Source organism: Raphanus sativus, chromosome 9 (assembly GCF_000801105.2).
Source record: "Raphanus sativus cultivar WK10039 chromosome 9, ASM80110v3, whole genome shotgun sequence".
In the NCBI taxonomy this organism is placed as follows: Eukaryota; Viridiplantae; Streptophyta; class Magnoliopsida; order Brassicales; family Brassicaceae; genus Raphanus; species Raphanus sativus.
Window position 1 is genome coordinate 21,167,319 of NC_079519.1, and position 70,351 is coordinate 21,237,669.

The 70,351-nt window shown below is 33.7% G+C and overlaps 9 protein-coding genes and 1 non-coding gene across 15 annotated transcripts in view; 7 read left to right on the top strand and 3 right to left on the bottom strand.

Moving 5' to 3' along the window:
- Nucleotides 1–1,162: 1,162 nt before the first annotated feature.
- Nucleotides 1,163–7,017, bottom strand: LOC108831781 (protein NRT1/ PTR FAMILY 5.2-like). Of its 2 annotated transcripts, XM_056994371.1 has the most exons (6): nt 6,718–7,017; nt 4,841–5,058; nt 4,133–4,698; nt 2,094–2,492; nt 1,430–1,735; nt 1,163–1,342 (listed from the first exon to the last, which is right to left on the bottom strand). In XM_056994371.1, the coding sequence occupies exons 1-6, from the start codon at nt 6,830–6,832 to the stop codon at nt 1,270–1,272; spliced, it is 1,677 nt and encodes a 558-aa protein (XP_056850351.1). In that variant the 5' UTR covers nt 6,833–7,017; the 3' UTR covers nt 1,163–1,269. The 2 variants fall into 2 exon arrangements, with proteins under 2 accessions (XP_056850351.1, XP_056850350.1); XM_056994370.1 differs by having other exon boundaries at nt 1,163–1,735.
- Nucleotides 7,018–17,408: 10,391 nt separating this feature from the next.
- LOC108842842 (uncharacterized) lies at nt 17,409–20,498 on the bottom strand. The gene is given in 7 exon segments (XM_056994885.1): nt 17,409–18,482; nt 18,484–18,668; nt 18,671–19,053; nt 19,792–19,874; nt 19,876–20,075; nt 20,078–20,132; nt 20,484–20,498. Coding segments are annotated over 7 exon segments (1,869 nt in total). The 3' UTR covers nt 17,409–17,534.
- A 2,879-nt stretch (nt 20,499–23,377) lies between these two features.
- On the top strand, nt 23,378–26,708 carry LOC108826238 (uncharacterized). Of its 2 annotated transcripts, none has more exons than XM_018599623.2 (15): nt 23,378–23,566; nt 23,689–23,837; nt 23,916–23,987; nt 24,094–24,234; nt 24,348–24,478; nt 24,578–24,707; nt 24,772–25,025; nt 25,101–25,225; nt 25,308–25,351; nt 25,428–25,559; nt 25,634–25,711; nt 25,806–25,888; nt 25,972–26,094; nt 26,190–26,250; nt 26,336–26,708. In XM_018599623.2, exons 1-15 carry the CDS (start codon nt 23,464–23,466, stop codon nt 26,513–26,515), a joined length of 1,806 nt encoding a protein of 601 aa, XP_018455125.2. In that variant the 5' UTR covers nt 23,378–23,463; the 3' UTR covers nt 26,516–26,708. The 2 variants fall into 2 exon arrangements, with proteins under 2 accessions (XP_018455125.2, XP_056849712.1); XM_056993732.1 differs by having other exon boundaries at nt 23,379–23,566; nt 24,082–24,234.
- A 93-nt stretch (nt 26,709–26,801) lies between these two features.
- Nucleotides 26,802–28,825, top strand: LOC108825579 (uncharacterized). Its single transcript, XM_018598898.2, has 7 exons — nt 26,802–26,899; nt 27,083–27,127; nt 27,535–27,684; nt 27,799–27,872; nt 27,991–28,109; nt 28,266–28,349; nt 28,583–28,825. Exons 2-7 carry the CDS (start codon nt 27,121–27,123, stop codon nt 28,683–28,685), a joined length of 537 nt encoding a protein of 178 aa, XP_018454400.1. The 5' UTR covers nt 26,802–26,899; nt 27,083–27,120; the 3' UTR covers nt 28,686–28,825.
- A 12,619-nt stretch (nt 28,826–41,444) lies between these two features.
- Nucleotides 41,445–43,811, top strand: LOC108824933 (uncharacterized). Its single transcript, XM_056994886.1, has 3 exons — nt 41,445–42,438; nt 42,745–43,043; nt 43,116–43,811. Exons 1-3 carry the CDS (start codon nt 41,445–41,447, stop codon nt 43,809–43,811), a joined length of 1,989 nt encoding a protein of 662 aa, XP_056850866.1.
- Nucleotides 41,963–42,070, bottom strand: LOC130500448 (small nucleolar RNA R71). Its single transcript, XR_008939073.1, has one exon. It is a non-coding gene; the product is annotated as a small nucleolar RNA R71 (small nucleolar RNA).
- A 10,825-nt stretch (nt 43,812–54,636) lies between the features above and the next one.
- Nucleotides 54,637–56,505, top strand: LOC108825944 (uncharacterized). Its single transcript, XM_018599311.2, has 10 exons — nt 54,637–54,742; nt 54,828–54,926; nt 55,019–55,120; nt 55,238–55,307; nt 55,391–55,473; nt 55,568–55,650; nt 55,739–55,840; nt 55,919–55,980; nt 56,092–56,175; nt 56,260–56,505. Exons 1-9 carry the CDS (start codon nt 54,668–54,670, stop codon nt 56,139–56,141), a joined length of 726 nt encoding a protein of 241 aa, XP_018454813.2. The 5' UTR covers nt 54,637–54,667; the 3' UTR covers nt 56,142–56,175; nt 56,260–56,505.
- A 3,443-nt stretch (nt 56,506–59,948) lies between these two features.
- Nucleotides 59,949–60,804, top strand: LOC108824930 (putative BTB/POZ domain-containing protein At2g40440). Its single transcript, XM_056994887.1, has 2 exons — nt 59,949–60,020; nt 60,187–60,804. The coding sequence occupies exons 1-2, from the start codon at nt 59,949–59,951 to the stop codon at nt 60,667–60,669; spliced, it is 555 nt and encodes a 184-aa protein (XP_056850867.1). The 3' UTR covers nt 60,670–60,804.
- A 4,941-nt stretch (nt 60,805–65,745) lies between these two features.
- On the top strand, nt 65,746–68,949 carry LOC108823838 (uncharacterized). 4 transcript variants are annotated; one of them, XM_056993733.1, is made up of 8 exons: nt 65,795–65,882; nt 66,390–66,676; nt 67,272–67,339; nt 67,650–67,799; nt 67,911–67,984; nt 68,106–68,224; nt 68,400–68,483; nt 68,725–68,949. In XM_056993733.1, the coding sequence occupies exons 3-8, from the start codon at nt 67,333–67,335 to the stop codon at nt 68,825–68,827; spliced, it is 537 nt and encodes a 178-aa protein (XP_056849713.1). In that variant the 5' UTR covers nt 65,795–65,882; nt 66,390–66,676; nt 67,272–67,332; the 3' UTR covers nt 68,828–68,949. The 4 variants fall into 4 exon arrangements, with proteins under 4 accessions (XP_018452622.2, XP_056849713.1, XP_018452623.2 ...); XM_018597120.2 differs by lacking the exon at nt 66,390–66,676 and having other exon boundaries at nt 65,746–65,882; nt 67,274–67,339; XM_018597121.2 differs by lacking the exons at nt 65,795–65,882; nt 66,390–66,676 and adding an exon at nt 67,071–67,139 and having other exon boundaries at nt 67,274–67,339.
- A 741-nt stretch (nt 68,950–69,690) lies between these two features.
- The window catches only part of LOC108837942 (plant UBX domain-containing protein 4-like), a 9,762-nt gene continuing 9,101 nt past the window's right edge, over nt 69,691–70,351 (top strand). Inside the window, exons 1-2 of the mRNA XM_056993734.1 lie at nt 69,691–69,901; nt 70,000–70,312. Coding sequence (XP_056849714.1) covers nt 69,753–69,901; nt 70,000–70,312 — 462 coding nt within the window. The 5' untranslated portion in view covers nt 69,691–69,752. The remainder of the gene's footprint in view (nt 69,902–69,999; nt 70,313–70,351) is intronic.

Consider the following 70,351-nt stretch of genomic DNA (forward strand, 5'->3'; position numbering starts at 1 on the left):
GTTGTATGGATCTTGGCATACCAATAAAATCTACTGTTTGCGGAAGTCATATCATATCACAGAAGAAAGACACATCGCATTGAAGTACTGAACAAGGTGGAAGAAGAAATAGAGAAGATAAAAGAAGGAAACCAGTTGGATGATATCGCATTATGGAAGGGCATAGCAGGTGACATTTCCACTAAAAACACTTGGCTTGCGATCAGAGAAGAAGGCCTAAATGTATGATGGAGTCAATATGTATGGTTTACTCATGCCATGCCAAAGTATTCCTCTCACATATATACTGCAATGAAAAATAGGCTATCTACATCTGACAGGATAATAAAGTGGAATCCCAACATTGATACTACTTGTGTGCTATGCAAACAGAATATAGAGACAAAGAATCATCTCTTCTTTTCTTGCTCTTACTCAAATCAGATTTGGGGAAAGCTGATGAAAGAACTGCTACGGACACAATACACAGAGGAACGAGATGATATTATTGCTCTTTTGCTCGACAGACAATACAATCAAGTCAAGCTTTTCTTGATGAGATATGCCTTTCAAGTGACTGTTCACACAATTTGGAGAGAAAGAAATCGTATGAGACATGGGGAGAAACATCTTCCTTACACTTTGACTCTTAAGACCATCGACAAAACTATAAGGAATGGGCTCTCTACTATCAAACGACATGGTGATCACAGAATGGAGGAAGGGCTAGATAATGTGGTTTGGTACAAGATAAGTCTAGTCAAATAGAGAAATAGTTTATTCTTTACACAATTCAAACCCAAATTTAAATCTTTTGTACAAATGTGGTTTTTTGGATGAATAAAATTGAACATTTATTCAAAAAAATGCAGTATTGAGATGGTCTTAGTCTATAATGATCTAAGTTTCATTCGATTTTTGCTTATACTATGTGGTTAATACTGTTTTTATTTGTATTTACGTTATGTATCTAATACTATTTTTTCCACAAATTATTATCACAGGAGATAAGATATTCATCCCTCTTTAGAAAGATTTAGTTTGCCATTTGGATATTAGATTAGGAAAGTTTTTGCTGCCGACAAAGACTACAACTTCAGTTAGATCACAGTGATTATTTCTTCTTAAAACAAAATCACAGTGATTATGTAATTAAGGGTAAACCAATATTTGGGACGTTCATGTGATTAATGTACGAGGCATTTGAAGTAAATGTCCATAAAGAAATTAACAGATTTAAAAAAAAAACAGAATATACTTATTTTACCAAAAAAGAAGAATATACTTAGGTTATTCATTCTCCTCGACACCCATCACCTTCGCTTCCACTTCTTTCACATCCAGTGAATGAGTAACCTGAGCTCTATGGACATAAAACTTAACCACAACCAAGAAGAAGAGGAAGTTGATAAAATTAAGAAGCGCAAAGAACAAGTAATAATAATCCAACCTAGACTCATTAAGATTATTTAAAATCCATCCTCTTCCTCGTTTCTTCGTTATATTTGATACGGTCGACAACAAGAAACTGCTCAAGAAATTCCCTATCCCAAAACTCGTTAACGAATACGATGTCCCTAGACTTTTCATGCTATCAGGAGCTTGATCGTAGAAAAATTCTAGCTTTGCAACTTCCAAGAAAGCATCAGCTATACCCATTAGCACGAATTGAGGAAGCAAAACGAAGATTGTCAGTGGTAGTTTTACTCCCTTTTGGTGGATGAGTCCATGATCGGCAGCGACTTTGAGTCTATACCTGTTACAAAAATGCCAAATAAAAAAAAGAAGTAAGGCCACTAATAAAATACAAGAAAATATGGAATTACTACATAATGACATGATTATATATAATTATATAGTTCAATAAATCAACTAACTGAGTATGCCTTATTTATAACACAACAAAAATAAACTCATTCTAACGGGAATTTCGGAGGAAGACGTCTAATCTGATTTTCTGACAAATTTCAAATTTTATCATCAGAAATCTTTTGAAACAATTAATTTCGATTAGATTTCAGACGGATTCAGCTTCATGAGTTGCTTGTCTTCTTGTACTATAAGATTAAATATTTATAAAAAGTAGTCATACTTTTCTTAAATTTTAGCAATACCTTTCGGTGAAACATGCGACTATCATGAGGAGGATGTGGATGATAATACCAATTCCCATTCGTTGAAGCAAAGTAATGCCTCTTGGATTCCCTGTGAATTTTCGGATTAGCTTGACAAAGCGTCGATCATATAACACAATGGAGACAAGGAATGAGACTGTAACAAAGGCAGCGAGACTCGCTGGCGGGATGCTGAAATTTTCGGCGATCCTTGCGTTTAGAGTCGTTCCTTGTTTGACAAACAAAGTGTTGACTTGAGCGAGCATCACGCTTGGGACGAAAGTTGCACACATGACCGGTAACATATTAAGCATTTGTTTTGTTTCTTCGACTTCTGTGATTGTACAAAGATTCCACTGATCTGTTGTTCCTGTTTTGAGTGAAGCTCTGTCTAAGAACCTGCAACACATAGTTGGTTTCATGTTAGGTAAATTTCATTGATGAGTATCTCAATATGAGTAACTATTAAATGTGTTACAAAAAAAAAGAGTAGCTATCCCTTAGACATTATTTGTGAAGTGATTTGCCAAATGTCTCTCTACAATCGTTTTTGTAAAAAAAAATATGACATGACTATCAAGATTGATGACATGTCATATGTTAAATATGACATGGACAATTACATTTAATGTTGATATATATTTTTGGAAAACTTTTTAGAATATAGCAATAAATCATATATTATATTTAATGTTAATTTATATTTTGGAAAACTCTTTAGAAAATGTTAATAACTCATAAATCATTACTGAAATAAATATATTCAAATATGATATTTGAATTTCGAAATATTAATTAATTTTACTTTTATAGTTATACAATTTTTATTATCTAAAATTTCCAAAATTTTCTGCATTTTAAAAAAAATTATAAATTTCTAATTGTAATATCATTAGTTTCTTTTAGATATCTACAGATTCTATAAGTGTTATTTAGTTTTAATTTTTGATAACTATACAATTTTTATATGATTTTAGTAATTTTGTACAAGTTGATTAAATACATCTAACCAAAAGAAATAGATAAAAAAAATTATCTAAGATTCTAATTTTAAATATTACATATATATTCTTAAATAATAGGACATGCTATTAAGATTGATGACATGTCAAATACGAGATGGATAATTACATTTAATGCTGATATATATTTTGGAATTTTTTTTAGAATATGTTAATAACTCATAAATCATCACTAAAATAAATATATTAAAATATGACATTTTGAATTTCGAAATATAATTACTTTACTTTTATAATTATACAATTTTGTTATCTAAAACTTTCAAAATTTTGTGCATTTTTTAAAAAATTATAAAATTTAATCGTAATATCATTAGTTTTCTTTTAGATATCTACAAATTTTATAAATATTGTTTAGTTTTAAGTTTTGATAACTATACAATTTTTATATGATTTTTAGTAATTGTTTACAAGTTATTTAATACATTTAACCAAAAGAAATAATTAAAAAATATCTAAGATTCTATTTAAATATATACATATATATTCTTAAATATAATTTAAAATAAACATAATTATTTCTCTTAATTTTATGCTTAATTAAATGATATTTATATTAATTATTGGTCAAAATAATAAAATATATAATATTAATAAACTGAAATTTAATTATAATTTAATTTTTATAAAATTTATCACTGCACATGGTGCAGGAAAACACCTAGTTAAATATAAAACTATTGGTTTTAACATAATTTTGAGAAATATTTAAATTTTAAGTACAAAAATATATTGAACTAGTTAGAAAATGACATGAGTATCTAAATTTTTTTGTTGAATATTTTTTTTTGAATGTAAAATTTTATTCAGTCAAAACCTTTTTACATCAAGTGCTTTTGCTTTGTTGAGTATTTCAAACAAGAACTCTTTCTATTTTTTAGATTTCTTTATTTTTAGTTAGCTAGATATTCTCTTAGAAGTTAGAACCTTGTAATGAGAAATATCTTATTATACTCTATGATGTTCAACAAACAGAAAAATATGAGTCGTACGCACCTAAATAAATATTCACATTACCTTAGACTCTTAGTGGACTGGATCGGAAATGTGCCTTTCCGCTCATATTCCATTGAAGGCAGCTCGTGGAATTGTGTGAGGTCGCGTGCCATTGGGGCATTAGCTTTGCGAAATGAAGCCACAATGACTCGAGTCATCTTCATGAAAGCGCTTCCGGCAGGGAGTTTATGGCGGTAATAAGGAGTGCCAAACAAAAAAACAAGGATGGATACAGCAAGTCCTAAAGTTGGAATCCCATAACCCCATCCCCAGCCCACATTATCTTGAACATAGACAAGAACTGTATTGGCGAAGAGAATGCCAAAGAAAATACTAAACATCCACCAATTGAAGAATGACATTTTCTGAACCTTCTCCTTTGGGTCGGTCTCGTCGAACTGATCGGCTCCTATGGTAGAAATGTTCGGTTTTGTACCGCCAGTACCAATGGCTAATGTGTATAATGCTCCAAAGAAAACCGCTAACTGAAGAACAGAGGTCTTTTCGCAGTCTTCAGCATTAGCCGTAGAACATTCAGGTGGTTTAATTCCCGGTATGGATACTGATAAAGTTAATACCATCATCCCCTGCAATTGATAAATGATTAAACCGGTTAGTTCAGGGCTGGGAGGGTTACCGATTGATTTAGTCTTCCTGATTCGTAATGACTAATGAGAAAGAAAGATTTTGATTGTTTCTCAATGGTTAGAGAAAAGAAAATATAAGTACCAAAAAATAGATAGTAGAAAAGATGACAAACGTGCGGTAGCGACCAAGATGAGCGTCCGCGATATAAGCACCCAAGATGGGAGTGAGATAAACAGTCCCGACCCAGTTGGTCACATTATTCGAGGACTTAACTGTGCCTTGGTGCAATTTGGTTGTCATGTAAATCACGAGGTTGCTCGATATCCCGAAATATGCCATCCGCTCAAATGCCTCGTACACTTTGTTATATCATAACATTGATTAATACGAGGAGAAGGTGATAAACTTATCAAATAATGCATGAGATTGCACATCAAAGTAGGAAATTTTTTAATTAAAAATCAGTATACTGTTTCACTTGGTAATTTGTATGGTAAATAGCTATTTTATTTAATGTCGAAAGAAAAAAAAACTTTCACGTATATAAATAAAAACTGAGACTTTGAGAGGTAAAGACAATTTAATAATTTAGAGTATGGTTGTTTGTCCAAGCACACATTTTCAAATTTGAACATAGAAGTTACTTCAAATCGTGTTTTCTTGCAAAAGAAAACAGAAACAAAATAATTTAATGTGGTATTGATGACCTCAAATCTGTTCCATATATTTTTCTTAATCGCCCGACGCGAAATGAGTGACTAAAAGAAATTATTACTTTGAATCTATAGATATTAGAAATTTAAAAATTATAGTCACAAATATAAAATATAATGAAATATCAAATGAATTTGTGCATCTTTATATAATGTAAGCTTATTTGCTTTTTTAGAAAATCTTGTGTAATCGACTACAGAGTTAAAGCCCGCAATAAATGTTTTGGTTGCGAGAATATTTTAGTAATGATGATTTGAGAAGCAGATTGTGGTGAGGAGACTTTCGGCTACATATTTATATAAGTAATGATATGGGTCTAGAGTTAATATGATGGAAACAAATTGCCATAATTATATAAAATATTCACTAATTAATACTCCATAACTTACGTTCCAATGCATATATAAATTTGTCTTAATATTCGAATGCTAATAAATCAACGCAGGTTAAATTTGGAAACATAATCTAACTTTCTTTTTATATGACCATAATTGACGAAAATTATTTGATGGTTTTAAAAATTAATAAATAAAAATTATGAATTGATTCAAAAATTAATTACAAAATTTTAGATATGCCTTAAGTTAATTCACGATTTGGAATATAAGATAACCAATATTGCGAATTGAATCCAAAAATCAATCAATAATCAATCAATAAAGATTACAACAAAACAATATTATAAAAGAATTTATTCCACAAAAAAACAGAAAATTATGACAAAACATACTAAGACGGCTATTCCAAATCAATTTGACGGCATGGATAGGATAATTGTGGGTGGAATATGGCTGACCGCTAATTCATATACGCCATAGCTATAAAATTGAGATGATTCTAATTATTAGTATGACATCATTAAAAAATAATTTTGTGAAAAATCGCTATACTCATTCGAGCTTTTTCAACACAATGATATACTTAGATAATCATTTTTATTCTCTAATAATTAAACTTTTGACATCGATACAGATTAGTTTATATATGTGAGGTTGATATAGAAATTTATGGCGTAAATGAATATTGCGATATTGTAGAAATGTTGATATATTAACTTCTGATGTTAGATAATCGGTTTCGTTCTCTAATAATTAAACCGGTTTCGTTATCTAATAATTATGTAGCATATAGTGAAATTCTGCGGATGCTCTTAATTTCCTTTTGAAATATATTTAAGAGACCTAGATTATATATAATGTGAAGCTGTTAAGACTAACGCATAATCACTCTGATTAATCAATTTAAGTGAACACTTTGGAGAGAGAGAAAAAACATAAAAGAAAAAAAGTTGAAAGTATAATTACCGACGAGGAACGAACAAGCTTTCCATCTACCTCTAATGGATCTTCGAACAGGATCGCCTCGAAGATCAACAGTTCCATCTTGTGTGTGATCATCTCCTACCTCTTCTACTGTCATTTATATCTCCCTCTTCGTAGTTTCGTAGCTTCTGTGTTTTTTTGTTTTTTCAAATGTGGCTATAATATACTTGTGTGAAGAGAGAATTAGCAGTTCTGTCTCATATATATACAAAGAAGATGATGCCTCACGTAGTGCAGACGTAACACATACAATCAGCCGAGAGAGTTGACAAAAATAATAGACTATGGTTCTCAATGCGGAAAGGTGCTGCTTCCATTTTAACATATTTATTGACTGAAGGGTGGTCAACAACTTAATAACAATACTCAATGTTTTGAAAACCCACCGGTCACTCACTCGGAACTATTATTGGGCGATTGGTCGGACCGGTCCAATCGGTTTAACCGGATTTTCAGTGATTCTTGTTTTATATATATTTAGTACATGGGTATACATATAAAATATATATACATATACATAAGTGAAAATCTGATTAACTGGAGAGGACACCTAGAAACTTTTGATGTTATAATTTTTTTCCTTTTTTTTCTCTGTAAATTACTTGAATTAAAACACGAAGATACACAAGCCAGCGAAAAGATGAACCTTTGATGTTATAATTTATAAATGACACATAGAATTAAAATAATTATTAAATAATAATGTTTGTGATCACTATTGTTTTACGCGTGATCACGATGGTATACATATAAAAGTTATAATAGACGTGACCATCAATGGATAATAATTTATTGTTATAGATGTGTATAACGAAGAGAAGTAAACAAATATATATAAAAAAAACTAAAAAAGAAAATAAATGATTTGGATTTTCAAACAAAGAGTTAAGAATCTGTAATCAAATTAAGAAGTTACCATTTCTATATCAAAATTAATGAAACGATCTTTAATATTTTGATGAACCCGTTTTCTTTACTGACCCGAGTCGCCGGTTTAGCCGGGTTTTAACCGGGTTAGCCGATTTAATTTAAATCCAAATTTTAAATCGACCAGACTCGATTAGCTTAACGATTTAAGGTCGGATCGTCCGGTCCGGTCCGACCGGCCGGTCTCTGGTTTTCAAAACCATGCAATACTATAATAGAAAAAAGAGTTGTTATAAAAGCTTTTACATTTGTGAACAAAAAAAACCTTGGCATTTAAAATCTTATAAAACCATTATAACACATCATATAAAATTCACTCATAAAATATATGAAATATTTTAGAAATCAGTTCAAAATACTTTTGGACCTTAAGAAATTGTATAAATATTTTCATATATTTATAAATAATTGTATGATATATTGTTAAACTATTATAAAACCTTATTTTAAATTTTGGAAAATTCAAAATTGAATTTTACAAATTTCAGTTTTTTAATCTTGTAAAACTTTACAAAAATTATTATCTTATAATCCACGTAGAATTTGCCACAATTTACATTGAAAACTGAAAACGACACTTATTTTAAAACGAGAATTCTATTCTAAAACGACAAGTAATTCGAAGCGAAAGAAATACTAAAATTAGAATTATATTTAAAAATATTCTGAAAGTTAACCGTATGACATCTTCCCATTAACCATTGGTTAAATAAGCAACTAGATTGTTTTATTGGTTCAATTATTTTTATGACAGACTATACTACACATACATGACAAACGAGTTTATTTTTTAAAGGATCTTCTGTATGTACTTAAAAATTTCCCTGGTCATTAAGAATTGCATTAATTTCATGGATCTGTTTGTTTCTTTTATTGTATGACGATTTTTGTTGTTGTTTAACTACTCTGTGTCATTGTTGAATAAAAACGATAAGAATATTGATAACGGATGGATGGTAGGACCGGGATATATCGGATATCCGGAGTATTTTAAGATATCCAGATTCTTGTCTATGTTTTTACTATTTTTATCTGAATATTGGATTTTCGGATATCCAGATGTCGGATATCTTTCTAAAAATTATAATATCCGGCGGATATTAAAATATAGATCCTTAAAATAAATAAAAATAATACTAAAATATAAAAAATTAAATTAATTTCAAAATAAGTATATATAATATTTTTAGTTATATCTATGTTTACTATTACAAAATTTATATAAATTTAAATATTTATTAGTAGAGAAATAAAAATATAATAAATAAAATTAATTATATATTCCTATTTTTGAAATAATTATCAATAAAACTACGGATCCGGATATCCGGATTGAAAATTCAAGATATCCTAATTCGGATTTGGTTTAGACAAATCCAATATTTATTATTCGGATTCGGATTCAGATCCTGCCCCTCTGGATATCCGAATTTTCAAAATAGATCTGGATCGGATCTTGGATCGAATCCGAATTTCTGATAATAAATCTCAGACCTAATGAATAGTAGTACAAATCAATGATTAATTAATTAGACTAAGTCGTTGTAGCCGAATACAATATGTTTTTTTTTGGAATACAGAATGTTTCTTTTATATAATTGGTAAAACAAAAACACAGCTGATAAAAAAAAATATATATATATATATATATATATATATATATATATATATATATATATATATATATATTCTAAAATTATCTGCATACGAAAGTCTCATTGTATAAAACAAATTTACCAACATTGTAAAAAAAACACAAATTTACCAACTAAATTATTTTAGGTTTGTGAAAATTTTATTTCCATAAGCAAATCAGTACTATATTTTCTTGGTGGTAGTATATATATTTTTCATACCATTATATATATATGTGTGTGTGTGTCAGCAGGGACGACTTTGGACAGAGCCAAGTGAAACATGGGTTTGGACCCTATTTTTAAAGATCCCGTTTTCAAAATGTTATGTAGTTAATTTTTTTTAACTTTTTATCATTTTATGTAAGGAAAAAATGTGCTAAAGAATGAAAAATTGATAATAACAAAACAGAACTGAGACCTATAGGATGTAAACAATTGTGCTTGATATTTAGCAAAAAAAAAAAAAGAACTGAGACTACAATTAACGTAAAAGACAAAATTTATTGTTTAAACCTTTTACATTGACCTTTAACTTTGTTTCTTCCTCTTTCTCCATGAATCTTAAGCTTTTTTCTGGTCTATAATATTTGGGTAGGCTCCCATTTTTTTCTTATTTATGCCCTCACTTATTGTAAGAACACCCATGTGTCTGTGCTGTTAACTGCTTATCAAAGATTCCTAAAATATGCTGAACATCCATTTTTCAATTTCCACTTGTAAACATTGACATGAATTTAATTTTAAAATTAATTAATCAGAATTATCATTTAAGTAATTCTGAAATCTGGTCATACTTACAATTTATACAATATGTTTCATAGTAACGTGTGTAATTGTATTCATTTATGCGTCCAACTACTTACTATATAAATGACAAATAAGTTTAATATTTTTATTAAGTTTCTGCATATGCTTACAGTTTACCGTGCCCGATCTTTTTTTTTGGTCATCAACAAAAACAAAACTCTCATCTTGACTCGGAAAACCAAGCTGGTAACTCTGAATCCACCATGCCTGATCATCATTTATTTCATGCTTTTTAAAATCATTGCAACGAAATACACGCTCTGACTAGTGTAATATTAAAGCTAAGTAGTAATATGATTTGTAATTCGATGTAACTTATAATAAAAATTATATAGTATAAAAAGTAAATTTATGTTGTAAGTTTGTAATAAAAATAAGAGTTACTATTTTCTAAAAACTATTGACTGATAACATTTTTGACGTGCAAATTGCATTATGAAAATTCTAATAAAATAAATGAATATATAAACATATAAATAATCAAATATTTATTAAAAACAAATAAACTTTAAGATAGTTCTTGAAAAAAACATTTAGATATTTAAAATTATCTAAATAATTATTAAATTAAAAAATTCAATATATATTATTTTCTTAATATTATAATCTAATAATAATATTTATTCTAATATCAATGATAAAATAATTAATAAGAACAATAACGTGACCTTTAAATTAAAAAAAATCTAATAAACTTTTGGATTTTGAAAATAACGTGATGCCACACTAACTTAGGGTCACATCAGAATTTTGTGATTGTTTTTTTTTGAATAATTAAATTTAATTAGCGTTAAAATTTTATATATAATTAGTTAAATTTAAAAGTTTGAAGAATTCAAAAAAATAAGAACAAGAAAGGTTATAAAAACCTTTGACTAACAAAAAATCAGGTAGAATATTTTGGCACAAAGAGTAGAAAATTCTAGTAACGTAAAGAAAGAGGAAAGGCGATGGCGACGAGGTCCTAGGGTTCGATGGGTTTTCGAGGGTGGGATCCGGGGAGACAAAGGATTAGAGGGGCGCATAATCTAACAGTTCTTGGTCGAGATGATGGGGCAACAAAGCAAAGGAAAGGAAAGGAAGATCTTATTCGAGGGTTTTATGGAAATAACGTAAAGTTTGTAATTGACATGGGTTGGGGCTTATTGCGACTTGTGGACAATATCGATCTATGGAGTCTATTGTCTTCATTTCGTGATTACAAGAAGTATCAAGGTATGAATCTCACTATTTTCACTAAGAAATCAGATTGTAGCCAGAGCTTGTCCATCGATATCTCATCTGCTCTTTGCAGATAAATGACAATTCTTCTGTAAGGTACAAATAGAAGAGTGTCAAACAATTCTCAGGATATTAGAGGAATGTGAGGCACTATCAGGTCAACTAATAAATTTTCAAAATATTTCGATTCAGTTACCGCAAAGCCCAACAATAAAAATCCCAAGGGAAGAGAAGCTCAGGACGACAGCTCATGGCAGACGCGTCAAACGCAAAACTAACTGGAAATAGAAGCAGATGACAGAAGCTCCAACAGGATATCCATCAGAAAACTAACCGGAACAGGAGACCCAAGAAAGAGCAAGAACAGAGATAATTCGAGATCGGTAAGCAACTGCAAAAGCGTTTCAGAGAGTTTCAATTCGATAAAACCAAGATGGAATCACCCGAAAGGGAAAAAATCTCAGCAATCAAAAAACATTCGAAGCAAAACTGAATTGAAAGAATATCAAAGAAACAGTTGAAAAGAAAAACAAAACTTTATAAAACCACCTGGATAAACTGGATGAAAACCACTGAAGTCCATCAGAAATGAGAGATGGATCTCAAAGTGATAGCCAGCCAAGAAGATGTTGTGAGAATCAGGGCGAAACCGGAAAATAATTTAAAATATAGTACGTATTATATATATTAAAAATAATTAGGAGGTTAATTTTTTTTTAAAATAATATAGTCACAAAAATTCTTAATCTTATTTTTTAAAAAAGTGGGTTAACTAAAAGAGATAAAAGATTTTAATAATGTTAAATATTTAGTTTTATCATATTATAAAATCACATATTATATTCAATATAAGTATTAAAATAAATAAAATAAAACTTAATAAAAATAACTTTTTGAAACTAAGTTTAAATAAATTATATTTTTCTTATAGAAAAAACTAGGAAGAAAAGCAAAACAAATTATAAAAGCAATTTTACGTAACAAAAATTTAGAGAAAAAGTGTTCTGTAAAAACAATGAGTAAGATATAATAGTCTTAAATATATATAGTAGTGTTTAGAAAATTTAAAAAAACCAAAACACACATTTTAGAGACTCGCACAAGGTTTGATGGGATTCTACAGATGGGAAGAAGAAAATCTGCTGGAGAGCATGGACAAACTTACCCTACCTAAGCAACTAGGAGGCCTAAGATTTAGAGATATCCAGTTGTTCAACCAAGCATTCCTAGGAAAAATCGTGTGGAGACTTATCACCAGACCTGACTCCTTGTTGGCTAAAGTCCTATTAGGGAAACACTGCCACAAAACACCTTTCCTCAAGGCCACGAACCTCTAATCCTCGTTACATGGCTGGAAAGGTATCTTTCACGGAAGAGACCTTCTCCTGACACATCTTGGGAAAACTATAGGCAATGGAGAGTCCATAAAGATATGGGCAGACTCATGGATCTGTCCGAAACTCGATGTAAAAGCCTTCGGACCAAGCCTTGAGCGAGACCAAGACCTGATGGTAGCGGACTTACTATCGAGGGAAAACAAGGAATGGAACAAGTCAATGGTAGAACAAATCCTCCCGGAGCTCTCATCCCGCACTCTCACCATCCGCCCCAGTATAAAAGGAACCCCAGACGCCTACATTTGGACACAACGAGAGTCAGGAATATACACAGCTAAGTCAGGTTACTTTTCAGCTCAAGTAGAAAAGATTCAATCGACTTCAGTACTCTTGAATCTAGAGCGATGTAATTGGCAAAAATATATATGGTCTCCTAAACTCCTTCCAAAATTCAAATTTTTTCTTTGGAAGTGTGCTCAAAACATTCTACCAACGGGAGGAAACTTAAGAAAACGAGGCCTTCTTGTCAACACGCTCTGTACTAGATGTGGAGAGGAGGAGTCAATCGAACATCTACTCTTCCATTGTAGTTTCGCAGAGGAAGTGTGGGGTATCTGCCCATGGTCAACCGCATTGGAACTCAATTCATATACTTTCTTCAAGACTGCTCTCCAGAACTCTATATCCAAGACGAACCTTCCACCAACGGGAACAAGCTCCAACCTTTTCCCCTGGATCTGCTGGCATATCTAGACCGCTCTCAACTAACTGATCTTTCAAAACAGAAACACAACCGCAAGAGAATTAACCACAAAGACAATAGCTTCACTAAAAGAATGGGATGGAGCTCAGGTTTTGAACCCGCTCACCTCTATCATTATATCCCCTGAGACATCTCCTCGACTCAACCCAACAGAAAACATCATCTGCAGCACCGACGCGGCGTGGGACTCTGATACCAAAACGGCAGGGCTGGCTTGGATCTTCACAGATCAGGCATCGACAGTGGTGGCTCGAGGATGCTCCTTCCAAGAGCATGTATCTTCTCCCCTCATGGCGGAAGCGCTATCAATCCGATCTGCCCTTGAGCACGTGGCATCCATCCATCCATCTCTCACATATCTGGCTTCGATCAGACTGCAAGGAGCTTGTACAAGCCATCGGCGATCTATAGAGCTCTATGGAGTTCTTGCAAACATTGAATCGTTAATCAGTTCATATTTTGCCTTTCTGCATGTTTCCTTCATTCCTAAAAATCTCAATTGGGTTTGCAGACACTTTTGCTAAAGCCTGCCTTTGTAACAAACTCTCTTTTTGGCTTAGCCTTTTGCTAAAGCTCATTTTCTAATATATTCAGTTGTTCAAAAAAAAAGAGACTCATTCTAGAGTTGAGTGGGGCACAATGTAGTCTTTTATCCAAAAGATCTAAACACTACATATACATATCCATATCAAAAGAGAATTATATCATTGAGCCTGGGGCACGTGCCACACCTGCTCAAACCGTGGATCCGCTTCTGATGAGAACCATTGCTTGCTAGAGGCAGAAACAGTGTTTTAAAAGCCACTGTTGCCAGAGGCGGAGTTCGAACATCTGGAAGCAATCGCCGGTGACTGATCCGACAAGATATTATCTCTCTCTCTGTAAAAGATTTTGATGAAAGAAGAGAGAGAGAGTCCTGACACTAGGTTCTATGATAACATGAGACCCAGGGGTAGGGGCGTACAAGTGTAGTTCCAATAAACCTTGTTCCATTGCAGTCGAAATACAACGGTTGACACGGGCGGATTCATCCTTGTAACTCTTGGTCCTAACTCCACGACACAGAGAGAATGTCTTGATGGCGGGAGAGTTGCGTAGCAGAGCAAGTGTCTTGTCTACGAAATCAGAGAAGCGTTGTGAACCTTTTTTTGCTTCTTCTTCGTTGGGATAGACAACCTTCAACTCATCAAAACTAAGGCTGTCTACGAGAGACAGCAGATTCCTCCACCTCTTGGACAAAACCGATGTGGAAGCAGCCACTTTTGTCGGAACTAGAGACAGGATTTTGCCAAGTATCTCATCTGGCAAACTGCTGATTGAATCCCCCATACAAAAATATATAGACGTAGAACGCACAGCGTTCTTATAACCAAAAACAAAACAGATGAAAAAAACCTAGTCGACGCGCAGTTTGAATACTAGTACATATATAGTTTCCAAATATCACGTTTTTTTCTATTTTTGTTTGTTATATATTTTTTTCTATCTATCTTATTAAAACAGAAACATTCTAACTTCTTCTAGGTAGATTTTTAAGTTGGACATCACATTATTATTCTTATCTTAACCTTTCATTTATTTTTTTCCTTAAAGAGTTTAATATCAAGCATGTGCCCTCTAACTCCACCGTAACTATCATTTTTACTTTCACATTTTTTACTATTCTTTCCTTGAACATTATTAACAAAACTCCTAATCTCCACCGTAATTTATTAACAAAACTCCTAAACTCCACCGTAAACTATTAACAAAGTATCTATTCTTTTTTTTTTTGAAACCACAAAGTATCTATTCTTTCGTTACAGTTTACTGACATTATCATATTTATATAGTACAAATATATTATTAACAAAGTATCTATTCTTTCGTTACAGTTTACTGACATTATCATATTTATATAGTAAAAATATAACAATCCCTCTCTTCTATTATATTCAAAGAATACAACAAATGTCTCCAATATAAATATTACATATAAATATTACACGAGTCTGCATTCTTACAATTAAATATATAAAAGAATTGATGGATCCAAATAAATATTAACAATGTTATTAAAAATATAAACGAGTCCGAAACGAGTCATTGTACAATTTTAATATCTTGGTCCAATTATCTCCCATAACAATGGATTCAATTAACCAAATAATTGAGGAATATGTTTGAACCACATCGGTACTTTTTTGAAACTCAATACTAAAGATATCAGAATATATTTTTCCTTGATGCTCAAATAATGAATATACATTAAATATAATAACTTGACGTATATTCTTATTTCAATAATAGATATATCAGTTTATTCTTTAAAAATAATCGATTATGGGAAAGCCCCTTCACCAAGTTGTGAATATACACTAAATAGAATAATTAAACGTATATTCTTATTTCAATAACATAAACATCAATTTAAACTTAAGATACTAAAATCCGATTGACAAGATATCATAAATATGGGAAACCTCTTTCTCCAAGTTTATTTTACTTTTACCTAAAATCTCGGTGTCATGGGATTATGTATTTATGTTTTTCTAACTTAATAGGTAACTTGACGTATTTATGGGATTTCAATAACAGAAACATCAATTTAAATTTAAGAAGATCTCCGTGGCAATCAACTACGCACAATCAAATCTCGGATTTTGTATTTATTGTATCTAACTTAATAGGTAAGGGAATATTCATTTCCTCCCACCAAAATGTGTCCATAAAAAAATGAAAACAAACATTTGTTTAACACATTAGAGTGCATCCTCGCTGAACTATCTATTGCCTTTGACGGTTTATGGATGTTTGATATTTGTTTAACGATTAGTTCATTATTATAAGGATTTGTGCTATACAAATAAATTGAAGTATAAATGGCTGGGCTTTGGTCCAGTTTCGGATGGGCTTAAGCCCATGTTTCAATATACCGAAAAAAGTAAAAGTTAAAATCATATAACTTTCTTTTCTAATAATATATCACCAATCAAGCCATCTTGTATAATTTGCTTTTAAAAATGTAGATTTCATTCACTCCAAAATATGATATAATCCTATTTTTAAATATTAAAATACTATTTCCTCTATAACAAATAACACTCGAAAACATTAAAATTAAAATAGAACTCATTCTTCTATTACTTTTCCGAAAAAATTATAGAAGTGAATTGAAAATGATAAGAACATTAATAGAAATTGTATAACTTTTCTGCACTTAGATTTATTAAAAAAACACATTGTCATTTTTTAATTTATTGAATTTTTGCATACAAATTCATAATACTTTTCTATTAATAAAAACAAATTGAATCTATAAAAAAAATCCGATTAATACAGTTTCATTTAAATTATTTTACCAATATAAAACATTTATATATCCGCACGGTTAATCTTTGTTGCTATGTTTTAAAGACAAATCAGAAACAATTCATGAGACATATCAGCACTACAATCGGAGAAAAACTCTGAAAATCTAACACAAAAGAAAACAAAAATAAATATAGAATAAGACAAACTTCTCGAAATTATATAAAACTACATTATGTGAAAAAGACAAATCTCAAATTGTATTAACTACTATAGAATATATGTTATGCGTTAAAACAAATTAAATCCCGCCCGGTCGGGCGGGTCATGATCTAGTAATCATATAAAATTGGATTTCTATAATTTATTAATTGATATTATATCAGATTTATCATAAAGATTAATTGTAATAATATCTGTCCATGAGAATCCTTATTTCCTTCATGATTTAGATGAGCTTCTCAGTTTTTTCTGCAGACTTTTTGTATAAGACTATTAGTCTAAGGTTTAACGTTTGATTACAATTATCATAAACCATCAATAAAATTACACATATTCCTGTTCAGAATCGAACCAGGGACCTTCAATTCGTTTTCATTTGTAAATGTATTGTGGGATAGAGAGGATTTATGAACAAAATGATCTACAAGAGAAAAAATATTATAAGCAAAGTTAGCTTGAGAAATCTGGTTACATGCTTATTGCTAAGTTTATATTCACTCTGTAACAATCTGTTCCCACCAAAAGAAAAAGCTGGATACAATACAACCAACAAAACAATAAAAAGACAAAAACTGTGTATCTGCCTGTATATTATCAAGAAAAATCATTGGACTTGTGTAGCTCACCAGTTTGTTGTAACTCTACAACTTTCTCATATCTCACATCCTCTGTGAACCTCTTAGGGATGAAACAACGACCACCAAATCTCTGCTGCAAGAAAACCAAAACAGCGAAAAGGAAACCGACGCAGAGGATAATGACATCCCACGCAGTGGAGTAATAGTCCACTTTGTGGCTTGCATAGATGAACGACCAGTCGAGTATCTTCCCGTAGCTGTGACTTCTGTAGAGATCATAAGCATGAGGTAGCAACCGAACGAAGCTGTGTCCAACGTAAAACGAAGCGGCAAGAGACTTTGCATCCGAGTTGCTGAACCCAATGAAGAGTATCTGAGGGAGAAGGAAGGCGTCAAGCATCAAACCTCCGTAAGACTTCAGATCTTTCCACAGAGAAGGACGCTTGAAAGAGCGTTTCAACGTCACGGGACGGTACAAGAGGTTCCGTGACGACCGCGGCTTCCCTATGTACACCACTCTTTTAGGTGTTCTGTTACGGTTCACTAGCCAAGCTATCAATCCGCCTGAGATGTAGAGAGGCAAACACACGTAAGACACCATCTTCTCTGCGTTCCACACGTTGTCACGGTGCTGCTGCTGCTCCGGTGTTTTTCTAGCGCTCCAAGCTAGCTGGAGAAGACGGCACTCGAGTAAGAAAGCAATCATCGTCACTATCCTCACCACAATCTCCTTGGCTTCAAGCCATCTATCGTTCTCGAAGAACAAGCTCTCCTGGTTATTACCGCTTTTGAAGAGCTCTTCGAAGTTCAACAGAAGAGGAATCATGTGACCGAGCACGAGAAGCGTCAGCATTGTCACGGAGATGAAAGGAAGCGTTTCTTGATGCTTATTCATATGGTAAAGCTGCAACCCAACGAAGAGACACGAGAGCGTGTTGGATATTAAAACCATAGCAATCTCCAAAATGCATTCTCCAAACAGATTCTTTAGCTTGATGAACGTAGATGGACCTAGACACAACCTCCATATGTCCAACGTAAAGCGGATCTATCTTCTCCCGTGTGCTCTCTATTGCTCCTTTTAACCGGTCATCGCTTCTCGAATCAACCGGAGAGAACTTGAATCTGATCGCGAGACTGCAATCCACCATAGCTTAACCGATTGACATCCAACCATACATAACTCACCTGTATCCCTATCATACGTTCCCTCTGCATAGATATCTCCACGAGATTCAGACACAGGATTCAAGAAACGGATCTTGTAAGTGATGTTGGTGAAGCTTTTGGTGACAACATTCACAGGGATTCCACTTACCCCAGCAGCACCTTGCCCACGAACCAAGAGATCACGGTACAGTCTATCTCCAATGAAGTAAGGGCTTGCACGAGCAGATCTCAACACATTGTCTCCTCCAGACACCGACATGACAAATCTCATGTCTGAAGTCTGAGCATCAGGGTAATGCTTCCCTTTGCTTTTGGACCGGCTCTCGCATAGCTTACTCACTCTCTCCCTCTCTGTATACTCATACCTCAGACCAGAGAAACGCGGGAAAAGGTTGAATTTCAACCCCGACAATCCATGTCGTGTGTTTTCATACCCAAACAAAGAAGCAGTGCATATACATACCTAAACTAAGATATTTTAAAAATTTCCAACCCGAACTTAGTTCCGTAATGTGAAATCCGACATTGACTAACGTTTTGTTAATTCACCGTTAAACCCTGCTTAATCAGATAATATGTGGCATATTGATTTAATCAAAGACAAATCAAAACGACGTCGTTTGATTCATTAATCAAAACGACGTCGTATTCAATTGGGAGAAAATCAAAATTAAAAACCCTAATCTCCTTTGTTCTTCTTCTTCGACTCACGACTCTCACTTCTCTTTCTCTCAGACCCGAACTCGAACCAGAGACAACAAAGCTAACCTACAAGGAGAGAGAGGTGAGAGTCGTGAGTCGAAGAAGAAGAACAAAGGAGATTCGAGTTTTTAATTTTGATTTTCCCTCAATTGAATACGACGTCGTTTTGATTAATGAGTCAAACGACGTCGTTTTGTTTTGTCTTTGATTAAATCAATATGCCACATATTATCTGACTAAGCAGGGTTTAACGGTGAATTAACGAAACGTTAGCCAATGTCGGATTTCATCTAAGTTTGGGTTGAAACTTTTTCAAATATCTTATTTTGGGTATGTATATGCACTGCTTCTTTGTTTGGGTATGAAAACACACGACACGGATTGTCGGGGTTGAAATTCACTCTTTTCCAGAGAAACGCCACAACGGTTCGTTTACGCTCTTGAACTCGATTCTTGTTTTATTATCATCACTCCAAAGCTCCCCCAACTACCGGAGCCATGTTTTTAATCGACAAGGAAGCTGGAAACCTCAAACTCAACCTCAGCAAACAGTCACCAACAACAGCGTTACTCAAAGAATCAGTGAAATTCAAGATCCTGCACGCAGCGCCACAGAACCTGTTCCTCTCTACATCCCAACCTCCCTCCGCAACAAGAGTACTCCTCGGATCAAACTAAAACAGCCTCCGACGCTGCTAGCGTTACTCAACGACAAAACCACTCGCATCTTCTCACCATCAAACTAAAAGCTTTTTGAAACTACTAATTTTAGTTAATTGATCTTGGAATAGAAGAGTCAAATATAATTATAAGTAATTTTTAAATAATTATAAGCAATTTATTCTATTAGAATAGGAACATATTATATAAATATTATGTTCAACTATATATTTCATTTTTTGAAAAAGAAACTATGTATTTCATTTATTTAATTATTTTCTAAAATTAAATAAATATTGAACACAAATTTAGTTTAAAAAATTAAATATAAAAGTTGAACTCTAAAAAAAAAACTGAAACAAAAAAAATACAGACGAAGATCGCACAATCTATCTATTTAATTAATAGTGAGATAATTGAGACCGGCACATACCATACAGACCGACATCTTAAACCGGTATATAGAAAAGAACCGGTTGGTTATCTCTGGAATGTTTCTCTGTAGTCACATAAACTTTTTGTTTTCAAATCCTTACAAAAAAACCCCCATAAACCCTTAAACAGCTTCGAGAAATTGTGTAAAGGCAAATCCAATGGCGGTTCTACACCGATTGTTTCGAGCAGCTCGCGTATGGCGCGGATCGCTCTCTCATCCTCCTCCTTCGCACCCACGTGGACGACCCGAGCTTCATCGATGTTTCCATCACGGTACGATTCACACCATTTCTTCTACTGTCTGATTCAAGAATCTGTAAATCTCTTACAAAATTTTGTGATGATCTTCTGATTCTTGATGCGTTTTCGAATGAATTCTTCTAAGAATGGCTACTGTTGAGAAATTTGAGAGCACGAGAAGCTATGATCCTTCCGACTTTCATATGTTGTTCTTTTGTCTTTTTGATTTTTGCTGCAACTTTCAGCATAATTTGAAAGCAAGTGATGTCTTGAGATCTTGCAGCAGCACCTTAAATGATTCTCCATGCTTCTCTATGGCGCCTGCAGATTTTGGTGCTCTCTTTAGCCTTGGAGCGATTAGAGTAGCTTATGCTGATTCTGATGAGGTTTTTGTAACATCAGACATATTAATTAGTTCTTCTATACAACACAGTTACTTGTTTCTGATTATGGTTTAAAACTTGACCACTTTGCAGGCTAATTACAAGTCATCTTCCCCCATAGATCCTCCACCAAACCATGTTGACATTTCCAAGAAAGATGATGTTTTCTAACACACATGGAAACTGAATAACCAGTGTTGATTTAGTCCGTCTATTTAAAATAGTTACGACTACTACTACTACTGATTGTAGTTATATATATATATATATATATATATATATATATATATTTTTTTTTTTGTTGCAGAGTAGTAACAAGTCATCTGTCCCAACAGATCCTCCACCAAACTATGCAGACATTGCCAAGCAAGTAATACTTTTTAAAATGATAACTATTATCATCGTATGTTGTTTTGTTTTTTATCCATATTCAACTAAGTATACTTTCATGCATCTACATGAAGTGGCATAATTCTTCCACAATTTTAAAAAGTTATCAAGCAATTCTACTTGACTACTTGTGTTTGCTAGAAGTAAACAATTATACATAGAATATTTAGTTTTCTTTTAAATCTAGATTATGAATCTAAATTGTTTATTTTTTCTTTTAAGGTAGATTATAATTGGAGCTGAAAGCAAATAAATTTAACTACAAAGACCTGAAGAAATGATAGATCTTACTTACTACTACATTAGTTACAAAACCTACGATGATATCTTAATATATTAGGCATGAATGTCACATCAAAAGTTGGAAAATTTTATAAAAGTGATCAGTCCATGTATCATCAATTATTAATTGGTTTTATTTTGGATGTTCTTCTAGTTAAATATGATACAAGTATCTGATCCACGCCATCCAACTCAATTTATATTTACTATGATTCAAAAATTTTGGTTCATCGGTAATTGCCCAAAATTTACCCAAATATTTTGAGATTAATGGTCAAAGAAACATTGTCTTGAAGGAAATTTAAGGACAAATATCACAATTTTCTTTTGAAGAAATCTTATATATAGGTGAAAGTAACAAATTATCCTTGTATAAGCTATTTTTCCAGCATGAAAAGATGAATGGAGTAAGTGTTTTGGTTTTAAGTTATCATTGATTTGGATGTATGTATTAACATGTTAATGTAGTAAGTGTTTTGGACAATGAGCCGCCTGTGGTGTTTGTTCAAGCGGACTTAGAACGGTACATTTCTGACTCATACGATCCAAGCAATGAATATGTTGTTGTATACAATGAAGAGCATGACGATTGAGATTGGCAAACAGTGCAAGTGCCTGATGAAGAGTTGGGTGGAGAACGGTATGCAACATTGGAAGATGGATCTCATCGGAAGAGAAAGATGTTGGTGTACTGGGGAAAAGAATGAAGAAGTTATCAAGATGTGTGAATTATATCTGTTGGATCCAAGATGAAATACTTTTAGGGTTGGTTCATGGTTGATTTATTTTCAGACTCGTGTGTTTTTTTTTTGAGAAATGTTTAAACTCTACCAGTGTTGAGAAAGTTTACAGACTATTTTTGGTATTACCTATAATGTAAAAAAAAGAGTTATGCTTATGAATTGTGAGATAATTAGAGACGGATAAAAATAGCTTCCATCAAGTTATTTCTAATTATTTCTTAATTTGTTTCATTTCATTTGGTTATGTAAACAAAATAAAACTATCATGTTATAATTACACATTGATTAATAAATAAATTTATTTTCATATAAATTTATATTAAATTTACACTTTTTGAACATAATTCAAATTTACATTTATTACTAAAAATTATGATTTGTATAATATTTTGGAACTTATTCGATTGTTTGACTTATCCAGTCAGCACTTTGACTATTTATTCTTCAGAATATATTTTATTACCAATTTTAAATTGATTTTAATGATGGTAATGGTTATGAACTTGGCTAGACTAAAAAATCACACTTGGGCATACTCTCCTGTTGCCCATAAAAAACTAAAAGCTCTTTTGAAATTACTAATTTTTGCTAATTGATAAGAGTCAAAATGCGAAATTTGAAATTTAATTGTATCTCATTTTTTGCATAGCTTAATCTAATAAATCGCCGAATATAATAATAAACAATTTATTAAAAAATAAAAGCAATTATTTAATTAATAGTGAGATCATTTCAACCGGGGCATACCATATAAACCCATCTCTTAAACTGGTATACTGGTTGAATAAAAAGAAACGGTATATACTGAGAAGAACCGGTTGGTTATCTCTGGAAGGTTCTCTCCTCTGTAATCGCATAAACATTTTGGTTTGTAAAATCTCCTTGAAAACAAAACCTCATAAAACCCTTCCTTGGAGAAATTGTGTAAAGGCAAAATCCGATGGCGGTTCTACACCGATTGTTTCGAGCAGCTCGCGTATCTCTCTCTCACCCTCCTTCGCACCCACGTGGACGACGCGAGCTTCGTCGATGTTTCCATCACGGTACGATGATTCACACCATTTTCTTTTTTTTTGGTTTTCGAATGATCTTCTGATTCTTCTAATTGGTTGTTAAGAATGGGAGCTGTTGAGAAATACCTATGATCCGACTTTTTAATATGCAGGAACCTCCTTTGAGCAGAGTAATTCGAAAGCAAGTGATGTGTTGAGATCTTGCAGCACCTTAAACGATTCTCCATGCTTCTCTATGTCGCCTGCAGTTTTTGGTGCTCTCTTTAGCGTTGGAGTAGCAGCTTATGCTGATTCTGATGAGGTTTTGTAACACACAACATCAGTATATACCTGTTACGTTTTTTTTCCTGATTGTGATTTGAAACTTGACCTCTGTTAGGCTAATTACAAGTCATCTTCCCCCATGGATCATCCTCCACAGCACTATGTAGATGTTGCCAAGAAAGATGAGGTTTTCTTTTAACACATAAAAAACTGAATCACCGGTGTTGATAGATGAATTGGTTCTGTGTAACGATTAGTTTAAAAATTTGATATTATTGCAGGCTAGTGGCAAGTCATCTGTCCCAGCAGATCCTCCACCAAACTATGCAGACATTGTCAAGAAAGAGCGAGCTCGAATCCAAGAGCTAATACTAAGTAAAGGCTCTCAGTATGGTTCTTGCCCTCGGTTCAATGTCTCTGTCAGGGGCCAAAAGGTTTCTGCATTGACATCTTTTTAGACTTTCTCTCTAGTTTTTGATAACTGATTGTGATTTGGAAGTGTATTTTAAAGGCATGATTTTGATTAAGACTGTGTGTTGTGTTGTAGATTACGTTGAAGTTTCAAGTTCCTTCCACATGCGAAGTGGCGCAGTTAATAGCAAACATTGGATCCCAACTAGGAGTTAAAGTCTCAGATCGCACTGGTGGTTCAGACATGATATTGCGCGCTTGGGACAGGTAATGTTCTACAAAAGAATTGTCCTAAAAGCGTTTTTTTTTTGTAAGCCTGATGGATGTCATAAAGCTGAAATGCTACTCCTTTCTTGTTTACTTCAGTCCTGTCGCATGGCAAATCACACTTCAAAGCGTGGAGAAGAAGAAGAAGGAACAAGGAGCAAGTGAGGATGATTCAGATGAAGACCTGTGCATTCTTATCTTTGGCTCCTTACTTAACTCCGATAAAGTGGTAAGCTTCATTTCTCGTTCGGATCAAGACATCAAATCTTAATGATGCTACAAAATGATTTCAGGAAGTTGAGTTTATAAAGAAGGGAAGCCTGACTAGTGAAGAACGCGAGGCTTTTGTTTCAGCTTTGCAAGTATCTGGAACAAAGCCTGGACAAAATAAAGGAAGTGGTAGCGCACGTGATACATCTACGGACAAAACTATTTCTCAATTGGAATCGATGGGAGTGAGAATCTATGGAGTTAACAAACCTCTTGGGGATGATTCTGTCGATGAGATCTCGTGGGACAATATCGCTGGATATGATCAGCAAAAGCGGTAAGCTTCGGTTTATATACTTTTGTTCTTCTATCCCATAAAGTTGCTATATAATAGCTTCTTATCATGATGCAGAGAGATAGAAGACACGATACTGATGGCTCTTCATAGTCCTGAAGTATATGATGATATAGTACGTGGTACACGTTGTAAATTTGAATCGAACCGACCCCGAGCTGTGCTGTTTGAGGGTCCGCCAGGTTAGCCAAAAGAAGAGAGAGTGTATTTTTTTGTAGACATCTTGTGCAATATTGCTGATAGTCCATTAAACTCTAAACTTAGGAACTGGGAAGACATCTTGTGCGCGTGTCATTGCTAATCAAGCAGTGAGTATTCTAGAACCTGCTCTCTTTTTAAGGATTTGAACACTTGAGCCCTAACCATTTGGCAATTTGGTGTCAGGGCATACCGTTGCTGTATGTTCCGCTTAAAGCTGTAATGTCAAAGTACTATGGTGAAAGCGAGCGGCTTCTTGGGGCTGTGTTTTTACAAGCAAACGAGCTCTCTGATGGTGCAATTATATTTCTTGATGAGGTGAAGTAAACATTTTCTCCTTTCAAGATTCGACCATGAATTAGAAAAATTCACTTGTCTAAGTAACGTTTCAGATCGATGCCTTTGCAATCTCTCGTGATAGTGAGATGCATGAAGCAACACGTAGAGTTTTATCGGTACTACTAAGGCAGGTAAGCCGCACAAGATTGTTAATACCACATATCCACTAGAGACTACCTGTTGTCGGTTATGCTGAATCTGCTTCGTCTATGTTTTTTTCTGCAGATTGATGGATTTGAACAGGACAAGAAAGTGGTTGTGATTGCTGCAACCAATAGAATACAAGACCTTGATCCTGCTTTGATCAGGTAACGCAATTAAACCTCTTAAAACCGGTTTCAAGTCATGGCTGCAGTATCCTGACCAGTGTCCTCTATGTGTATATCTGTAGCCGGTTCGATTCCATGATAATGTTTGGCTTACCTGACTTACAAACCCGTCAAGAAATCATCGCCCAGTACGCAAAACAACTCTCAAAGCCTGAACTAGTCCAGCTTGCACAGGCCACAGAAGCGTAAAGTCTTTTTAACTGTTAATTTTTTTAACATAATCATGTTAAAGTTTGTAATGAATCCACACGGACTTTTGTTTTTTTGTTTGGTTATGCAGAATGTCAGGCAGGGATATTCGAGATTTATGTCAAGGAGCAGAACGAACATGGGCTTCAAAGGTTAAAACTCTCGTCTTCTTCTGCATTTGGTTAAATGCTACATAAGTGCAGACGTTAACCTTTTATGCGTTGTTGAATGTATTAGTTGATTCGTCGAGCAAAAGCAATTGGGCTAGAACAACAACAACAACAAGTGACTCTCCCTCCGATACAAGAGTACTTGGAAAGCGCCGAAGCTCGACGCAGAGCTCTTCGCAGTGTGGCAGAGCAGAGGGAACATAATTTGGCTGCTCGTTCCAAGAAGCCTTTGCTAGATTTTGAGTGACAGATATAACATTTGATAAACCATAACTTAGGAACAATAACATATGTATACAAGGCAGTTTTGTTTCTGTTTCATTGCATTTTACTTCTTGTCTAGGTCAAAGCTTGAGCATGTTGTTAAAGATGCTCAGCTGAACTTTAAGCAAGAGCTCTTGTATCAAAAGATTAGCATACTATCGAATTTTTATCTTTCATACGACAGTAGTTAGTTTGGACGCCTTGAGACGAGACGAGAACTAGTTTTAATTTCAAACGGCGTCGTATTAAGCAGTCGAGACATCGTAAGCTAAATTTACTTCCCTTTGACCGAAACCTTCCTCAAACCGAAAGTCTCTCTCAGACAGACTCTGCACTTACCAAACAAGAGTGTATCAGCACCTCGAAGGTAAACCTTGCTGCCGCGGCTGGATATTGTTTCTCAGTTTTACTTGAAAATTTTCTCTGAGAGCAAACGCTTTTTGACTTTTCCATCTTTAATTCTCGCACGGGTACAATCAATTGCGTTGCTTCGAAACTGTTCGACGAAATGCCTGAATGAGTGTATGATCTTGTCTTTCTTTGTTTTCAGGGTTCACAGGTTTTGGTCTGTTCTGATACGCGGCAGCCATGGATGGTAAGTGAATGATTTTTGAGAAATGGAAAAAAAAATAAATTAATCTGTTTTGCTTCAAGAAAGGCCGTTTCTTTCTGTTATTGGTGCAATTAGACTGCAAAGTGATGAAATGGACATTTTTGGCAGCTTAATGAAATATGATCATGAAATGAAATGAAATTTTACAAAACGTTTATGGTGTTTGCGGGTAAAACCTTGTGTTGGTTGCTAGTTTTAAGTTAAATTTTGTTCTAAAACTTCTTAGTATATAGCTCGTTTAGGCCACAATCTGCGTCACCATTTTGTGCATTCTTATTCTGGAAAAATTGAATTTGAGGTCCCTTTATGACGAGAGTTTTTGGATTGTGAGTCCATTTTTATATATGTATATGAGAGAAGTTGTAACACTGGTGATTACTATTCCTCAGTTGATTCACAGCCAATGATGGAAGAAACCATACTGGTCGGTGACGACCTAATGATGGGTCCTCCATCTCCTGTCATCCCTCCTGAAATTGCTTCACATGTCCTCCAAGGTGTTGAACTCTGCGATGGTATTTTGAGGAATCTATTCCTATGTAAGTCTCCTGTTTACCTGTTACAAACTCAGTGTATTTTCGTTTTGGGTTATAAAGATGACATTCCATCTGTCAGTCAGTGTATAGAATTTGATTATGTTTCTTGGGTTTCAGGCTTGCAAATTAATGATATTGAACCATTTTGCCAAGATGAGCTTGCCTTGTATCGACAGTGTGCTGAAAACAGGGTAATGTTATCTTTCTCCACATCAACCCTCTTCTCAGATTATATTTATGTATTCATCATATCTCATATTCATTTCTTTGAGTTTTTTTTGTTTGTTATAATCTTCTTTTTTTCTCTAGGACAAGGTATTGAGAATAAGGCTTCAAGAGAGCGAATACAAGTTAGGATCGTCAATGCCTATTGATCTTGCTAAGGAAAGGATTACTCAGCTTGAAGCTGAAGCCACATCACTAGAAAGGTACTCTTTCTTGAACATTGTGTAGTGACACAGAATTTTCAGATATAACATCAAGCTCATTGTTTTGGATAATATTTATGAGAAGAGTTTGTTTCTGGAATCTCACAAACTGCTAGTAATCCAAATGTTGACTAATATTCTTTTTATAATCATCAGGCACTTGATTCTAGCAAGTGGAGCTGAAGGAATTGAAGGATTTCGTCGGAGATGGAGTTTGCACGGTCGTATGACGGATATCAAGTACTGTAAAGATACCTTATCTTATAGAATAGCAATATTCATTATCACTAACATGCTGCATGCGACTAGTTGAACCCATAAACATTACCGAAACTGCTTTTACGTTTCTGACTTGCTGTTTCTACATCTCTATGTGTAACTGTTTTATTCCCTGTATGTGGTGAACTCTGTTTGATTTGAGTCTACTTGTTAGCTTAAAGCCAAGGTTCTTTTTCATTTCATGGATGTGACAGGAAAAGACTGGAGTCACTGAAGCAAGGAATGGAAAATAGGAAAAAGGAAGCGCATGATCAGCCAGCGAAACCTTCTACTTGGAAGAGATGGTTTCTTTGGTGAAGCTTTTGTCATTTTACTAGCATGCTCCAGAGTGAATCATCATACATTCTAAAACAAAATAATGCATTTATGGTGCAGATTGCTTCCCAATGTAACCATATTTTTGGATGGATAAGTAAAAATTATTTACTTAAAGCACTTTTGTGGATTGTGATATTAGAGACGCTTCTAAAATAAACCAAAAATATGATGCTCACAAGTCACCAAACAAACTTGGGACCTTAGTGTTGATCCTTGATAGTAGAAGACATTGTTGTCTTAACAAGCTTGTGATATTGAGTGCAATTAGCCAAGACATATGAGCAGAACATCAAACTCCTTCTGTAAGTTACAGATATGAACCGGATTTCATGAATAACATCCTCTCAGGTAAACATTTAGTTTAAAAGAACTTGTCTACATAGAAACTGGGTTGACAGAAGATTCTTTTTTTTCTTAGTTATAATCTAATTTTGAATCATTCTGAAATTTTGTTGCCATCCATCACTGTCTTCCAAGAAGCATGCATGTGACCTCTTATCTAGTAATGTCGGTAGGCTAAGATTCGGTTCCTTCTGGTTTTGATAGAGAGCCAGTTTCGTACCAACCAAAAAAAAATCTAAAGCTTCGTACTCTTTTTTGTTTAGACATGCGGTTTTGAACCGAAAACATTCCAAATCAAATTGAAATGTTCAGCTATAAGTTCTGAACCGATATCACATTTCGAAATTAATTCGGTTATCAGTTCACCCATCAGCTAATTGCCTAATTCAGTTTTTCTAAACTGAGACTAAACCGATTCATCCCAATATTTCTAACCAACAACCACCTTAACCAAACCGAATTGAACCGTAAACCGAAGTAACACAACAACCATCTCATTTGTACATTTGATTTTGGATCCACGTTAGTCTACCACTCTACCTTATAGAAGTATACTTACATGGAAAATGTGTATTTTTGTATGTATATCGATTATATGTAGTAAGTGGATGCTTAATTTTGACTCAATGAAGATCCATCGAATAGCCGTTCGCCGTAAAAAAGAAAAAAAAAATCCATCGAAGAAAGATGATGTTGATGAGATATTCAATCAAGCTAGACAACTTGGAGCCGTTGAAGGACCTCTTGAGACTCCTTCTTCTTCGAGTTCCAGAAGCTTTACAGGAACAGGGAGGTTGCTTTCTGGTGGAGAAAGTGTTTCAACTGCTCCTCCTCAACAGCCTGACCCTGTGGCTCACACCATTATCTTCTGGTCTGATGGTTTCACCATTGATGATAGTCCTTTGAGGAAGTTGGATGATCCAGACAATGCTTCTTTTCTCGAGGTACTACACCTGAACCAAAATGTCCTCTTGTCCTTTCTCTGTTTGACTTATGTTTTTTTGTTCTGTAGAGTATTCGAAAGTCTGAGTGTCCAAAAGAGCTTGAGCCTGAAGATAGAAGAGCTCCTGTACATGTCAATCTGATGCGAAGGGAAGAGAAATGTCCAGTTAGTGTTCTCTCCTCTCTATACTCATATCCATACATCATCAACCAACAACATGTAATGTCTTGTTTCATCTCATTTGTAGGAAAGAGAGAAGCCTAAGGTTTCATTTCAGGGTGTTGGAAGGACTCTTGGTGGTACCTCATCGGTGGCTCCTGAGTTGCATAACTGTTATTATAATCAAGAAAATGTATGCATCTCTGTAAGCTACTTCTACGCAGCATAAATGGGTTTTGGGAGGAAAAGACTTGTCGTTATAGATTTCTTAATTTGTTGAAAACAATATTTTCATTATGCGTTTTGGGGTTATTCATGTTTTCAGTTATATATTTTTCTGTATCCGTTTGGTAAGTGTATAATGAAATGTCATCTTGATGGTAACAATGATTGTATATGACTAGTTTGCTAGGAACTAGGTACCAGTTATATAGATTATAATAAACTTGTTGAGTATAATAGGAAATATGTTACTTTTAGCAATTATTTAGCTCACTAATTAAGTTTCTTTTTGGCAAAAAGTATACAGTAGATTTTTTTTTTTTTGGCATTTTCTTCTATATATACTAGGTCACGAACCCGTGCGATGTCGCACGGGGCTCATTTTATAAAAACAAATATATCATACTTTATAACTAATATTTTTATACAAATACTGTTTATTTTTGTTTTCAACAAACTCATTGTAACAAAAGTTACAATATATATTTCATGTGTCTATATTCATTTATAGATGCTACTAAAAATTATATTTGTTTTACAATTTTTAGATTATAATTTAGTTAAAATATGTACATATCACATCTTTTCGATTTAAAATAGTCGCATATTTAAATATAAAGAGTTGTATCTATTCTATTAATTTTCTAGCATGACCAGTTGATATTAGTTGTGTCCACTTTTTAAATTTTACTTTTTAATAACTAACTACCATTAATCACATATAAATATACTCCAATACCTACACGTAATTCTTCAGTTTATTAAAACTTCTCCTTCCTATATTCTAGGAAAATAATTTTTGTTCAATTTATAATCCACGTTTCTGAATAACAACCGCCAGTATTTGGCATGTAATTATCTATAACTATTCTTTGATTCCCCATGCCTCATACCATTATGTATATATATAATATCAATAACAATTAATAGCATTTATATTACTATGTTTACATATAAATAAATAAATATGCCAACTTCTGTTTTAAATTTATGGATAAAAATATTTGGGTAATTTGATTAATAAATAGTATTTTAGTATATATAGTTATTTAGAAACTAAATATAATTAATATTTGTGGGTATATAATTTTATTTTAAAAATTTGGATGTATTTGGTTTACGGTTTAGTTCCGGTTCAAAAGGCGGGTATATTTGAAAAAATTGATTTGCGGATACGGATTATGAATATTTTATTTGGAAGGGTGCGGGTTGGTAGATTTTGGATTGCAGGTACCCGCCAATCCGAAAAGTATTTAAAAAATGAAAAGAAAAGTAATTTTTTTTTAAAATATGGTAATTTAAAAAAAAAATTAAAATATATAATTTTTATTATAAATATATATTTTATAATAATTAAATTAAATAATCATTTTATAAAAAATTTATAACCCGCTGATAACTGTCAAATTAAATGGGCGGGTGCCAGTACAAATTATTTGTTTGCGGGTTGTGCAAGTCATATTTTTTGACCAAAACAAAATTAAAATCCGCGGGTTGGCGGGTTCGACCGGCAACTCAGCCCTAAAAGAGCGTATACCGGATCTGCCAAATTAAATGGGAGGGTTCCAGTAAAAATTATTTGTTTACGTGTTATGCGGATCATATTTTTGACCAAAACAAAACTAAAACCCGCGGGTTAGCGGGTTCGACCGTCAATCCAGCCCTAACAGAGCATATTCAACCATATGTTTTTTAATTAAAACTTATCATAGTTTACATATCTTTTAAAATTATTGGTTTAATTTATTTTAAATTAAATTAAAACAAAACAATATTATTAAATCTGATTAACTAATAAGAAAAATAATATTTCAGTTTTTAAATAAATAAAAATGTCATTATTTTAGGCATATATACTTAGTATTAATGTGAGATCCAATATTATATGAAATAGTTTTTTTTATATGTATAAATTCTGTTAAAAATTTATTATCGTACATTTTAAAAGTTTATGATAGAGGAAAAATACATCTCATTAATTTAAAATAATTTTTTCTTATTTTCAATTTACATTATATTTTCCATCTTTGACTTTAACAATTGTAGAGACGGTAATTTTATTGAACTTCCTTGCTAAGTAATTCTTAACATTTTAAAACACACATAAAACTAATTATTTATACTAACACAAAAAAGTACATGTACCTCGACAAACAAATAAAATTAAATACATAAGAATATAAAATACCAAGAACACAACAAACATATTTTATTATTCTTCCCTCTTGTTCTTTTATTTATGTCTGTTTTTTTTTTCTATTAAAAACAAACATGATAATCTATCTTATTATATAAAACTTGGTTCTTCAAAATTACTAATTAACATGATCGCGATACGTGTCATTAAAATTTTTAAGATTGCGACATGTGTTAATCTATATTATAATTAAAAATATATATTAAGATAATAACAAAAACAAATTTTGTTAAAGAAGTAATTGTAAGTATATCTAATAGTAATTTCCATTTTAAAATCCTAAACAAAACATAGTTGCAAATAATTATTTGATAGTAATTTTCCTTTTAATATTTTTGAAGAGGTTAAAATTTATAATGATATAAAATATACATACTAAGATAAAAAAAACAAATTTGAAATAATTTAAATTTAAAATTGATTTAATAGTAAAAAGGAAATTTTTTAAAATACTTATATCTTATGATTAAAAAAAATTTATAGGAAGATAATAAAAATAATTTGTGTTTTAAAAAGTAATTTTTGCACGATTGAGTAAGAAAATATCTGGTGAGTTTTCTTGCATGTTCTTTTACATCTTCGCGTGTTATCTTTTTTTTTGTCGTCACATGAGGAAATAACTAGATATCATGATCTTCACATTAAACTGATGTTGAACTTTTCTAAAAGAATATAATTGTCATGCTGTTATACATTAGTTATTGTTACAATTATACTTAGCCGTTTGTACATATAGATGTAATGGTGAACATGAATCGGATATCCGGATTTTTGGAGATATTCTGATCCGATCCATTTTGTTATAATAATCAATTATTTGATCCAATTCGAACTGTAGCCACACGGATATTCGGTGCTTCAGATATTCAGATAATTTTAGATTTTCGACCGGATATCCGATTCGATCCGAAAAAAAATAAATTAAAATTAGTAAATAAATCATAAATCCAAAAATAAGACAAATAATAATAACATTTTATTACAAAAATAAAAATCTATTACTTTTAAAATTCTAATAAATAACTTAATAAATTTATTAAAAAGTACTATAAAACTTATATACTATATCCAATATAATATTATATAAAATTATATATATATATATATATATATATATATTTATACGTCTTTACATACATGTATATGTATTCATATAACGGATCATATCAGATATTCATTCTAATAATATTAGTATTTTGTTATTTGCTTCATTTCCTTAGAGATATTGCATATAAGTATTTTCTTTGCTTCGTAGAGTTACATATATTTGGAATTTCGGTTCATATCGAAACAGATAAAATCAAAATTTACGGATATTTTGTCCAACTGTTATGCTATTGTGACTAAGTTAATGTGACTATTATGCTTATATGTGATTATGATTATGTGTGTTTATTCTTATCAACATATAAAAATTGGTTATGTTGTTGTAGTTTATGCTACTATGAAATTTAAATCAAAGTGAACGACTTTCCAATGGATTGTTGTAGGTCATGCTATTAAGGAATTTAAATAAAAAAGAAAGACTTTTCAATAGAATAATGTTATGAATAACTCGCCTATACAACATGAATATTGAAGCTGAAATCCTAACCAGAAGTTATGTGGAAAAACAGATTTGTATTCCTAGAATAAGTCTCATACCGACATATGCAAGATGACCTTTCAAAATGAAAAGACTTCAATTTTCTATAAGAGTGTTCTATAAAATGACTATCAACCAGAGTTAAGGTCAAAGCTTAAAAAGTTGGTCTATTTGTCAAGTCCAGTCTTACAATTATATGTCGCACTATCAAGAGTCACTACAACTGGAGAACTTCAAATTTTTAAAACATAGCGACAATAGTGTTTTACAAAATATTGTATATAGAAAAGATGTTAAAGTCACATCATGAATATCAAAGTAAATAAATTTGATGTTTTATCTAGAAATATATTCGATATTTAGTTAACTATCGATAAAACATATTGACTGGTGTTATGTAATATTAATATTTTTAATTGTGTCGTTTTTAGTTTGTCTTACACAATATAAACAATATAGAGAGTTCACAGTTATATATATTTCAATTAACTATAGCTAATATTATTTTGAAAAATAATAAAAAGTGAAGTATCTATTAAAAATAAAAATATCAATGTACTATTTAAAATACCATTATTATTAAAATAGAATATCAATTAAAATTTATGTAAGAAAACAGATTATTGTTATTAAAATATCACCATATATACTAAAAATTCAAGTACTAACGTGAGAATAATATTTCTAATCTTTTTATGTGTTCGTGAATTAAAACATCAAATAAAATTCGTGTAACACACGGATCCATATCTAGGAAAGAAAAGAAGGTTTCCTTCTCTTATGTGCGTCCACATAGGAATTCAGCATGGAAACTCGACTCACACAGTGTCGACACGTGTTGCCTGAAGCCAATCCGCACCGTTTGCACTAAATTATTGTCATTGTGGGCTTTGTTCGGGATTGATATATTGTCTGGCCCAAATAAGAAAAAGGTGAGGTTACTACCGAAGAGGTGAAGATAATATTCTTTCTTAAACACATAATTCTTCCACCGACTATAAATCAAATAGATGTAACGTATTCAATATTCATCGTCATGAAATCTTATCATTAATTTAATAATAATCCATCCAGTGTAACACAGTTGGTGCTAAGTTAATAATAATAAAGCAGAAGTACAAAATTTAAGAAGTAAGAACGATAACCTACTCAGTGTCGATCGATATAATGAAGTTACAATCGATCGATGTTGATGAAGTGTTGTCGAGTGATATCGACATGGTCGCATTGGTCGATGGCTAACATACATTCGACACAATGAAGAGACAAACGATATGTGGATATGAAGTGATGTCGATCGATATCGACATAGTATCATTGGTCGATGTGCTGAGCAACCGTCTACTTGGATCTATTTCTGTTTTTTTTTTAAACTAAAACACAATATCAGTAGAACCTCCCTCAGACTTAAATAACACTATAATGGTGTTATCCAGTCAGAGATTGGTGGAGAAATAAATCATGAGTACTCAATTTAACAAGTTATAACGATACACCTGACCAGATTAAGTGTTGATCAATGGAAAAGAGTTACCATCGGTCGATGCAAGTGATGTACTGTCGATCGATATCGACATGTTCTAATCGGTCGATTATCATGGAAATCGTCTACTCGGATCCCTATTCTAAATAGCTAACTTAAATATATTATTAGGACTACCTCTCCTAGACTTAAACAACATTGTTACCAATGTCATACAGCCTAAGGTAGGTGGGAGAATAAATCATAAGGACAATATTTAACAAGGAAAAACAATATACCTTAATAAGATGTGAATGTTGAACAACACAATTAAGTGGCGATCAATATTCTTAATGCTCTATCGATCAACACAGTTAAGTGGCTAACGATACTCTGTCGACCGATGATGCGCAGTCAGCAGTCGATATTGGTCTATCAACCCTTCTTCCTTGGATCTTCTCTTATAACCTAACATAGATAAAACACTAAAAGTCTAAAAAGTTAGTAATAGATAACTAATAAAACCAATTAACTATATTTTCTTTTTCGATGAACAGTGATCCTGCTACAGTAACTCTGAACAGTAATCTCAGCTACAGTGACTATGAACAGTAATCGTAGCTACAGTGACTCCACTACAGTATCGATCGATTTTCATGCTACAGTATTGTCACATCCCGGGCCCTGGGCCAATTGTTAATGACGAGCCCCGTGATGTTATGGCCCATGTAGACAAAACCCTAGGGTTTTCCCCTTCCTCTTCTATAAAAAGGAGGCAGCCCTTAGGTATTTCTCTACAGAGAGAAAACACAGCGGAGCCCTGCCCAACTGAAGAGAGAGCAGCCGTCGACAGAGAAGAAGCCATCGGAGCCACCGCGAGTCACCGGAGCACCGCCGGCAACCGTGTAATACCACCGGAGAGGAGATCTCGCCGTGTTTCAGTCCCTTCTCGCCGTTTCCTTGAGTCTTCTGCTCTTTTTCTTCTAGATCCAGCAACTAGTAAGGATCTGGTTCATGAGGATCCGTAGGACTCAGATCTACATCCGTTCTTATCTCATCTCTCAGATCTAGGCTAAGGTGAGGGCTTGTTGCAATCTCTATCTCCTCCTATCATTATCTCATCATGGTCGAAGTGTTTAGGTTGATCATTCATCCTTATGTGTTGATTCCTATAGATCTATAAATATATATACTTATACATATGACATCTATATTGACTCTTGATGTGTGAAAGACATAGATCTATTATGTTTGAGGATTGCTTGTATATGATGATTGTATTGATTGGGGTTATGGTATATGAGAAGGATATATATACATATAATGGGAAGATGTAAGGGAGTTAGAGAAAGGTTTAAGACCTATGAGTTATAGAAAGGCTAAAGGCCTATGTTTGCCGGTGTAACATGGTGGAATGATGTATAAGTATGTCTCGGGCGTTACATCGTTTCTTGTTGGATCATGTGGCAATCGCGTGAGTTGGCATGATTCATCGCCGGAGTGGGCAAGCGGCGTGCCTGTATGTGAAGTAACATAGTAGCGTGATGTCGTGGAGACAACGTGAAACGTATGAACATGGTGGCGAATCAAGCGTGAACCGGTGTCGGTAACTTGATTACGTGAAGGCGTGAGAAGCGTGATGTCGTGGAGACAACGTGTTATGAAAGTTCTCACGCGACAACATGAGGAACGCGGGGACCGAATGAGGTGGCATGGTCTCATATTGGCACCGTCGGGGTTTGTCCTCGTTTCTTGTTGATTGCTTATATTTGACTGGATGTTTAAGTTAGATACTTATGATATGTTGTGTGATGATTGTTGGTGATTGATTTCGGGGCTCCTAGAGCTTCCCTAACTGAGTATTTGTCGAAATACTCAGCCCCTCCTTTTTCTTTTCAGGTGAGTTCAATGGAGTGCAGGAGTAGTTGTCTCGGTGCAGTGCTGGATTTCGGGATGTGGGGTTTTCTTTAAGTTATTTCATTTTAAGACTTGGCGATTTGGTTTTAAGTGTTTCCTATTTATTTTAGTACGGTTTTGTAAGACATTTGGATTCGATCCTTGGGAATGAGATTTGCATTGGCCTTTTAAGTGTTTCTTGTTAGTGAAGGCAATGTGAATTCATGCTGTCTCGGTTAAGCGAGAACAGGGTATGACAAGTATCCACAGATGTTGTTTCTACAGTGTCGCTCGATGATCGTGCTACAGTGCGTTGCTGCAGTAACGTCGTTACTGTTCATCTTTTTTTTTTCCTGAAACCTTAGAAAACAGAATATCTGTAATAAATGAAAATAAAAATAAATTTATGGATAGTACCGTGATGAACAGTACCTCGATGAACAGTGTCGATCGATTCTGGATGAACAGTATCGATCGATTTTGGGTGAATAGTAGCCGGATGAATAGTGCGATGAACAGTAGCCGGATGAATAGTGGATGAACAGTTTTTTTTCAGTTGGTTGGCTCTATCGATCACCGCTTCTTGTAGGTTATCGATCGATTGATGGTGTGCTTTATCGATCGATTTCTGGTGTACGCTATCGATCGATGCTGCTTGGAGGGTGTCGAACGATACATCCCTCTTAAACTTACGGATCGTGCATAAACTAGCAGGCTCCTTCCTTGAACGACCTAGAAAAAGAAGATGCCTTCATAGGTAATTTTTTCAGTGAAGATGTATGTACCTAGAAAAAAAAACTCATAAAATTTTTTCTTCTTTTCAGGTACATACATCTCAGTACCAGGAAGCAATGAAGGCATGATAAACTAGCAGGCTCCTTCCTTCATTGCTTCCTGGTACTGAGATGTATGTACCTGAAAAATAAGAAAAAAAATTATGAGTTTTTTTTTCGAAAAGTAACAAAATCTAGACTAAATCTAACTAAACAAGATCTAATCGCGTCAAAGCTCCCCGGCAACGGCGCCAAATTTGATATCACTCAAATTTCCCCAAGGAGTGAATTACTCTCATAAAAAAAGGTTCAATTGTAGTACTTAGGGATCGAATCCACAAGGAGCTAAGGAACCAAATAAATCTAATAGTTATATGATTAAGCTAGGCTAATAAGTTTATAATGCAATAAATAAATAAGTAAGCAGTGAACAAGATGAACAAGATAATTGTTCAGCTTGGCAACGAGTTGTTTGATGGAAGGATGGTTGTTAGATCTAGGGTTTCTATCCAGGTAATTGATGTCTTGCATATTTGCATTGTTTTAACCATTCATTCATAAGCATTTGCATCATATAGATTAGGATTTAGACATGTTTAGGTTGCATTTGGCATACATATGTCTCTATCAGGTATTGGAACACCACATGGAGTTCTTGGAGACATTTGGAAGCAATGTGATCAAAAAGGGGGTGAAAGATGAGCATGGATGGAGGCCTTAGAGAAATCTTCTGTTGCTAAGATTTTGTGGAGACACAGGAAATTGAGTTAGCTTTCTAATGGAAGTGGTTTCAAGTCATTTGGAGATGCAATGGAGGAGTTATGATTATTTACTAGAGGCATATCCATCATGGCCGAGAACCGTAGAGTGACCTCTCAGAGCGACCCCCAAGGTCGCTCCCAACCAGAGCGACCTACCTAAGTCGCTCGCGTTTTTATTTCCCGGAGACACAAAAATGGAGGCTGGAGCGACCTCTCAGAGCAACCCCCCCCCCCCAAGGTCGCTCCCAAACCCAGAGCGACCTCCTGGAGTGACCCTCTGAAGTCGCTCCGCGTTATCTGCTACACGATTTTATTATTTTTCAAGGATCTTTTTGCAATTGTTGTGCACGTTTTTTGCACTTGGAAAACCTAATATTTAAGAACTACTAGACCTTGACCCGTCCGACCGGACGGGTGTTTATTTTATATTTTTAGTTTTTTTTGTTTATATTAAATGATGAATTTACGATATTTTAAACATAAATTTTAGACTAAAAATAATTTTTGGTAGTAACAATAAAAAGTTAAAATTAAAAATTTAATTAAATATTCAGATATAAAATTTAAATTTTCTAACTAAAATAATATAAAAGCGGGTCATATTTTTTTTAATTCTAAAATCTTAGCATCTCTTATAAACAAATAAAATAAATTTATAAAAATATAAAATATATAAACATATTTAGAACTATAATTTCTATTAAAATAAATTTATTAAAGAAAATAATCTTGCGCTGTTGTTATTTATTTATAGATTCGACCCGTAACTATATAAACATTTTTTCACTTTAATGTTTTCTCTGTACTAATGATATAATATATATATATATATATATATATATATGTAGATTAAACTCTATAACATTATTGTTAATATTACATTTTTAAAAATATTTTTTTTTATTTATTATGTTAAATAATTATATTTTATGATTTTAATTGTCTATTATATCACAGTATATCATATAAACAAATCCAATATTTATAACTAATTGAACTTATATTTTGAAACCATTATACTAATAATATATGAATAAATTATTTTATATTATATTTATATGTTATATAAATTGATTATGTTATGTGATTTTAATATTTAATAAGTTAATACAAAATATATAGAGAAATCGATTTTGGTTAATATATGATTAAGGAAATTTATTATTTAAATTAGAAAAATATTAAATGTTAAATCTATTATTTAAATTCAAATTAGGAAAATACATTTATCAATCAGAAAAGACAACAATAATTAAGGAATCTAAATGAGAAAAGACAACAATAATTTTGGAAAACACATTAAATAAACTGAAAAAGACAAGCATTAAAATAGGAAACTTAGTTAATTCTCAATGGCATGCCATTGTAAATAAAACTGAAAATTAAGGGGTATTTTTTATTGGGTACTTTTCTTTTAATAAGATAGATGTAGCCACCATTTGGCAGAGGATCTTTGATCTATTGGAAGAACACAAAACTCTCAAGAAAAGTTCATCTCTTTTGGATTTTGATTTGTTATGTTCTTGTGTTTCTGTTGATTTCTTATCTATTTCTCTACATGATTAATCTTAAATCCACCATGGGTTTAAGAGAAATCATGGAGATTAGTGAGTAATCACTTTTGAATTCATAGGTTAGGGAGATTAAGAGTGATTAGGCTAGTTCTAGGATGTTTTAGTGTAGATCATTCTTGTTCCTTGCTAGTAGAGTATTCATAATGCATCTTTTGAGTTAGCTACTTAAAAGTTGATCATTAGGCTTTTCCCATCCAAAAGGTGTTTGATGAAATGTCTGATACAACTCTCCTAAGCTTTTAGTGTACTTTGCCAAAGACATTTATTGTTAAAGATGCTAAGATAGCTATTAGACTTGTTCTTAATGATTGTTTTCACATTATTCAACCAAAGACATTTGATGTTTGAGATGTGTTAGCAAATGAGCATTCATCTAGACATAGAGCTTGCTTAGAATTGTGTTTAGGCTTAGGTTGATAGTTTGATTGATCATTTGCATTTCTTAGTTCGAAACTTGATCACCCAAGGTCAAATTCCCTACACCCATGAGTTCTCTTTTCCATTAGTTAAGAAAGTATAATTCTTTTATTGCAGTCAATCATTAGTAGTAATTTAAAATCATTCAAATCTCTGGTTGCACTTAGATTAAATAGGCACTTGCATTCTCATTGCTTTAAATCCCTTAGAATTGGTTCGACAACTTACTTCCACTTTACTATCATTTGACTTAGGAGCCTCAAAACTCCTAACATCAAATTGGCGCCGTTGCCAAATTTATGAGTAGATTTAAACATTGAGATTTAGTAGCTTGTTTGAGACTAAGTCATTTTTATTTTCGCTGGTTACTGATTCTTTTTCTTCACCTACTTTTGATTTACAGGTGTATGCACTTGAGAAGCAAGGGTCCAACAAACCCAGTTCCAAGAGCAGAAGACATTAGAGCTTTAGAGAGAGAGTGTGCTAGAAAGAGAAGACAAGAAGAGCAGCTAGCTCACACACAGGGGTTGAACATTGACATGGCTGACCCACAACCACCAGCTCGCCCCATTAGTGCTTATGACCACCCGACCAACAACGGTCAACTGTTAGGAATCAGAGCACCAGCTGTGGCAGCAAACAACTTTGAGATCAAGTCAGGATTGCTGAACCAGATTGAGAACAACAAGTTTCATGGCCTGGCTGCAGAGAACCCATTCGACCACTTGGACAGCTTTGATAGATTCTGTGGCCTATCCAAAACCAATGGTGTATCAGAGGATGCTTTCAAGCTCAAGCTTTTCTCTTTTTCTTTGGGGGACAAGGCACGTCAGAGGGAGAAGTTTCTGCTAAGCAGCTCCATCATCACTTGGGATGACTGCAAGAATGCTTTCTTAGAAAAGTTCTTCTCTACTTCTAAGACAGCTGACTACAGGAATGAGATATCTGGTTTCAAACAGAAGAACTTGGAAGGATTCAGTGAAGCATGGGAGAGGTTCAATGGCTACCTAGCTCAGTGTCCACACCATGGTTTCAACAAGGGAAGTTTGCTCAGTACATTCTATAGAGGTGCTCTCCCTGAGTACAGAGCCAGATTGGATACTGCAAGCAATGGGAACTTCTTGGACAGAACTGAGAGAGAAGCAGCGCAGCTGGTTGACAACATGGTTAAGAGTGATGCAGTCTACAGTGGAGATCATGACAGAGCCAATAGGACAGATGACAAGCAAACAAGAAGGGAGTTGAAAGCTCTACAGGATAAGATTGACATCCTCATTGCTAATAAAGCTACTCAAGAGCAGGTTCACTTTGTTGGTAACCCACAGCAAGAGACACCACCTACTGTCAATGAAATTGAAAGTTTGGAAGGCCAAGAGGAACTGTGCTTCATTAATAGCAATGGTAGCTGGTACAAAAAGGAGCCCAACTTTCAGTACAACAACTACCAGCAGAAATCATATCCCAACAACCAACAGAGTGGTTATCAGCCTAGAAACAACCAGCAAGGCAGCTATCAGTCTCAACAAAACCCTTCAATTGGTTCCTCTGCTCCTCAAGAGAGCAACACTGATGCCTTACTGAAGCAAATCTTAGAGTCTCAGACTAGAAGTGAGAAGCATGTAGGTTATGAGTTGAAGAACCTTCACTCCAAGATTGATGGGAGCTACACTGATCTGAACAACAAATTCTCACACCTTGCTTCTACAGTCAAGACTTTAGAGAATCAGTTTGCTTCTGTGGCTTCCACCTCCAAGCAGCCAATGGGAACTCTACCAGGGAAACCAGACCAGAATCCCACAAAGTACTGCAATGTTACCCTCTCTACTACTTCTTCAGAGATTGAGCTGAATGAGCACAAGAAAGAGGTAGATGAGATTGAAAAATTGGTGTTTGGAACTGATATTGGACAGGTTGAGCAACAGATTGTGACAACAAGTGGGGCAAAGATTGTGGAGAAAGTATACAAGCTGGTTGCAGCTAAGGTTGTGAAGAGAGATGGACACAAGGTTGAGATGGTCACGTAGGAGGACACCACTGCGGTTGAGCAGTCACCTTATGATAAACTCCCATTTCCACAGAGGGTCCTCACCAAAGCTCAGAAGAAGGTCATCTCCAAGTTCAGGAAAGATCTTAGTGATGTTGGGGTAAAGCTTCCAGAGATCTCGGGTATGCGAGAGGCTCGTGTACAAATGATGCTCATCGAGGACATTCTAACTCACAAAGATAAGGTAGCAGAGCTTCTGGACATCTTTACTCTGCAACTTGACCCACAAGTCCCACCAAAGTCTCTCTCTAAACAAGAGCACCAGGGGATGTTTACCTTGTCTTGCTCCCTTGGTAAGCTCACTTTTGATGATGCTCTTGTTGATTCTGGTGCAAGTGTGAATGTGATCTCTATAGAGATGGTAAAGACTCTAGGGACTGAGAGCATGGAGCCAATCAGATCTTTACTACAGTTTGGGGATTCTTCTTCTACAACCCCAATTGGTCTCATCAAGGATTTTCCTATGAAGATTGGAGCATGCACCATCCCTGTTGACCTCACTGTCCTAAAGATGGCAACTGCAAAGAGGTTTCCACTCATCCTTGGCACTCCATTTCTCACAACTGTAGGAGCTTGCATAGACTTTGATAACAAGAAGGTCACACTCCTCAAAGTGAACAAAGCTGTCTCATATCCTCTCCAGCCCCTAGAGATGAAGTCTGTGTATTGTGGAACAATCACTTGTGAAGCATCATCCATTGAAAAACCAAAGGCTGAAGTGCTGTCCTAAAGATGGCAACTGCAAAGAGGTTTCCACTCATCCTTGGCACTCCATTTCTCACAGCTGTAGGAGCTTGCATAGACTTTGATAACAAGAAGGTCACACTCCTCAAAGTGAACAAAGCTGTCTCATATCCTCTCCAGCCCCTAGAGATAAAGTCTGTGTATTGTGGAACAATCACTTGTGAAGCATCATCCATTGAAAAACCAAAGGCTGAAGTGTTGTATGTTGAGAAAGAAACTCTTGCTGGAGAGTCCTCTACAGAGATGTGTGATGAGCACTTGGAAAGTGCTAAAAAGGAGGAGGTGAGTAGAGCTGCAAAGGCTACTCATGTCAAGAAGAAGATGATGAAAGAACCTCACCCTCCACCTCTTGATACACTGCCACACACTCTCACTCTTCACCCAATGAAGCTTAAGGATGGAGCTATTGAGTACAAGATCATATGTAAAGGAAAGACTAGATCATTCTCAAGTGCAAGGGCCATCATCACTCATGAGCTCCAAGATGATCCAATCAAGCTTCAAGAGCTCCTCTCTCAGGTCCTGAAAATCACTCTTAATAGTGGGAAGGACTCCCCTTCTCCACTCTCTATTTGAGGTACCACTCCACTACCTTACCCTTGTATATACCAGTTTTTCTCTGCATTTTAGTTTTCTTTTGGGTTTCTCTCTCTCACTCACACAGAGACTGTGTGATTCAAGTGTGGGGGAGTTACCAAGTATTTGATCATGTTTGCTTTGATGATTTTGAGTCTCATACATTACATTTTACATTCTTATTTGCATAGAAAAACCAAAAAAAAATTTGAAAAACACAAAAAGAATCATTTAGTTGCATCATTTGCATTTTTAGGATTGAGTCTATAAGCATATAGGTTGCATTCATGCATTAGGGGATTTCAACCTTGTAAAGAGCTCATGCTAAGTACTTAATTTGTTGACCTTTGTAATCATGACAAGTAGCTTGAGCACCCTTTGGAAAGCTTGTAAACTTCGCGCCTTGAATGCTCCTCTTGAAACTCATTTGACTGTTGATACTCTCTCTTTGAAGCAAGCTCCTGTTTTAATGTCTCTTGCATATGGTCTCTTGTGTACTCAGTCATGGATATACACACTTGAGTTGTCCCATCCTTTTTACCAATCTTCATGACAAACTCAAGTGGTACTCCACTCCCAAAACCCATACCTCATTTTTAAACCATCATTATTTGTTGAGTGAGGCCTCTTTGGAAAGCTTTACATGTGCATAATGTTGAGAGTATTGGGAACGACAATGCTTAGTTTTCATTCCTGCTAGATTAGCCACTCTATTGTCTAGCTATAGGAAAGGGGTGAGTGTTGTGATTGTGATTTGAGAATATGAAAGGTTTGACTCTTTGTACTTAAATAATTAGTCTTTTTAGGATAAGTGGAGAAGTATCTAGCTCTTATTGTGAAAATTCTTGGCCCCCAAATATAAAAAAAGAAAAAATAAAAAAAAAGAAAAAAAAAGAGAAAAGAAAAAAAAAGAATAAAAATGGGGATAGCAAAGTTGTTAGAAGCTGAGATTTGTTTTGAAATTGTGAAAATCCCTTATTGATTTCAAAAAGAAAGAGTCTGATGTGAAAAATATTCTTGGGATCTTTTGGTGAGAGATGTGAGTTGGGTTTGACATTGAGGAATAATTGAATATCTTGTGTGTTTGGGAAAGGGTAGAACAATGGAGATTGAACATTGTATGCATGAGTTGATCCATTTCTTAGATATATTATGTATAATGTCAAAGCTACTTTGTTTTGAGAGTAAACCACCTTAAAAGATCATTTTGAACCTCTGATTTCACTTTCATTAAAGCCTTTGTCTTACCAAACCAAATGACTTGGACCAGTTGACCATTTGTGAGATGTCTATTGAGTTTGCTTCCTGAATGTTAGAGAGATGTGGACTTGTAGGAATGCATGATGAATGTAGAGATCAAAGGAGGTGTGATAGGCCTAGAGAAGTTAGAGATGGATAAAATCTTTGCTCTTGCTATTTGGTATGATTATGCAAGGTTGTTAGGTTGAGAACTAAGAAGAGTTTCTTTTGATTGTGAGTCCCCATCTTCAAACCTCTTCTCCTTGGTTCTTGAAAGTTTACTTGTGGACAAGTAAATGACTAGTGTGGGGGAGTTGATGTCTTGCATATTTGCATTGTTTTAACCATTCATTCATAAGCATTTGCATCATATAGATTAGGATTTAGACATGTTTTAGGTTGCATTTGGCATACATATGTCTCTATCAGGTATTGGAACACTACATGGAGTTCTTGGAGACATTTGGAAGCAATATGATCAAAAAGGGGGTGAAAGATGAGCATGGATGGAGGCCTTAGAGAAATCTTCTATTGCTAAGATTTTGTGGAGACACAGGAAATTGAGTTAGCTTTCTAATGGGAGTTGTTTTCAAGTCATTTGGAGATGTAATGGAGGAGTTATGATCAATTTACTAGAGGCATATCCATCCTGGCCGAGAACCGCAGAGTGACCTCTCAGAGCGACCCCCAAGGTCGCTCCCAACCAGAGCGACCTACCTAAGCCGCTCGCGTTTTCATCGCCCGGAGACACAAAAATGGAGGCTGAAGCGACCTCTCAGAGCAACCCCCCCACCAAGGTCGCTCCCAAACCCAGAGCGACCTCTTGGAGTGACCCTCTGAGGTCGCTCCGCGTTATCTGCTGCACGATTTTATTATTTTTCAAGGACCTTTTTGCAATTGTTGTGCACGTTTTTGCACTTGGAAAACCTAATATTTAAGTACTATGTAGCCACCATTTGGCAGAGGATCTTTGATCTATTGGAAGAACACAAAACTCTCAAGAAAAGTTCATCTCTTTTGGATTTTGATTTGTTATGTTCTTGTATTTCTGTTGATTTCTTATCTATTTCTCTACATGATTAATCTGAAATCCACCATGGGTTTAAGAGGAATCATGGAGATTAGTGAGTAATCACCTTTTGAATTCATGGGTTAGGGAGATTAAGGGTGATTAGGCTAGTTCTAGGATGTTTTAGTGTAGATCATTCTTGTTCCTTGCTAGTAGAGTATTCATAATGCATCTTTTGAGTTAGCTACTTAAAAAGTTGATCATTAGGCTTTTCCCACCCAAAAGGTGTTTGATGAAATGTCTGAGACAACTTTCCTAAGCTTTTAGTGTACTTTGCCAAAGATATTTGTTGTTAAAGATGCTAAGATAGCTATTAGACTTGTTCTTAATGATTACTTTCACATTATTCAACCAAAGACATTTGATGTTTGAGATGTGTTAGCAAATGAGCATTCATCTAGACATAGAGCTTGCTTAGAATTGTGTTTAAGCTTAAGGTTGATAGTTTGATTGATCATTTGCATTTCTTAGTTCGAAACTTGATCACCCAAGATCAAATTCCCTGCACCCATGAGTTCTCTTTTCCATTAGTTAAGAAAGTATAATTCTTTTATTGCATTCAATCATTAGTAGTAATTTAAAATCATTCAAATCTTTGGTTGCACTTAGATTAAATAGGCACTTGCATTCTCATTGCTTTAAATCCCTTAGAATTGGTTCGACAACTTACTTCCACTTTACTATCATTTGACTTAGGAGCATCAAAACTCCTAACATCAGTAATCAGAATTATAATACTATAGATTCCTAACAAGTTGCATGCATGATATTAAAGAGCTTCAACTCTTAGAGTTGTCTAGTAGCTCTTGCTATAAGACTCGTCTATTGATCTGATGCCGACAATATCGATCGATGTTTTGACAGCGATATTGATCGATATATGTTTGTCGTCGATCGATTACTCTATAGGAGTATCAACCGATATAGCTCAGATCGAGTTGAATATGTGTCCACCAAGATCATAGACCGGCTCTCGTGTGTCCCTAGAGGATCTTAGCTTGTACAGGATGATTTCAGGATAATGATTAACAAGTTAATTCATTCCAGGATCATATTCTAGTTCATGACTCTAGAACAAGCATTAGGGTTCATCATGATAATGAATATCACAACTTAACAATCTATAGTTGGGGCTAATCCCACAACCTATCTGAACCCTAAATCCAACAGGTGGATCTATTCAGACATAAAAATTGTCACATAAATCATAGATGAATAGATGAAGAACATAAATAATATAAAATCAAAACCAATGGAGTTCCAGGAGGACTCTGATTGGAGTTCCTCCTTTATCTCCTAACAATAGAATATAACTTAGAAAAGCATAGGTAAAAACGTAGCCGTCAACAATGGCTTAAAATAACATAAATAGGATTTCTGTTCGTCCAAGGGTATTATGGTAATTTGGGTTGCTTTAGGGCTTCTGGCGATCATGAAACATAATCATCCCACGTCCTGATATTCATATCGATCGATATGGGTAATTTTCCATCGATCGATATACATTTCTCTTCTCGACAGCCTTCTCTCGTGAGGCAGACTGACTACTCTTCAGTAAAACGGACATAACTTCTGATCTAACCGATGGATTAACCTCAAACCGGTGGCATTGGAATGCTAACTCAAATATCTATATTATGTCAAAAGATCAGCTCAATCTCACCATGGAAAGGTCTCCATCCATATCTAAAAGCTCCAAAATACACAAAAAACACCATATTTCTCCAAGTCGTACCTGAACCTGTAAATACTCTAAATAGACCCTATTTCGTATTAAATATATGTAAAACCGCTTATATACCATGGGTAAAAGTGGGTCAAAATCATGGTATATCATTTGCAATCCTATAAAGAGATATAAAAAATGTTTTCAGAATTCTTCGTTTACAATTCTATAAAGAGAAACAAAAAAAGGTATCAGCTTACCAAATTAAACACAATTATTTACCAAACTGATCACTAAACGAAATGATATACTTCTTTCTCAAAATATTGATAGCGCTCATTGTCTTTGTGTGTTTTGAAGTTTGTAGGCTGTGATAAAATAGATGAAAGTTATGATATATAGTAATAATTAACAGGGTTTACAATGATAAATGAATCAATCAAATATCTTACATGGCGAGAATAATGGTAGAAAATTCTTACAATTCGTGTATAATTTTCAATTGGGCTTAAGAATTTCAATAAATTAGTAGTAATTTTTCTATATTAACTTAAAATCAGAATGTGTTATGAGTTATAGTACATTAATTTCCTAATTTTTGGAATAACATTAGTTATGACTAAACATAAAATTAGCAAAAGAAATCAAGTAAATATAGAAACAAACATAACTGGATTTGATATTAAAACTTTAAAAGACATCACAAAATCTCGTATTTATTTAAATTATAAATTTGATTCCTTGATTTTTGAAATAGCATTAATTATGATTAAGCGTAAAATTAGCAGGAAAAAATCAAGTAAATATAGAAACAAGACATTATTGGATTTGATATTAAAAGACGTCACCAAATCTCTTATTTATTTAAATTATAAGGTTGATTCCATGCTTTTTACTTAATTTATATAACAGATAAATATATATATATATATATAATATATATATATATATATATACATATATATATATTATATTTACTTGCTTTTATAACTTTTCTCATATATTATAATATTATATTTATATGTTTAGACAAATGATATATGTTAATATAATATTATAAGGTTGATTCCCTATTTTTTAGAATAACATTAATTATGATTAAACGTAAAATTAACAGAAAAAATAACTAAGTATAGAAATAAAACATAACTGAATTCAATATTAAAAGACATCACCAAATCTTCTATTTATTTAAATTATAAGGTTGATTCCCTAATTATTGGAATAACATTAATTATGATTAAACATAAAATTAAATAAATATAGAGACAAAATATTATTGGATTTTATATTAAAAGACGTCAGAAAATCTCATATTTATTTGTCATATCCAATAAGATTATATATACACGTATATTATTTTTCCTTATTTTTATAATTATACTGACAAAAACTCAATTAACAAAATAAACAATGTATAAATAAGATTATATATATGTTTAGACAAATGATATATATATATATATATTGTTAAACAACCACCTAGTAGCAAAATTTTATAATTTTATATTATACTGAAAACGATACGATTTGTTATAACTTATAATGTAACAAATTTTCATAATTCTAAACCCATAGATATCAAATGTTCAATAAACATATATTATAATCACTAATCTGAAGGACTCAAAACATTACACATGCAATAGCTAGACGAACCATAAATTAGATCGTCTTAATTTTCATAAATTGAGTATAATTTTTTTAATCATAACGAAACATAAAATAGATCGTCTTAATTTATATAAAGTGAGTCACGTTGTTTTAACCGATACAAACCATAACAATACTGTAGTACTGTTATCATGGTAATAATGATTTTCCAACATTTCGTTTCAATATTATATATTGTATATTAGTTAATGACTGATAAGTATTCCATAAAATCGATACCATTGTTTACATATGTGTATCATCATAAATGTCAGAAAAAATAATGAAAAATGTAGTTGAAGAATGATGTAAGTTTGGTGAATAATTTGAGACATATATAATATATGAATATTAGAGTGGCATGAAAAGTAAATATTTTTAGGCAAGGATGGACTTTTGAATAAATGCTCTAAAGTGAAGTGTGGAGATGACACCTAAACAATGACATGGTTGTAAATCACACGTGAGGCTAAGGTTTGTTTGGCTAAGGTTTGTTTCAAAATGGTCTCCTCAAATAATATAAAAGAGATTGATAGCCGTCATCAAAATTAGAGAAACGAAATGACTAAAACTTTTATTATATTCATAAAAGAAATGATTTTCAATAACAATTTATGTGAGATGCAATATTAGAGAAACAAAATGACTAAAGCTTTTGTTATTATATTCATAAAAAATGAATATTGATTTCATATAACAGGTTGACCCAAAAAAAATGTTTTTTTTCCTTCTCAAAATTTTAATTAAAAGAGACCAAGCCCATTCCGAAACAGTTTACAACAAGGACCCAATAATCCGGCCCAACTTAAAAAACTAAAATAACTTGGGCCTCAAGCTTATACCCAACAACCCTAGGTTTTCCAACCCTATTTTTCGCGGCCTACCGACTTTCACGACGCCGCACCATCTCGAACTCGCCTCTGCGCTACCAACGTCGCCTGAGATCCTTCACTGGAGAGCATCAAAACGATCAATCGCAATCTCATCCGGATCCCAGGCCGACATGACCATCACACGCCAACCACGACCTACGAAGTCACTTGAGAAACCAACTGCAGTTGATCCATCACCACCGTCAATCGATACGGTTTCAGGTTAGAAACAAGAGGCGGTGTATAATTGAAGTTTTGAAGAGCAGACTTCATAGAGAACCACCCGATCTATAATCAGGAACAAACACTAGCAACTGAAACTAAAAAGAAAAAGAAGAAGAAAATACACTTAAAACCGGCGTCGAGAAGCTGTGAAAGCCTTCCCTTCCCGGCGACTAGAGCCGACGACGGTAAAACTGCAGGAGCTTCCACCTCCCGGAGACAAGAACCAGCAGCGACAGAGCTGTAAGAGCCTCCATCTCCCGGCAACAACTATCCGATGCTTTCTTCATTAATGTTTGTATCGATTATGTAAAGAATTTCCAAAATTTAATCGGGTTAAGAATGCTCTATTAACTGCAAACCAAAATCTGTCAAGATTATAAAATGAAACCAGTAGAACTGTTTTGGTTAATACCATTAATGAAATAGCATTTAAGGATATTAATCTCAATGAAAATTCTGTAAATACTAAAATAAATTAAGGGTAAGTTTTCATTTGTACTTCACTTTTAATAGGATACTAGAACTTAACCCGCACACCCGTGCGGGTGTTCGATTTAATTTATGTTCAACATAAATTTTTAGATCGTTGGTTTTATAAAAAAATCTCATGTATGTTTTTTATGTTTTGTAAATTGATGATTTAGTTAATCCTATGAAAAATGTTATCTCCTTTTAATACATGCAATTTAGTTAATATTCGTACAATATTAATAATGGTGAATATATAAATATTGATTTGGTTAGATAAACTTTGGAAATGTAACTGATTAATTTAAATTGATTATAAATACAATTGCAGAATCAGAATGTGTAAATAAAAAAGATATAGAAAGGAAGTATATAATTTATGGTAAATATAATAGCTAAATGTGTAAATAAAAGAAAGTATCAAAAATACTGCTATCCAAGTTACCAAACAGTCCTCATTTAAAATTTTATCCGTGTTTCCAAACATTACTAAAAGGTACTTCAGTTTTAATAATATAGATATATAGACTAGATTTGACCCGCCCTTAGCACTAGTGCTTCAACCTGTTATTTACTTTCAACAATGTAAATACCTACATACACATCTCTATGACCATGTCACGACTCGAGCAACTTAAATGCCAAGTCATGTCACGTTATCAAGACGGCTTCCTTCGACATCCATCGTGTATATATATCTCATCCGATATATGATAAACTTCAATAAACTCAAACATTTCAATAACTTGATTCATCTTTCGAAACGATGATGCTAGTAATCAAAACTGCAAAAAGGGCTCTTCTAGGACTCCAATCTTCAAGAAATCCTACGGTATACCAAGTCTTGGCTAGACAGGATGATCATTAGAATGTAGTAGACCATTAAAGGAAACCTCATAACGTTAGATCATTCAATAAAAGTGATCCCAATGTTGGTACATGATTGGTGGGAGTCCTACCTGTGGAGACGTGAAGAAGCTCCAGACCAGAGTCGATGATGAATCTGGTCATATTATCGATGCTCAATTCAAGACTTTTGGTTGCGGTTCCCTCGGTATGTTGGATCGCATGTCTTGTTTTTTATTAAAGAGGGAATGACGTGAATCAAGCTTTAATGAAATGTCAAGCAGTTCCACTTTCTCGGTCCGAAAATTGCATTGTTGGAACTGGATTGGAATGCACAAACTATGTGTTGCTTAGAGACTCTCTGCCCTGCTTTTGTGTATGCCCAGGATTCCTTGAAGTGTAGCCCGACCTAATGGCATCATAATGGGTCCGATAAGAACTCAAGGGATATAACACAAAATCACAACAACAAAAACTGCCATCAGAGATATATTTAACAGTCAAAACCCATTTACCACTGTCTTCTTCCTAGGAGGGAGACTGGTAACTTCTCAAGTCTGCTGGTTTTTCCATCATCCAATCCACAAGAAATCGAATTGGAATCTGATTCTAACGAAGGGTTCTTGTGGTTCTAGAGCTTACGTTTTCGATAAAATCCTCTTGTAAAAGTATGTTAACAATTTTTTCGGTAATGTTAGTCGATCCTATCCGAACTGCTTACTTACTCCTTCACTTTTGCAAAGAAAATCTTTTTAATACATACCACACAAAATTAGAATAAATTACAAAATACACTCCTATATTTTTTATTTAATATCCACTTAATTAAATAAAATTTATTAGATAGTTGTTTTATTTTCTATAAAAAATAATTTCTAAACAAAAGAATTTGTATTATATTTTTAAATCCTAAAAAAACATAATTATAAAAATTTATTTGATAATAATTTTAAGTGAGTATTTGATGATGAACATGATTCTAAAAATTATTTAATTACAAAAGAAATGTAAAATTAGCATTGATACAAATTGTAAAAATATTTATTTTTTAAATTATTTATTAATAACCAAAAATAATTATTTAGTAGTATTTTTTAATTATTTAGTGATATGCTCTTATAAAAAATTAAACAAAAATGTAAAAGAGTATATATTTAGTGGTATTTTTCTTAATGGTAAATAAAAAGGAGATTTATAAATAGAATATTTTAAATTTTTAAATAATCCTAGCAAAATAAAATTTTACAAAAACTTATTTATTAAAAAATAAAATTAGTACATATGAACGTGTATAATGTTATCATTGACTCGATTGACATTATTTTGACTTTCAATTTTTTTCTTACTTTTCATTCGATTTCTTATTTCGGATTGTGTTAAGTTTAAGCTTTTAGGTATAATATTTTCTCCAATCGTAAATACAAATTTTATAACAATTCATTTATGCACCATGATTATAAAATACAAATATTAACTTGAGCTTATATGTGAAAACAAACTTTTAACTATAAAATAATTCTTGCCGACAAAAAACAAAAACATAATAAAATAATTTTCAAATAACATATGCAAAAAAAGACAATTATAAAAATATAGTAAAACAATTTATTGTTTTATATTTTAATTATATTAAAACATCAAAAAAACATGTTGCAACGCAAGGGGCATATATTATTTTATATTTTAATTAAATATATCAATCAGTCTGAATTATTCATAAATTGGATGTTTATGTACTATTTGTCTATTAATATAAATTAACTCAAATAAAGCTGTTATAAAAGTACACAGTTAATACAAAATAAATCACACAAAAACAAAATTACTCCATGCAAAACTAAAACAATAGTATTTTCCTCCAAAATTTATAAAATATTATAAAAGCAAGAAAAATAAAATTTCAAAACAGATTTATAAATATCAAAAAATATATCTGGTGCAAGGATTATAATTAAATCTTGTTTTGGTCTTAAAAGATGTTAAGAAAAAGATTTACAAACCAAGAAAAATGTTAAGAAACCAGACCAACTTGAGAGATTTTGGTCGGACGCAATTGAGTTAAATTGGAACAAAATTCGAAGAAACACGATCGGATCCGGTTTAGTAAGAGTAACTGAGCAGAGTTGGGTTTGGTGAGCCCAAAGCGGGCCCATTGAAATGTGAATAAATAAAAGGTGAAAAACCTAACTGCCAAGAGTAAGAGAGATAGAGAGAGACAGCCGGAGAAGATGAAGGAGGAAACGGCCATGGAAGAGCCAGAGAGGAAGATCCCGAGGAAGATAGCGAGCCTGGATGATGATGAGGTAGTTCTCCTAAATTTGTATGTTTACTTCTTCAGCTTTTAGAACCGTGTTGAGCAAGTCTTGTGTTGTTTTCTGTTTTTGGCAGCTCTGGGCAGGATTTAAATGGGAGGAAACAGATAAGATCTTGAGTGGTGAAATCAAACCCAAAACCTTGATCACTACCTACCATATGTCCCCATCTTCTGTAAGGCCTACTTAACAAGTTATAGTACTTGTTTAATTTAAGTAGTTATGATCCATGACTGGCGTGTCTCTTTGTTTTGGTCATATGCTCAGACACGATATCCTGAGAGGGGACCATTTCTTGCGAGAGAGATGGAAGCGGTGTTCCCCAATTCTAAATACATGACCAGAGAGCCCAACGAAATGCTTGATTCTGTTAGTGTCTTAAACTCTTTAACACTGGTTTCAAAGTTTTGTAATATTTTCCTTCTAGCTAGCGTCTAAACGTGTTTGTTTTGTCTATATTTGTTTGTTCTAAACAACACGGCACAGATCATAGCATTAGCGAGAAAGAATGATTGTACATCTCTCATCCTCGCTCGTTCAAATTCTCCCAGAGAGGGTTCGTGTTTCTTCTCCTTCTCCGGTTGTATATGTATAGACCCTCTCCTCATATCTCTTGCTTTGTGGTGTTGTTTGCTGCAGATATAATCTATATCCTAAACTTGCTGAATAATGCCACCGCTGTGTTTAGGGTTATTGATCTCGTCCCACGGGAGGATATTCCGGTATATATGTGTATATATATCTTTGTCTATTTCTTTAGTCTGCCTTGCTTAATTTTAGCTCCAACCTTGTTTTTTTTTTGGGGGGTATTTGAAGAATCGGTCTGATCCCATTAGTGCCCTCTACCCGAGTATTCAGATGAGAGGTTTTGAGTCTCCTGCCAGTGTTGGCACTGCCAAGTACAATTTTTATTTCATACTACATATACTTTTTCTTCTCTGTATCTCGCACATCTTTATAATTTCGTTCTTATTTTTTTTTTTTCAGAATGATACAAGCTCTCTTCCCCTGTGTCCCTCCTGTCCGTGGTCGAAGGAGTATTGCATGGTTCGAGAAGCAAAAAAACTATATCTTTTTCCGACATTCTGGGTAACCACTTTATCTCTTGTGGGATTTTTATATTTAAAGAACCAAAAAAAATAATTCTTTCTTCTTCTCTTTGTTTAGTTACTTCAAAAAGGAAACCGTTGAAGGACAACCTCCTCCTAGTGTTCCCATGCTGATAAAGGGTAGCTTTTCAATACACCAGACCCTTATAATTTATCTGTTTTTGCATCAACGAAAATTTGAGAGTTTGTTGTTTTTGATTGTATCATTTCCTTTTTTTTTCATTTTTGCAGGAATGTGGACCTCGTTTTGCGCTCCAGTTCACTGGTTTACATTTATTTGATGCTCACAACCTAGACTTCTATCCGGTTTGCTTGGTAAAATCACTACTTGATGACAACTATAGTTTCTCTCTTGACAACAATTTGGTCCTAACACATCTACTTTCTTCTCTCTCGCAGCCGGATATAACTTGGACGACTCGATTAAAACCACTTCCTCTGCGCTGAACACCCTTTTTTTTTTCTTTCGTCTCTATATGTTAATTCGCCTGCCTTAAACTATCCCTGGACTTTTATCGTGACACTTTAATTTATGTTTGCAACAACACAAGTAGACTACAACAGTGTTTTGCGGCTTGTGTATGGATTAATTTCCTTGTTTTTTTAAGTCCCCACTCGACCTTAAAATAAATTAGCTTTTGTGCATCTAAATTATCATTAATTAGATGCTATCTATTTGGCATTGCCGTACGGTTCAGGGAATTATGGTTTCAACTGAAACTTATCATGCATACATTCTTTTTCAACTCAACTTGATTTTTTTTTTTTGTTTAAATCAGTTGCCAATGGTCAGAAAATCTCCATCTTTTGCATCATCCTCTTCATATATATATATATAGACAAAATCATTATATCAGGTCCCAGAATACACAGCACTAGTATTCCTCTGGTGTAGTTTGATTCCCCGAAGATATCTCTGGCTTTGGCTTCTCAAAAATCTATGGACTTGAGTTCAAACTCGCTTCCCAAGCAGACAATCACTCAAATTACGTGAGATCAACTATTCATGCTGCCTACCGTCCATTCTGGCTTGGTTTCCGGCTAAAACATTATTCCCTAGCCTGTAAATAGAAGATGTGGCTCATATTAAACACACAGTACATATGCGAGAACCAGTGGCTTCAAGTCATTCCTGCCTATGTGCGAGCAATGAGGCATGCCGAGTTCAAAAGATGGCCCATGTCGAGCTGAAAAAAAAAACCAAGACAACTAGAGGGAAATCCGAAGTCTTAGCAATTATATACTTTACATACTTACTTACGTTATTGTTTTTTTTTTTTTTTTTTTTTTTTTTTTTTTGAGAAAAGGGCTAAGGAATCATAGATAGGTATACTTACGTTATTGTTCTTAGATACCATACTTATATTCTACTTGTACTGTCAATCAAATATACCTTTTCTTTACGAAATGAAATCATCAGCATACAATAAAACTCCATAATTCAATAAAACATTAAAAAAATCTTAAGAAATTACAAGGTTCAGTGAAATCATAAATTAATAATTTTTACATATATAAATAGTAATACGTTTATATAAAACATTGTATTATTTTTGTAAAGCGGACTTTATATGTAATTTTTCTAATATTTTAATATTTGCTGTTATTTTTTCGACTTCCATATAAAACGCATTTAGTTCAAGGAATGTGTGATTTATATATTTAAGAAAATTGTCATATCTAACATAAAGAGATGAAATCCAAATCTATCTATCTATACTATTATTTGCGAAGTAAATTTTTGCAACAGAGCTCTCATGTTAAAAGTTAGCATGGTTAATATTGTTTATATCCTTAATGAAAAAAATATAAATTACACCACAAAAATAAAAACTATTTTAATTTTCTTGATTATATAAGTGATTAAAATTAGTAATGATAATAAGAATTACCCAAAATATAAAAATATATTTTAAATAAAAAGATAATTTATGTATATATTGTGTTGCATATTAAAATATCTTTAAATATAAAAATTATAAAATTAAAAAGATAAAAAAAATTGATTAGATAAGTGATTGAAATTATTATAATAAAAATAGTCCAATATATAAAAATACATTATGTTGTTATCTGAATAATATATTTTAAAAGGGTAGTCGTCGAAGTTTGAAAAAGGGTTTTGGTTGGTTACGAGGGTGTAACTTGGAGATCAAGCAACGTGTGTGTTGGTTTGAGTCTTAAGCATAGTTAGAAATTGGTCGGTCGAGGTACACGGACGTGTGTAGTTTCATAAACCTAATTGAACAAGACTTGTAGAGTTTTTTCAAATGATTTCTAATAGAAGTTCATGCTCCGACCATACCAAAGACCATTGAAACCACTCAAATTTGGTTGTGCAGAAGATGAAGACTTGTGTCAAGGCGGATCATTTGTAAGAGTATGTCGTCCAAGTGACAGCTTGTTTGTGTTGTTCTTGAATCAACAAGGGCAGATAAACAGTCTGACTTGAGCTAGGGAATATGTTATCAGCTAGGGAGGGCAGAGATTCAGAAATGTGCGATGGTATTTGGTTTCGTCGAGGTTTGATTTTCATGTCTGTCATAATTCTACAAGTTCTCGTTGAAGCTTTTGTGATGGAGTACTAGGAGTAGATGGGCAGGTGATGATGCTGATAATATTGTCAGTGAGGTTTAATTTATCTCAAGATTTTTCAAGTAAGATTAGTCAATGGAGGAACATATCAGCATCTAGTGGCTCTTGATTCTGGTCCTAGCAGTGGAAGTATAACCAAGAATCTGGATAAAGAGAACTCGTGGTTACGAGATGTTGCCGTAGATATGGGTTTGAAGAAAATTAATCATGTTCACCACTTAGCTTTGATGGTGCATAACTTTGCTGGTTATGGATGTAAGTTTGAGGAAAAAATTGGCTTTCATTTGGTTCTGGTCTGCAAGACAAGTAGGTGACATATGTTTGTGTTGCTGGCTGCAAAACGATCTGAGACGTGAGCAAGTTGTTAAGATGGCACTGATTTTAGTTTGTGATTGGAAATTCTATTTTATGGTACGTACTGAAAAGATGAGGTTTGCAAATTCATTGAATATCTCGTCATCCTCAACACTGTTCTGATGAAAGAATCAGATGGCTATTTAATATTCAAAGTCCTAGAGCTGCAGAGTTTATAAGTCTGTTATTGGCTGGAAATGATTTTATTTTCGGAAGTTTCATAGTACAGTCAGGTTGTGTACAAAGAGATTTTCTGAAGCAGAGAGAGCTGTAAGCCTGTATTAGATAACTTATGTTGTTCATCATACTAAGTTGCTACTTTCTTCAGTTCATTTCAAGATAAGTTATATGTATTGAGGATAGAGATTATAAGATATGGAAGGGACTGTTATGTAAATGATATAACCCTAGTTAGAGATGATACTTGTCTACTATATATTGTAACCTATTCATTCTAATGAGTTACATTCCACAATCTACATGGTATCAGAGCTGTCGCTCCTAAAGACCTAATTTTTCAAACATCTTTTCTCTTTTCACGACAAACACTATGTCTTCCCCAGCCAGCTCTACTACGTTCACTGAAACCATTCCCACAAACACAAACTCACAAACCCTCCTAAACATAAACATGTCTAATGTTTCAAAGTTGTCAGCCACAAATTACCTCATGTAGAATCTCCAAGTTCAAGCTTTGGTAGACGGATATGGTCTGCTTGGCCATCTCGATGGATCTGCGGTGGCACCATCTTCAACGCTTACACTTGATGGCGAAACTCTCCCCAATCAAGCTTACAATTTGGAATCGACAAGATCGCTTGATCTACAGTGCCCTCTTGGGTGCCATAACTCTGCCCATTCAGCCGCTGGTCTCACGAGCAACCACTGCTGCTCAAGTGTGGGAGACACTAGCTTCTACCTATGCAAAGCCTAGCAGGGCTCATATCAAAAATCTGAGGAATCAACTCAAAATTTGGAAGAAGGAAGGTAAAAACCCAATACCCTTTATTTATACAATATATTGGAATGGAATTAGTAAAAGTATAGTAATTTTGATAGTCTAGGCTCTCCCTATATATAGCCTACAATCTCTTATTCCAGATAAAGTCCACAGGTTATATTTGCTATAGCCTATAGGCATGGGGACTCAAACAAACAAAGAGCTTTTCTTGCATGGATTTGTAAAGCTTCTAAGAGAACAGCACGCCGATGTACTCCTAAAAGCATGTGACGGTGATGAGAAGCAGCTAGTTTTGCCCATAAGATTATTCTGGTTGTTACTTCTTCTATACTCCTTTTTCTTTTACATAGAAAGATTTCATTAGTAATTTTTTTCCTTGATATATATATATATATATATGTGTGGAACTTGTATAGTCTGCAAGATCAGAGGTGTTTAAGACGATATTTGAATCAGACAATTTTAAGGCTTCGTCCAGGCTGGAAACAACCACTTTCTCAGAGCTGAAACAAGAAGAATTAGAGGCTCTCGTTGAGTTCATTTATAGCGACGGCTCTATGCTTTCTAAGAAAGGGAAGCAACACGTTTGGTCACTCTATCGTGCAGCTGAAAAATATGAGATTCCGCATCTACTTGACCTGTGCAGAAACGAGCTTACATCATCTCTTTGCTCTTCGAATGATCTTCAAGTTCTTGTGCTTTCCCAAATCCCATCAGACAAAGCCGTCAGTGATGCTGCGATCAGCGTTATCAAAGCCCAGAAATATACGATTTCTAACTCTAAGGAGTTCGAGGGTTTCATCGTCGATCACCCAAGTCTTACCGTGGAGATAAGGAAGGCTCTAAGAATATATATTTCTGGGAACATTAGTGAATTTTGTTTGACTGAAAACCTCTAAGAATATATATGTCTTTCAAGTATGTTGCAAAAGCACATAATTTTTCTTGTTTTGAAACCATCTTCACCAATTGAGAATAGTCTGTTGGAAAAGTCACATCTAAGGTTCTTCTTACTTTCCATTACCTATATGAGGGTTTCGATCTCAGAATGGATGAACGAAAGACTCGCCCGGATATTCCTTGCCCCTATAAGTCCATCAAAACCATATAAAGTATTATATCATCTTTGTCCAAAAGTGGTTTCCCCCACCTTTCAATGATCCATACGTAAAGCACCACCTTCCCTACTTTTGCGGTATAGATGTCATGTTCTCCGGACCCTGTAGTTGGGTAACTCTATGTGAAACATGTTCGTGTGCCTCTTCCGTAATGATGCTTCTGTTATGGCTCATTGCAATGTGTCTTTGGGATCTGTGTATATATTTTAGAAGACCATATTATTCTGTCCCTTCCAAATATACAATAAAATCTATGTGAACTGATGATCCTTCATGTGTGCTAATATTTGCCAAAATAAATAATCTATGTTTGCAAAAAGTGATTGTCCTAGGAAACTGTTTGGATTCGTAGGAACCCTTTGAGAGGGCTGACATGAAGTCTTTTTGGTGTCTCCCCTGAAATTTTAAAAAATGAGATTCTAGATATCTGGAAGAAGTTTTCCCTGCCTTTATCTATGGATTTTTGGAGCCCTACTAGGTTTTAACGGGATCTTGATGGAGGAACTAATGAGATATCCATCTAAGAGACTTTTATGAAAGCGGGCCTTAGAAGTATAATATTTGCCCTGATAACTGAAGTTTCATCATGAGTTTTGAGTTTAAGAAGAGACTTGCTAGACACTTGTTCTGAAGATTATAAATCCCTTGCAGACTTCAGCTCCGAACTCAGCTCGCTGGCACAACTCTCTCTCGTGGAAATAAACACAAGGAGAAGAGACTAGTGAAGAAACTAGTTTACCATCTGAATTCATGTCTGATATGAATGGATTGACATGTAGATTTATAGTGTGGGTATTTGTTTGTGTGTTACTTTTTCAGTTTATTTTTTTTTATAACTTTCTAATTTATGTTGTGTTTTCAAAACATGTAGAGAGATAATGAATCATGAGACAATTTTTAAAGTTATGGTACTTGAAAGATATGTGGACCTCGTAGAAGTATGCATTGTATTTAAGTTTTTGACAGCAAAAAAAAATGTTTTAACAAACTATTATCAATTTTTATGCATATTTAAGTAAGTAAGCTTTCATGCATCCACACAAAGCAACATATTTCTCCACAATTTGAAAAAGTTATCAACCATTCTACTTGTGTTTGCTAGAAGTAAACAATTCTAAATAAATATTATTAGTTTTTAATCTAGATTATCAGTCTAAATTGTTTATTTTTTTTCTCTTTGCTAGATAATAATTGGGGCTGAAAGCAAAGAGATTCAACTACAAGTAATTGAAGAAAGTATATATCTTACTACAATGTTGGTTACAAAACATGATGGATATCTTAATATATTAGGTATAAAATTTCATATCAAAAGTTTGAAAAAAATACCAACTAGATTAAAAGTGACCAGCCCATGTATCATCAATTATTTTTGGTTTTATTTTGGATGCTTATCTAATTAATATGATAAAAGTATCTGATCCACGCCATCCGACCCAATTTATATTCATTATGATTCAAACTTATGGTTCATCAGTAGTTGTCCACTTTTTACCCAAATATTTTAAGACTAATGGTCAAAGAACCATTATCTTGGGGATGACTCTGTCGAAGAGATTTCGTGGGACAATATTGCTGGTTATGATCAGCAAAAGAGGTAAGCTTTAGTTTAGATCTATTCTCTCGTAGAAGTATGCATTGTATTTAAGTTTTTTTGATAGCTAAAAAATTGTTTTAACAAACTATTATCAATTTCTATGCATATTCAAGTAAGTAAGCTTTCATGCATCCACACGAAGTGACATAATTCTCCACAATTTGAAAAACTTATCAAGAAATTCTACTTGTGTTTCCTAAAAGTAAAAATTCTACATATATATTAGTTTTTAATCTAGATTATCAATCTAAATTGTTTATTTTTTCTCTTTGCTAGATTATAATTGGGGCTGAAAGCAAAGAGATTCAACTACAAGTACTTGAAGAAAGTATAGATCTTACTACTATGTTGGTTGGAAAACCTATGATAGATATCTTAATATATTTGGTATAAAATTTCACATCAAAAGTTGGAAAAAATCCTAACTAGTATAATAGTGATCAGCCCATGTATCATCAATTATGTTTGGTTTTATTTTGGATTCTTATATAATTAAATATGATAAAAGTATCTGATCCACGCTATACAACCCAATTTATATTCATTATGATTCAAAATTATGGTTCATCGGTAATTGCCCAATTTTCACCCAAATATTTTGAAATTAATGGTCAAAGAACCATTATCTTGAAAACAATTCTTAAGGAAAAATCTCACAGAAAAAGTTGGAAGAAATCTTATATATATATATATAAGTGAAACTAACAAATTATCAATTGTATAGGCTATTTTCCAGTATGACAATGATGAATGTAGTAAGTGTTTTGGACATTTCCCATAAGCACATGAACCGTTCTTTTCTTTTGATTTTACAGGAACCTCCTTTGAGCAGAGTAATTTGAACTAAACTAAATAAGATAATAATACTGTATTTAAAAATTGTTTTATATAATATAGTATTTATATTTCAGTTTCTGTTTTTATTTTCAACATAAAGAATTGTAAATATGGTGACAAAATTGTAAATAAAAAATATAAAAATGAGGTTGTTTGATTTATTATAAGAACAATGACTAAATGCGTAAATAAAAAGAAGTATTAAATATGTTATTCATGTTTCTAAATAATTCTCATTTGTTATTAATTTATTGAAAATACAGTGGCTAAATGTATAAATAAAAGAATGTATATATCTCTACTATTCATGTTTTCAAACATATCTTATTTATTTTACTATCATTGTTTTCAAACAATCCATCCAATTATATACTTTAACTTTAATAATATAGATTTGGTTAGGCCTCGTTTGTACATCTGAAAGATGCATCATTTGGTTGTTGTTCGTCTCTACATTTTATCTATGCATTTAGATGATTCATCTACGTGCAATTGTGTTTTTTAACTTACATCTACATCGAAATGAATATATTATTAAAGTAGACTTGTTTTTATATTTTTGAAGGAAAATCACGACTTCAAAATTTTAGGGAAAATATGATTTTTGTGGTTTTGACAGGAGAATGTGGTTATGGTGGAAAATGTGTTTTTGTGATTTTGGCGGAAAGTACATTTTACAGTTTCAACGAAGAGTGTGATTATTCGTGAGAATGTGTGTTTTTAACAATTTTGGCAGAAAACTGTGGTTTTAACGGAAATTACATTTTTTCCGTTTTGGCAGGAAAATGGATTTTTACTGTTTTAACGGAAAATTGCACTTTTTGTTTTTTTGTGGAGAAATTGCATTTTCTGGTTTTGGCGGAAAATTATATTTTTCGGTTTTGGCGGAGAATTGTGTTTTCTCTGTTTTGACAGGAAATTGTGTTTTTCTGGTTTTGGCGGGAAATTGTTTTTTTTTTCTGGTTTTGGTAAGAAAATGTGTTTTCAGTTTTTTGGCGGGAAAGTGTATTTTTCGATTTTAGAGGGAAATTGCATTTTTCCGGTTATGGTGGGCAATTGCGTCTTTTCAGGTTTTGGTGGAAAATTGCATTTTCTCGGTTTTGACGGAAAGTATATTTTCCGGTTTTGGTGAGAAATTGTGCGTTTTCTGGTTTTGGCGGGATATTGCGTTTTCTGGTTTTTACGGAACTTTATTTTCTGGTTTTGACAGGAAATTGTGTTTTTTGATTTTTGGCGGAAAAGTGTACTTTTCCGGTTTTAGCGGGAAATTGCATTTTTCCGATTTTGGTGTGAAATTGCATTTTTCGGTTTTGTTAGGAAATTGTGTTTTCCTGTTTTAGCGGGAAATTGCATTTTCTCGGGTTTGGCAGGAAAGTGTATTTTCCGGTTTTGGTGAGAAATTGTGTTTTTCGGTTTTGACGGGATATTGTTTTTCTGGTTTTACGTAAGATTTTTGTTTTCTGGTTTTGGCAGGAAATTGCGTTTTTTGTTTTTTGGCGGGAAAGTGTATTTTTCGATTCAAATATTTGTATCTAAATTACTCAAAATAACCAAAAGTAACCAAAATGTCCATTTTACATAGTTGAGTAGAATTTTATCTAAACTATCATATTTTATCCGAAAATACTCAAAAGTATAGAAAATAACTACTATAATTAACTTATAATATTCATTTAAACTTTATCGATACTGTTCATTGATGTTGTTTGACTCTGTTACCCCTACCCAACAAACATCTAATCAACCGCTGCATGTCGATGAAATCGTTTATCAAGATACACAAAGATCATCAAACAGAGGCGCTATCTACTTTACTGTTGTTTAGTCAGATTTCGTATCTTTTGCATTTTTAGGTAAGTAAACAAAGTTTATTAGACAAACCGAAGCGTGTTTTCATTATTCCCAGTCTAAATATTTTTTTTATTTCTCCTCTTTTGACCGGAAAGTAGCAACGGTGATGATCCATATGGCAGTAGGCGATGCAATGTAGAAGCCGCCGTGTCAATTACCGGAAAGGGTTTTCGCTGCCGGTGAAGAACCCAACGGCGTTAGGGTTTTTAACCCTACCGCCAAATCTCTGTAAATCCTCTGTGTCAGACACTAATCCTAGACTCCTATAATCCCGAAGTCGAGTCGTCAAGGGTAGTAATGTCTTCTCACATCTCTGAAGCGTGCTTTGTGCATGCTCTAGATCGTCTCTTTCCTATTTTCCTAATTTACTGATATTTCTATGTTTTTGGCCCAATTAACTCTTTAATATAAGTATTTATAAGATAATCATTTTTCAGAAAAATATTTTTTTTTTCTTTTAAGTTGGACCTAACTATTATCAACAGGTTCCTGTGTTAAAAGTATTTGACTATTGAATTTTTCCGGAACTTCCTTAAAAATTTAAAGGTTTCCATCAGTTGTAAAAGGCTTTATAAGCCCAGTATAATAAACTGGGCTCAATTCAATACTTTTATCTAGCAAACTAAGCCCAATAGGTGTACCTTCTTCGTCTTCCACTTCACAATCTTTGACGAGAGAATCGCCGTTCGCCGATCTCTTTTCCTACCAGGTATCGTCTCCACCTGCTCTTTGTTTCTTATGTAGATTTTTCATGCTTTGTGTAAGACTCTAGGGTTCTTAGCCTTGGATTGAAGAATTTTCATTCAAGTTAAGATATTCCAATCTCGAATCTGATTCGTACCTTAGCTTTTACATAATTTGCCACATAAGACCGAGAGTCAACTTCTGATGCTATCTTTTTATTACATATCTGATTTGCTTTCGGTTTCTATGTTTGATCAATTTTAATGATCTCGTATTGTAACACCTGGCGGAACTGTTTGAGGTTAGGGAAGCTTTGTGTTACTTGCTTACATCATGACTCAGGCATACATTTTAAAGTATTAAAATACTTATAAATATAATTATAACATATATTTTTAGAAATTGACATTTTGAATACTCATTCGGTTCTCGGTTTAGATCGGGTTCAGAACCGGTTTTTCGGATATAGCAATTCAGAATTCATTCGGATATTTACGCCGGATCTGATTAGGTTCGGAACCTTGATTTTCAGATCGATTTTGGGTCGGATCCTTGGGTCCGGTTTTTGTGCGCAGGCTTAAGCTATTGTATCAAAAGTTTAAAATGTATCGAGGACTAGAATTAAGTTCAAAACGGCACCGTATCTACAGTAAGATGTAAATTTTAAAACGATACCGTAGTACTAGATTTAAGCAGAAACGACGTCGTAAAAGCTCTCAAGAAATAAATTTACGTCCCTTGACCGAAACATTCTTCAAACCAAAAGAGTCTCTGAGACTCTCTCTGCACTTACCAGACAAGAGTGTATCAGCACTTCGAAGCAGTGCCGTCTTAAAAAAAATTTTTGCCTTAGGCGAAACAGAAAATAAAGACCTTTTTATAAAAAAAAAATCAACTTCTATTTATTATATTTCTCTAAATTAAAGCAAAAAAAATGTGGTACTCAGAAAAAAAAATTGAGAAATGAATTTTTATGTGTAAATTAGGTTTTGTTAATGAAAATTTGAGAATTGTGAAAGATATTTTTTTTTGTTTTTATTGTATTTAAATTAGGTCTATCTAATCATAAATCTTTTATTATAATTTTACCTACTAATTGATAATCTAACAAACAAAATAGACCTATTTAATTTGTAAAATAACACTAAAAAAAAATTTAGACCCATGGACCCATGGCAATTGCCCATGTTGCCATGGGGTAGAGCCGGCCCTGCTTCGAAGGTAAACCTTGCCATTAGGAAAGATTACTGTCGCGGCTGGATCTTGTTCTTCAGTTTTACAAGTAAATTTCTCTGAGAGCAGATGCATTCTGATTTTTCCATCTTTAATTTTCGAACGGGTATAAGCACTTATATTGCCTTGAAATTGTTCGATGAAATGCGTAAGTGAGTGTATGATCTTTTTTTTTTTGTTCAGGGTTTCACAGGTTTGGTCTGTTCTTCAGTGCCTGTGTATTGTTTTGACACGCAGCAGCCATGGATGGTAAGTTTATGATTCTTGAGAAATAGAAAAAATTGTGAATTTGTTTTGCTTCAAGAAAGGACATTTTACATTTTCGCGAATTGGTGCAATTAGACAGCAAATTGTTGAAGTTGTGTTCCTTGCTAGCTTTAAGTTGTAATTTTGTTCTGAAACTTCTTTGTATAGCTCGTTCAGACTCCAATCTGCGTCATCATTTGTGTATTCTTATTCTGGAAACTTGAATTTGAGGTCCCCTTATGACGAGAGTTTTTGGATTGTAAGTCCATTTTGTATATGAGAAGTTGTAACATTGGTGCTTACTAATTTTCAGTTGATTCGCAACCAATGATGGAGGAGACCATACTGGTCGGTGACGACCTAATGATGGGTCCTCCATCTCCTGTCATCCCTCCTGAAATTGCTTCACATGTCCTCGAAGGTGTTGATTTGTGCGATGGCATTTTGAGGAATCTATTCCTATGTAAGTCTCCTATTTACTCGTTCAAAGTCAGTGTAACATCGATTTGATTTATAATATATAGCATTCCTTCTGTTAGTGAGTAGACTTTGATTGTTTTTTCTTGGGTTTCAGGCTTGCAAATCAATGATATTGAACCATTTTGCCAAGATGAGCTTGCCTTGTATCGACAGTGTGCTGAAAACAGGGTAATGTTGTCTTACATCAACCCTCTGCTCAGATTATATTTATGTATAGTTAGCTTTCTCATATCTCATATTCATTTCTTTGAGTTTTTATTTATTTATTATACTCTTTTTTTTTCTCTAGGACAAGGTATTGAGAGTAAGGCTTCAAGAGAGCGAGTACAAATTAGGATCTTCAATGCCTATTGATCTTGCTAAGGAAAGGATTACTCAGCTTGAATCTGAAGCCACATCACTAGAGAGGTACTCTTTCTTAAACATTGTGTAGTGTGACACAGATAATTTTCAGATATAGCATCAAGCTCATTTTTTGGATAACCTTTATGAGAAGAGTTTGTTTCTGGATCTGTGCCCCCATGTAGTCATGTAAATCTTCACAAGTAATCCAAATGTTGACTAATATTCTTTTTAAAACCAGGCACTTGATTCTAGCAAGTGGAGCTGAAGGAATCGAAGGATTTCGTCGGAGATGGAGTTTGCACGGTCGTATGACTGATACCAAGTACTGTAAAGATACCTTATCTTATAGAATATCAATATTCATTATACATATTATCACTAACATGCTGCATGCGACTAGTTGAACCCATAAACATTACCGAAACTGCTTTTACGTTTCTGAATTGCTGTTTTACATCTCTATGTGTGACTGTTTTATTCCCTGTATGTGGTGAACTCTGTTTGATTTGAGTCTACTTCTTAGCTTAAAGCCAAGGTTCTTTTTCATTTCATGGATGTGACAGAAAAAGACTGGAGTCACTGAAGCAAGGAATGGAAAATAGGAAAAAGGAAGCGCATGAGCAGCCGGCGAAACCTTCTACTGGGAAGAGATGGTTTCTTTGGTGAAGCTTTTGTCATTTTACTCCAGAATGAATCATACATTCTAAAACAAAATAATGCATTTATGGTGCAGATGATTCCCAATGTAACCATATTTTTGTATGGCAAGTAAAAGTTATTTACTTAAAGCACTCTTGTGGATTGTGATATTAGATGGGCTTGAGAGTTGAGAAGCATTATTGTTGATGCTCTCACAAGTCACAAAACAAACTTGGGAGCTTAATGTTGGTCCTTGATAGTGGAAGACATTGTTGTCTTAACAAGCTTGTGATATTGAGAGAGTACATTAGCCAAGACATATATGAGCAGAACATCAAACTCTTTCGGTAAGTTACACATATGAACCGGATTTCATGAAAAACATCCTCTCAGGTAAATTAATTATGAAAGAACTTGTCTACATATCTAAAATCGATGGTGATCCTTTTTGAGACCACACAGAAACTGGGTTAACAGGAGATTCTCTTTTTTTTTCTCTTAGTTATCATCTAATTTTAAATCATTCTGAATTTTTTTTTACTATTCATCACTGTCTTCCAAGAAGCATGCATGTGATCTGATCTCTCTTATCTAGAAATGTCGGTAGGCTATGCTTCGGTTCCTTCCGGTTTTGATAGAGCCAGTTTCGTACATGTGGTTTTGAACCGAAAACATTCCAAACCAAATAAAAAATGTTCAGCTATAAGTTCTGAACCGATATCACATTTCAAAATTAATTCGGTTATCAGTTCAGGGCATCAGCTAATTCAGTTTTCCAAACTGAGACTAAACCGATTCATCCCCATATTTCTAACCAAAACCACCTAAACCAAACCGAATTAAACCGTAAACCGAAGTAACCCAACCTGCAAGCCTACTTCACAACATTGATAATGCTTCGTCATCTCTCTCTTCCTCGTTTACTGTTTGCACATCGGAGAGAAAACACAAAATGTCATCGAAGGACAAGAAGCCAGCGAAGCCGTCGAGCAGTCGAGCCGGTGGAATCCGCACTCTTTCCGATCTCAATCGGAGATCAAATCCGGACTCCGACAGCGATTCCGACGGTCCTCAGGAATACTACACCGGCGGCGAGAAAAGGTCAGTCGTCACTTCCTTGAGATTCATGTAAGTGGTAGGATCGTTAAAAAAAAAAAAGTCAAGTTTGGATCTGAATTGTTTAATCGTGTTATCTCAAGTGGTATGATGGTTCAAGATCCATCGAAGAAAGATGATGTTGATGAGATATTCAATCAAGCTAGACAACTTGGAGCCGTTGAAGGACCTCTTGAGACTCCTTCTTCGTCTTCGAGTTCCAGAAGCTTTACTGGAACAGGGAGGTTGCTTTCTGGTGGAGAGAGTGTTTCAACTGCTCCTCCTCAACAGCCTGACCCTGTGGCTCACACCATTATCTTCTGGTCTGATGGTTTCACCATTGATGATGGTCCTTTGAGGAAGTTGGATGATCCAGACAATGCTTCTTTTCTCGAGGTACTACACCTGAACCAAAATGTCTTCTTGTCTTTTCTCTGTTTGACTTATGTTTTTTTG

Excerpts from the sequence above, each read along its gene's own strand:
- LOC108831781 (XM_056994370.1), bottom strand. The coding sequence starts at position 6,832 with ATGACAGTAGAAGAGGTAGGAGATGATCACACACAAGATGGAACTGTT. Across the intron at positions 5,059-6,717 it reads AGCTTGTTCGTTCCTCGTCG|TGTACGAGGCATTTGAGCGG; the intron begins GTAATTATACTT and ends GATATAACAAAG. Across the intron at positions 1,736-2,093 it reads GTCGCATGTTTCACCGAAAG|GTATAGACTCAAAGTCGCTG; the intron begins GTATTGCTAAAA and ends TTTTTGTAACAG.
- LOC108826238 (XM_056993732.1), top strand. The coding sequence starts at position 23,464 with ATGGCGGTTCTACACCGATTGTTTCGAGCAGCTCGCGTATCTCTCTCT. Across the intron at positions 24,235-24,347 it reads TCTCTGTCAGGGGCCAAAAG|ATTACGTTGAAGTTTCAAGT; the intron begins GTTTCTGCATTG and ends GTTGTGTTGTAG. Across the intron at positions 26,251-26,335 it reads AACGAACATGGGCTTCAAAG|TTGATTCGTCGAGCAAAAGC; the intron begins GTTAAAACTCTC and ends TGAATGTATTAG.
- LOC108825579 (XM_018598898.2), top strand. Across the intron at positions 27,685-27,798 it reads TTTGAGGAATCTATTCCTAT|GCTTGCAAATTAATGATATT; the intron begins GTAAGTCTCCTG and ends CTTGGGTTTCAG. Across the intron at positions 27,873-27,990 it reads GACAGTGTGCTGAAAACAGG|GACAAGGTATTGAGAATAAG; the intron begins GTAATGTTATCT and ends TTTTTTCTCTAG.
- LOC108824933 (XM_056994886.1), top strand. The coding sequence starts at position 41,445 with ATGCACTTGAGAAGCAAGGGTCCAACAAACCCAGTTCCAAGAGCAGAA. Across the intron at positions 42,439-42,744 it reads GTGCTTCATTAATAGCAATG|TCAAGACTTTAGAGAATCAG; the intron begins GTAGCTGGTACA and ends TTGCTTCTACAG. Across the intron at positions 43,044-43,115 it reads TGAAGAGAGATGGACACAAG|AGGGTCCTCACCAAAGCTCA; the intron begins GTTGAGATGGTC and ends CCATTTCCACAG.
- LOC108825944 (XM_018599311.2), top strand. The coding sequence starts at position 54,668 with ATGAAGGAGGAAACGGCCATGGAAGAGCCAGAGAGGAAGATCCCGAGG. Across the intron at positions 55,308-55,390 it reads TTCAAATTCTCCCAGAGAGG|ATATAATCTATATCCTAAAC; the intron begins GTTCGTGTTTCT and ends TGTTTGCTGCAG. Across the intron at positions 55,651-55,738 it reads GCCAGTGTTGGCACTGCCAA|AATGATACAAGCTCTCTTCC; the intron begins GTACAATTTTTA and ends TTTTTTTTTCAG.
- LOC108824930 (XM_056994887.1), top strand. The coding sequence starts at position 59,949 with ATGGGGACTCAAACAAACAAAGAGCTTTTCTTGCATGGATTTGTAAAG. Across the intron at positions 60,021-60,186 it reads TAAGAGAACAGCACGCCGAT|TCTGCAAGATCAGAGGTGTT; the intron begins GTACTCCTAAAA and ends GAACTTGTATAG.
- LOC108823838 (XM_018597120.2), top strand. Across the intron at positions 67,985-68,105 it reads GACAGTGTGCTGAAAACAGG|GACAAGGTATTGAGAGTAAG; the intron begins GTAATGTTGTCT and ends TTTTTTCTCTAG. Across the intron at positions 68,484-68,724 it reads GGTCGTATGACTGATACCAA|AAAAAGACTGGAGTCACTGA; the intron begins GTACTGTAAAGA and ends TGGATGTGACAG.